Genomic DNA, 60,948 nt, shown 5'->3' with positions numbered 1-60,948 from the left:
GCATGGTGGCGCATGCCTGTAATCCCAGCTACTTGGGAGGCTGAGGCATGAGAATCGCTTGAACCCAGGAGGTGGAGGATGGAGTGAGCCAAGATTGTGCCATTGCACTCCAGCCTGGGTGACACAGTGAGACTGTCTCAAACAAACAAAAAAAAGAGAATATCGCAGGTATTTAATCAATTTTGCATCTTCTCCCCCATCCTCTCTGGGTCTCAGTTAACCACATTTGGAAACAGGAGTCATTCATTCGTACCTCATAGGGCTGCAGTGAAGGGAAGAGGTGACAAGGTCTGTGCACATGCTTTATACACTTGGGGGAGTTCTCCTCCCCCAAGGCTTAAAGGAGGGTAATTCCCTAAGCATATCACTCTGTGAATCCAAGGGTTTCCCTCCTGCCAGCTGTGACTCAGAGGGACATTAGCCCAACTGCCACTGAAAGAGGCAGCAAGGATAGACTCTATGGAAGCTGGACCTCCTGGTGTACAGGGGGTTTTGGAACTGGTGAGGCCAGGGTTTGAATCATGGCTCTAACACCGACCAGCTGGGTAAGCAGAAAATTCAATTTCTGGGCCTACCAAATTGAAGACCAGATCCCAGACCTTGGGACCCATCTCCATCCCCCTCCAGGGTGCAGGTGTGTGGGCCCTGCCCCTGTCATCACAACGATGACAATGCCGTGTACCAGGCACTGATAAGCTCTTTGCATGAATGAATGCAATCACTCTTCACCATGATCCTAGGACCTAAGTGCTAGTGTGAACCCATTCTTCAGAAGAAACTGATGGGTACGGTGGCTCATGCCTGTAATCCCAGCACCTGGGGAGGCCGAGGCCGGCAGATTACTTGAGCCCAAGTGTTGAAGACCAGCCTGGGCAACATGGCAAAACCCCATCTCTACAAAAAATACAAAAATTAGCTGGGTGTGGTGGTGTGGCTGTGGTCCCAGATATTTGGGAGGCTGAGGTGGGAGGATTGCTTGAGCCGGGGAGGCAGAGGTTGCAGTGAGCCATGATTGTGCCACTGTACTTGGGAGACAGAGTGAGACGCTGTCTCAAAAAAAAAAAAAAAAAAAGCAGAAACTAAGGCTTAGACAGGTGAAGCAATCCCCATCCTGAGTCCACACACCGAAAAGGAGAGGTGGGGCTGAAACTCAGGTCTCTGTCCTCCCAGTAGGAATGTGGCAGGCAGAACAATCATGTCCCCAAAGATGTTCCTGCCCCAATCCTTGGAACTTGTGAATATGTGATTACATAACAAAAGAGACGTTGCAGGTGTGATTAAGGTTACTGGCTTTAAAATAGAGAGCTTATGCCAAGTGCAGTGGTGCATGCCTGTAGTCCCAGCTACTCTGGAGGCTGAGGCAGGAGGATCACTTAAGCCCAGGAGTTTGAGACCAGCCTGGGCAACACAGTGAGACCCCTGTTTCTGAAAAAAAAAAAAAAAAAAAGAAAAAAAAAAAAAATGGGAGCTTATGCTGGATTATCTGACTGGGCCCAGTGTAATCACATAGCCCTTAACTTTCTTCAGCTAGAGGCAGAAGAGATGTGGCTGAAGGTCAGGTCGGAGAGCTGGAGTTATGAGGACTCCACAAGCAATTGCTGGTCTGAAGATGGCGGGAGGGCAACAGGACGAGGAATGCAGTGGCCTTGAGGAGCTGAGAGGTTCTCCACCGTCAGCCCCACAACTACAAAGAATGAAATCTGGCCAACAACCTGGATGAGCTTGGGAGTGGATTAATCCATGGAGCCTCTGGAAAGAAATGCAGCCCTGCCCTCCTGATTGTGGCCTTGGGAGATCCTAACTGGGGACCCCGTGAGCCACTCCGCGCCAGGACTTCTGACCTACAGAACCGCGAGAGAATAAATTGCTGTCGTTTTAAGCTTCTAAATTGTGGTGATTTATTATGGCAGCAATCAAAAATGGATACAAGGGATCACAGCTGTGTGAAGGTTTCTGTTTACTAAAAACTGGCCCAGCATGAATTTGCATGTAAATTTTCAAATACAATGAAGGGAGATGCTCTTTGAGTTATTTTGACCATCCAAATATTACAAATTCATTCCATTTACTGAGCACCTGCTGTGAGCTAGGGTACAGATGAGGCTACTTGGGGATAAGAGGTGACTATGAGAGCGCTGGGTGCAGTGGCTCACGCGTGTAGTCCCAGCACTTTGGGAGGCAGAGGTGGGCGGATCACTTGAGGTTAGGAGTTCAAGACCAGCCTGACCAACATGATGAAACTCTGTCTCTACTAAAAAATACAAAATTAGCCGGGCATGGTAGTGCACATCTGTAATCCTGGCTACTTGGGAGGCTGAGGTGGAAGAATCGCTTGAACATGGGAGGCAGAGGTTGCAGTGAGCTGAGATTGTGCGATTGCACTCCAGCCTGGGCAACAAGAGCGAAACTTTGTCTCAAAAAAAAAAAAAAAAAAAAAAAAGAAGTGACTATGACAGGACAGACCCTTTCATTGCTTTGATGGAGTTTAGATTCTAGGGGCATAAAAGAGTAACTGACGGCCAGGCATGGTGGCTCACGCCTGTAATCCTAGCACTTTGGGAGGCCGAGGTGGGCAGATTGCCTGAGCTCAGGAGTTCGAGACCAGCCTGTCTGGTGAAACCTGTCTCTACTAAAATACAAAAAAAAAAAAAAAAAAAAAGCCAGGCGTGGCGGTGTGTACCTGTAGTCCCAGCTACTTGGGAGGCTGAGGCAGGAGAATTGCTTGCAGTGTGGGTCATGCCTGAATCTCCACTGCACTCACCTGGAACAGAGTGAGATTCGCTCATTAAAAAATAACAGAATAACAAGGGTCCTCTGTGGAGGAGACTATTCCCTGAGGAGGGAGAGGCTTTTCAGTGGACCCAGGCACACTCCTGCCTGCCAGGGCTGGCTTTGGGAAACAGATCACTATTGATGAGCTGCAAACCGCTGTCAGGGAGGCAGTGCCTTGGCTTCCTAATTGGTTATTGATGGCAGGAAAGGAAGAGCTTGATGACGACTCCATCATTCTGGCCCAGGCAACCAGGGCTTTGGAGGATGTGATGGTTCTGGGGACAAACAGTGACACCTGGAAGGTGTTTGCGTCAATGAGGGCATCCATGGTCCCCCCTGGGGTAGGGGGCTAGGTAGGGGGAGGTGGGTTCTTGGGTTCTGGCCTCAGCTGCTGTCTGAGAGTGGTGACATGGCAGGGTCAAGAGGGCAGCCTGCAAGCTGCTCGCAGACTGGGCCGGAGAGGCTGCCCACCACCCCTGGGCCCAGGCTGGGCTGTCAAGGACAGAGAGTAAGGGACAGCTCCCCTTACTCTGGCTTCTGCTTCTCTCCTGAGCCTCCTCTCCCTTTTCTCCTCTGATGCCCACCTGTGCCTTCGAAGCAGTGGTTCTCAGCCCAGGCTTTGTATTTGGATCACCTGGTCTCAAGTGATCCTCCCTCCTGGCCTCCCAAAGTGCTGGGATTATAGGCATGGGCCACCATGCCTGGCCTAACAGAGCTGTGACCTCCGTCTCCTCCACTGTCTGGCTCCTCCCAGCCCGCCTACCCCTCCCAGGTTTGTCATCTCAGTTCTGTGTGATGCACATAGATCGCTGCCCCTGTCCTGCTTCTGAACCTTCCAGGCTGGTCCCAGGTCCCTGCCAGGCCACCCCCACCCCTTCCTCAGCTCCTGTCTCCCACTCCCTGCAAAAACCGACAGGAAGGTTCCGAAAGTGACCAGTTGATTCAATTGCAAATTAATATTCTGCAGCTTGGTTGTTGCTGGCAACTGTGGTGAATCATTTCTCTTTCATTCCCAAGGTCATTTGACATCAGCCCCCTTTTCCCCACGGTGAACACAGCTGCCTAAGTCCCTCTTCCGTCCTTTTCTCCTTTCCTCCATCACTGGAGGGTCTGTCACCCCATTCAGTGTCAGCCCCTCCACCAGGGCCCATCATCCCAGACCCTCCTGCCTGCCTAGAGACCGTGTGCTTTCACTCTTTCATTCATTCATTCATCCGTGCATCTGTTTACTCAACACAAATTTTCCAAGTGCCTGCTTTGTGTCAGGCACTGTGCTGACCCTGGGGACACAATGGTGATCGAGAGGGTCTTTGTTCTTTCTCTTCCCTTTTCTTTGTTGTCTATTGAGCCTAGGAGTGAGGTGGGTTGGAGTGACACACGGTGGGCTCAAGGGCCATGGGGGAGGTTTGGATAGCTGGTTATGCCTATGACCTTGCTATAGAGAACGCTATTTCAGAGAAGGTAGAAGGATCAGTGCATTTCTTCAAGCTTTACTGAAGTTTTGCTGTATATATAAATCCGCCTAATTCCAAACTATCCCTGGCAGAGGGCAGAGGTCATTTCTGTCCACGAGCCAGAGAGATGCTGCCATGTGGCAAGGGCAACACCTGTGCTCATAATGTGCCCACCCAGCTGGCTTTGGAAATGATGCAATTCTTTTTTTTTATTTTTAAATAAGCCATTTAGCCAGGCGCAGTGGCTCACGTCTGTAATCCCAGCACTTTGGGAGGCTGAGGCAGGCGGATCACTTGAGGTCAGGAGTTCGAGACCAGCATGGCCAACATGGTGAAACCCCCGTCTCTAATAGAAATACAAAAATTAGCCGGACATGGTAGCGCGTGCCTGTAATCCAGCTACTCAGGAGGATGAGGCAGGAGAATTGCCTGAATCCAGGGGGGTGGAGGTTGCGGTGAGCCGAGATCAGGCCACCGCACTCCAGCCTGGGCGACAGAGTGAGATTGTCTCCAAAAAAAAAAAAAAAAAAAAGCCGTTTATTTAGATATTGTTTATATACAATACCTTTTGCCCTTTGAAAGTATACACTTCAGTGGCTTCTATATTATTTACTTTCTTTTTGAGACAGGTTCTTTTTTTTTGTTTCTTTTTTTTTGAGACAGAGTCTTGTTCTGTCACCCAGGCTGGAGTGCAGTGGCATGATCTCGGCTCACTGCAGCCTCCGCTTCCTGAGTTCAAGTGATTCTCCTGCCTCAGCCTCCCGAGTAGCTGGGATTACAGGCGCCCGTCACCACACCTGGCTAATTTTTTGTATTTTTAGTAGAAACAGGGTTTTGCCATGTTGGTCAGGCTGGTCTCGAACTCCTGACCTCAAGTGATCTGCCCACCTCAGCCTCCCAAAATGCTGGGATTACTGGCGTGAGTCACTGCGCCTGGCTGGGGTCTTCTTATATTGCCTAGGCTGGTCTTGAATTCAGGTGATCCTCCTGCATAGGGCTCCAAAAGTGCTGGGATTACAGGCTTGAGCCACTGTGCCCAGCCAAAGACAGGTTTTTTGCTGTGTTGCACAGGCTATTCTCAAACTTCTGGGCTCAATGATCCTCCCATCTAAGCCTCCCAAGTAGCTAGGACTGGAGATGCAAGCCACCAAGCCCAGCTTCAGTGGCTTTTAGTTCACACATTTGTGCAACTATCACTATTATCTAATTCAGAACACTTTCATCGCCCCACACCCATTTGCAGTCATTCCTCATTCCCCCTTTTCCCTAGAAACCACAAATCTACTTTCTGTCTCCAAGAATTTGCCTATTCTGGACCTTTCATTTAACTGGAATCACACAATATATGGCCTTTTGTGTATGGGTTATTTTACTTAACGTGATGCTTTTGTGATTCATTCATGTTGTAGTATATATCAGAACTTCATTCATTTTTTTTGAGACAGAGTCTCGCTCTGTTGCCCAGGCTGGAGTGCAATGGCAGGATCTCAGCTTACTGCAACCTCTGCTTCCTGGGTTCAAGCGATTCTCCTGCCTCAGCCTCTCGAGTAGCTGGGATTACAGGCGCCTGCCACCACGCCCAGCTAATTTTTTGTATTTTTAGTAGAGACGGGGTTTCACTATGTTGGCCAGGCTGGTCTCGAACTCTTGACCTCAGGCGATCCACTCGCCTCGGCCTCCCAAAGTGCTGGGATTACAGGTGCGAGCCACCGTGCCCGGTCTTTTTTTGTTTGTTTTAGAGACAGAGTTTTGTTCTTGTTGCCCAGGCTGGAGTGCAATGGCGCGATCTCGGCTCACTGCAACCTCTGCCTCCAGGGTTCAAGCGATTCTCCTGCCTCAGCCTCTCGAGTAGCCAGGATTACAGGTGCTCACCACCACACCCGGCTAATTTTTGTATTTTTATTTATTTATTTATTTTTAATTTTTTTTTTGAGACAGTGTCTCACTCTGTTGCCCTGGCTAGAGTGCAGTGGCACAGCCTTGGCTCACTGCAACCTCCGCCTCCCGGGTTCAAGTGATTCTCCTGCCTCAGCCTGGCCAGCATGGTGAAACCCCGTCTCTACTAATAATACAAAAAATTAGCTGAATATGGTGTCGCGTGCCTGTGATCCCAGCTACTCGGGAGGCTGAGGCAGAAGAATTGCTTGAACCGGGGAGGTGGAAGTTGCAGTGAGTTGAGAGTGCGCCATTGCAGTCTGGCCTGGGTGACAAGAGTGAGACTGTCTCAAACAAAACAAAACAAAGAAATGGTGCCAAATCTTATTTATTTATTTATTTAGAGACAGGCTCTCTCTCACTCCCGTTGCCCAGGCTGGTGTTCAGTGGCGCAATCTCGGCTTCCTGGGCTCAAGTGATTCTCCCCTGTTAGTCTCCTGAGCAGCTGGGATTGCAGGCACACACCACCACACTGGCTAATTTTTTTTTTAGTAGAGACAGGATTTTGCCATGTTGCCTGGGCTGGCCTCGAACTCCTAGGCACAAGCAATCTGCCCGCCTTGGCCTCCCAAAGTGCTGGGATTACAGGCGTGAACCACCGCGCCTGGTCCAAATCTAATTTAGAGCATTAAAAAGTATTCATGGCCGGTCATGGTGGATCATGGCAATAATCCCAGCACTTTGGGAGGCTGAGGTAAGAGGATCACTTGAGCCCAGGAGTTTGAGACCAGCCTGGGCAACATAGTGAGACCCTGTCTCTACTTAAAAAAAAAAAAAAAAAAAAAAGCCAGGCGTGGCAATGTGAACCTGAAGTCCCAGCTACTTGGGAGGCTGAGGCGAGAGGATTGCTTGAGCCTGGGAGTTGGAGGCTGCAGTGGGCTATGATCAGATTGCACTAGTGCACTCCAGCCTGGGTGATAGGGTCTGGTGCACTCCAGACCCTATCTCAAACAAAATAAAACAAAACATTCATTATTAAACAAAGGAATTAAAATAAATGTGTGAATCTTTAAACTCAAGAAGTTAGAAAAGAGTCACAAAATCAAGGAAAATAAGGAAGAAAGAAAAATAACAAAATCAGAGATTAAAGATTGAGAAAAACAGAAAAAAATGATAGAGTTGGTAAGATTAAGAATGGATTTTTTGGTTGGGTGTGGTGGCTCATGCCTGTAATTCCAGCACTTTGGGAGGCCAAGGTGGGGGCATCCCTTGAGACCAGGAGTTGGAGGCTGCAGTGAGCCATGATCACTGTACTCAGCCTGAGCAACAGAGTGAGACAGTGTCTTAAAAAAATAAAAAATAAAAATTGGCCTGGCTCAGTGGCTCACACCTGTAATCGCAGCACTTTGGGATGCTAAGGCGGGCGGATCACCTGAGGTCGGGAGTTCAAGACCAGCCTGACCAACATGGAGAAACCCCGTCTCTACTAAAAATACAAAATTAGCCGGGCATGGTGGCACATGCCTGTAATCCCAGCTACTCGGGAGGCTGAGGCAGGAGAATCGCTTGAATCTGGGAGGCAGAGGTTGCAGTGAGCTGAGATCGTGCCATTGCACTCCAGCCTGGGCAACAAGAGCAAAACTCTGTATCAAGAAAAAACAAATTGAAGACTGGAGTTTTGGGGAGGGAAAAACCGATAAAGCAGAGAAGAATCTGGCAAGGGCAATCATTCAAACAAGAGAAGCCATGTGGGGTTAGACATGAAAAAGAGGATTTAGTATAAAAAATTGAGATAAAAATGTGTTAGCCGGGTGTGGTGCCTCACGCCTATAATCCCAGCACTTTGGGAGGCCAAGGCAGGCAGATCACTTGAGGTCAGGGGTTTGAGACCAGCTTGGCCAACGTGGTGAAACCCGTCTCTATTAAAAATACAAAAATTAGCCGGGTGTGGTGGTGGGTGCCAGTAGTCCCAGCTACTCAGGAGGCTGAGGCAGGAAAATGGCTTGAACCCAGGAGGAGGAGGTTGCAGTGAGCTAAGATGGTGACACTGCACCCTAGCCTAGGTGACAGAGCGAGACTCCAACTCAAAAAAAAAGTAAAATTAAAAAATCTCCTTTAAAACAGAGTGTTTGTTGGACAGGAGGTGCACACGCAGCAGCCGTGACCCCGCGGCACCCAGGTGTCCAAATGGGCTCCCTCAATCCACAGTCACTCTTGCCAGCTGTTACCCAGCCACAGCAGCCCGGGTCACTGCACAGTTTAAATTGTCTTTAATCATAGTCCTTTATGGTTAGTTTATACCCATAATGGACAATTGGTTAAAAACAGGAAGCAGAGGGAGCACAGAGGTTGAAAAATAAGTGAACATTGAACATAAACATGACGCCCTTTGTGTGTCTAGTTATTAATTCTCACTCCATTTCTGTGACATAGGAGGAAACAAGCACAAGGGGAATATAAGGTTCAGAGAGATTATGACTCGCCCACCTTGGAGAGAGAACTAAAGATTTTTTCTGCTCAGCATCACCTGGGAGCTTGATAGATGTGCAGAATTTCAGGCCCTGCCCCAGATCTACTGAATCAATCTCCATTTTAACAATCTTCATTTTAAACAGTTTGAAGGCCAGATGCAGTGGCTCACGCCTATAATCCTAGCACTTTGGGAGGGCAAAGTGGGAGGATCACTTAAGCTCAGGAGTTCAAGACCAGCCTGGGCAACATAGTGAGATCCCACCTCTACAAAAAATACAAAAATTATCCAGGCATGGTGGGGCATGCCTGTAGTCCCAGTTACTCAGGAGGCTGAGGCAGGAGGATCACTTGAGCCTGGGAGATGGAAGTTGTAATGAGCCATGATCACACCACTGCACTCCATCTTGGGTAACAGAGCCAGACCCTATCTTGAAAAAAAGTTTGATATAGCCTGATGCAGTGTCTCATGCCTGTAATCCCAGCACTTTGGGAGGCTGAGGCAGGTGGATCATTTGAGGTCAGGTGTTCGAGACCAGCCTGGCCAACATGATGAAACTCCAACTACTGGGCCTGTAACCACTACTTGGAGGCTGAGACACAAAACACTTGAACAGGAAGCTAGAGACTGATTGTCCAAACCTGGGACAAAAGAAAAGGCCAGGCACGGTGGCTCATGCCTGTAATCCCAGAGCTTTGGGAGACTGAGGCAGGTGGATCACGAGATCAGGAGATCGAGACCATCCTGGCTAACACAGGTGAAACCCCATCTCTACTAAAATTACAAAAAAAAAAAAAAAAATTAGCCAAGCATGGTGGCAGGCACCTGTAGTCCCAGCTACTTCGGAGGCCGAGGCAGGAGAATGGTGTGAACTTGGGAGGTGGAGCTTGCAGTGAGCCAAGATTGCACCACTGCAAAAAAAAAAAAAAAAAAAAAAAAAGAAAAGAAAAAAGTTTGAGATGCAGCACTGTAGACCATAAAATTAGCAGACTTTTAAAAAAAATTTTGTTTATTTATTTTTTTGAGACGGAGTCTCACTGTGTCGCCCAGGCTGGAGTGTAGTGGCGTGATCTCGGCTCACTGCAACCTCTGCCTTCTGGGTTCAAGCGATTCTCCTGCCTCAGCCTCCCAATTAGCTGGGATTACAGGCGCCTGCCACCACGCCCAGGTAATTTTTGTATTTTTAGTAGAGACGGGTTTTTACCATGTTGGTTAGGCTGGTCTTGAACTCCTGACCTTAGGTGATCCGCCCACCTCAGCCTCCCAAAGTGCTGAGATTACAGGCATGAGTCACTGCGCCCAGCTTTAGCAGACTTTATATTGTGATCTGTGCACTGGTTAAAAAGAGACAGTGGCATTGTTTAGTTTTTATAAGTGCACATTCCATCGCAGTTTTAGATCTGCATTGGAGCACACAAAAATGGACAGTAGAAACATAGAAAGCAACAGTTATGAATTGAGTATGGATTGAGCATCATTGCATTGAGAGGTGTGGGTATCTGACTGGCAGGGGAATCAACCAGGGAGCCCTTCAGTGAAACCAAGCCTGGGATCAGGCCTCAGAGTCTCAGGCCAGAACTGCTGCAGGTGGCGAAGTGATGGTGATCTACCCAGCCACTCCCACTGAGCCTCACCAGACTCACAGGTCGACCGATTAAGAGGGCTTCAGGATGTCACAAACAACGCTGACAGAGAAAATTCAGTGACGGTTATATCTGATTTGGCTTTTCTTTTTTTTCTTTCTGATACAGTCTTGCTCTGTCGCCCAGGCTGGAGTGCAATGACACCATCTCAGCTCACTGAAACTTTAGCTTCCCAGGGTCAAGCAATTCTTCTGCCTTAGCCTCCTGAGTAGCTGGAATTACAGGCGTGCACCACCACACCCGGCTAATTTTTGTATTTTTAGTAGAGATGGGGTTTCACCATGCTGGCCAGGCTGATCTTGAACTTCTGACCTCGTGATCCGCCCACCTTGGCCTCCCAAAGTGATGGGATTACAGGCGTGAGCCACTGCACCCGGCCTTGGCTTTTCATCTATGGGGACCAAGGACAGCCTACATCTCTCACATACTATTTGCAAACTTCTTGGATATGAGTATCCTGAAACTGTCTTATATCATGCCCTAGGAAAAAAATACATGAGTTATAAATTCAAATTTTAATGTAGTGAGTGTAAGCAGGGGACCCTAATGAGCTTAGTGTTAATAAAACACTCATAATGAAATCTAAATCTGCATTTTATTTTATTTTACTTAGATGGAGTCTTGCTCTGCCGCTCAGGCTGGAGTGCAGTGACGCCATCTTGGCTCACTGTAATCTCTGCCTCCCGGGTTCAAGCGATTCTAGTGCTTCAGCTTCCTGAGTAACCGGGATTACAGGCGCACACCACCACACCTGGCTAAGTTTTGTATTTTTAGTAGAGTTGGGGTTTCACCATGTTGGCCAGGCTGGTTTCAAGCTCCTGACCTCAGGTGATCTGTCCGCCTCAGCCTCCTAAAGTGTCAGGATTACAGATGTGAGTCACCATAACTGGCCTAAATCTGCATTTTAATATATATGTGTTCTCATAACCAAACATAATGTAATATCACTTTTCAATTTGTTTGGCACTTTTCTTTTTCTTTTCTTTTTTTTGAGACAGGATCTCACTCTGTCATCCAGGCTGGAGTGCCGTGGCGTGATCATAACTCACTGCAGCCTCAAACTCCTAGGCTCAAGTGATCCTCCCATCTCAGTCTCCTGAGTAGCTGGGACTACAGGCACATACCACCACAATAGGCTTGCTTTCTTTCCCAATTATATATACAATATTTGTTAGTGAGTCCCTGGGAGATCTAAAATAAATAAATAAATAAATAAATAAATAAATAAATATAAATAAACACTGTTTTGTCACTTTTTTAACGGAGAAAGTCAAAATAGTCTTTGGTATAATTACCACAGATTATACTTTAAATGCACTTTAGAGAAGGAAGAAACTATCATATAATTTACCAACCAATTATCTTTTACTTAAAATTCCTAGCATAGTCTGGGCGTGGTGGCTCAAGCCTGTAATCCCCAGCACTTTGGGAGGCAGAGGCAGGAGGGTCACTTGAGTCCAAGAGTTTGAGACGAGCCTGGGCAACAGTGAGATCCTGTCTTTATCTGTTTCAAATAAACAAATAAATAAATAAATAAGTAAAATAAAATTCCTAGCATATACCAGGCATATGATGAAAAAGATCTAAAATTCTCAAGTTGGTCCTCTAGATTGCTGATATAACAGGGGAAAGGATTATTGGGTTCAAAAAATGTTGAGACTCACTGAGAGAGACAGCAGCTTCTCAGCTCAGGGACACAGGATAGAAGACAGTCACGTGGGTGACTCTGAAAAGCTTGCCCGGGTTTATGACATGTGACCCAGGGTTTCCCAACCTCAGCACTGTTGATATTCTGGGCCAGATAATTATTTATGTGGGCCTAACAGGCTGTTCCGTGGGTCACAGGATGTTTAGCAGCATCTCTGACCACTTCTTACTGGATACCAGTAGTATACATCTCTTCTCTCCCACCCCCACCCCAGGCAACTAACATAGTCTCCAGACTCTGAGAACTACTGATGTAATTCCAGCCTTTCCCTCCGGCTCTAGCAAGCAGGGACGCAAAGGAGAGGGAGTAAGTCACATAACTTTTTTTTTTTTTTTTTTTTTTTAGGAGAGACGGGGTTTTGCCATGTTGCCTAGGCTGGTCTCGAACCTCTGACCTCAAGTGATCCGCCTGCCTCGGCCTCTCAAAGTGCTGGGATTACAGGTGTGAGCCACCGTGCCTGGCCCTAGCAAGTCACATAATTTATAGAGGGTAACTCTGTCGATTTTAAACTTCTCATAGTCTGACCCATTCGTTCATCCAATAAACACCTAGTATGTGCCAGACACCCTTGGAGGCACTGGGGATACAGCCCTGGACAAAGGTTTTTGCCCACAAGGAACTTATGCTCTAGTGGGGGAAGATGGCCAAAATCAAACAAACAAATAAATTATATTGTTGCCCTATAAATAAGTCATATAGTTGTGCTATGGAGAAAAAAAAGCAAGAAGAGGGCCGGGCGCGGTGGCTCACGCTTGTAATCCCAGCACTTTGGGAGGCCGAGGCGGGCGGATCACGAGGTCAGGAGATCGAGACCACGGTGAAACCCCGTCTCTACTAAAAATACAAAAAATTAGCCGGGCGTGGTGGCGGGCGCCTGTAGTCCCAGCTACTCAGAGAGGCTGAGGCAGGAGAATGGCGTGAACCCGGGAGGCGGAGCTTGCAGTGAGCCGAGATCGCGCCACTGCACTCCAGCCTGGGCGACAGAGCGAGACTCCGTCTCAAAAAAAAAAAAAAAAAAAAAAAGAAATTCTTCAGTATTTATACGATAATTGGTTTAGCATCTGACTCTCCGACTGCAGTACTGCAAACCCCATGAGGAGTGTGGTTTCTCTTGTTCATCACTGGGCCCCCACACCTGGCACAGCACCTGCACCGAGCTGGACACAGATCCTTAGGATTGGGAACACTGAAGACAAACAAAGCCATGACAGGGTGAGACCACCAAGGGAGAGTGAAGGACGGTCAGGACAATCCCTTGGGAACGCTTGCATTTAGAGTGGAAGAAATGAGAGGCTTGAGTGGGAGGGGGCAACAAGGGTGCATGGTGCCTAGCAGGAGACCTCACTGCACTCCAGCCTGGGCAACAGAGTGAGACTCTGTCTCAAAAAAAAAAAAAAAAAAGTTAAAAATTGGTCAAGGAGCTCTTAATTGAAAAATCGGAAAGCCTTGTGCACGGTAAACTGTGTTTTTACACTACTGCCACAAGGGGGCACCATCGAGGCTGACAAACCAGGAAGGGGGTCATGTTCAGTTCTCCAAATATGCTACGTGTTTTTCTGGCTTATTCATAGAGTTGACAGCAATTGGAATAGGTTCTAAAGTTGTTTTGTAGCTTCCTGTGCAGTTTTAGCTGACCAGTTTTCTTTTTTTTTTTTTTTTTTTGACGAGGCCTCGCTCTGTCGCCCAGGCTGGAGTGCAGTGGCGCGATCTCGGCTCACTGCAAGCTCCGCCTCCCGGTTTCACGCCATTCTCCTGCCTCAGCCTCTCCGAGTAGCTGGGACTACAGGCGCCCGCCACCACGCCCGGCTAATTTTTTGTATTTTTAGTAGAGACGGGGTTTCACCGTGGTCTCGATCTCCTGACCTCGTGATCCGCCCGCCTCGGCCTCCCAAAGTGCTGGGATTACAAGCGTGAGCCACCGCGCCCGGCCGACCAGTTTTCATTTTGTCTTCATAACACCATTTTAAGAAACACTCAGTTTGTCCTTGCGTGTAGCTGTTGCAGCGGGTGGGGATGGGGGCAGGCGGGCTGGGGGTTTGGGGTGGGAGAGGGGGACTAAGGAGCAGAGAGCTTAGGGACCTTTCCAGCATAATCGATCCTTCTTTTTTTGTTTTTGTTTTTGAGACGCAGTCTCGCTCTGTTGCCCACGCTGGAGTGCAGTGGCACGATCTCGCCCGCCTACCACGCCCAGCTAATTTTTGTATTTTTAGTAGAGATGGGGTTTCGCCATGTTGGCCAGGCTGGCCTTGAACTCCTGATCTCAAGTGATCTGCTGGCCTTGGCCTCCCAAAGTGCTGGGATTACAGGCGTGAGCCACTGCGCCGGCTTCCAGGTGCCTTTTCACCTCTGGGTGTGACTCTTTTTCTCTGCTCTAAATGCTTGGCTTCAGACTGCACCTCCTTCACGAAGCCTTCCTGGCCCCCTTGGCTGAGGATGGGAGTGGGGAAGATTTCGCAGTCCTCAGAGATCCTGTGGCTCTTTGGGTCCCTTTCTGTCCTGTGTCAAGGCTGTGTGCTGGTCTTACATCCACCTATCAGGCAGTCAGCTCCCTGACTGCCTGATACCAAGCAGATACCAAGCACTCAACAATCTCTGTAAGATGAGCACTTATTTATTTCTGCTCCCACTCCACCGGGAAAATGAGTTACATAAATTGTGAATGTACAGGTCCAGCTGGTGGGAGGAGGGGTACACAGGGAGTCCTGGGTTCTAGACGAGGCTCCACAACTTACCTTGGGAATGTCCACATCACATTGTTTTCTTTTTTTGAGACAGTGTCTGTCTCTGTCCCCCAGGTTGGAGTGCAGTGGTGCGATCTTGGCTCACTGCAACCTCTGCCTCCTGGGCTCAGGCCATTTTCCCACCTTGGCCTCCCCAGTAGCTGGGACCATAGGCATGCAACACCACGCCTAGCTAATTTTTGTATTTTTTGTAGAGACAGGGTTTAGTCATGTTGCCCAGGCTGGTCTCAAACTCCTGGACTCAAGCAATCTGCCCGCCTTGGCCTCTCAAAGTGCTGGGATTACAGGCCTGAGCCACCATATCCAGCCATCATGCCTTCTTTTTTTTTTTCTGGAGACGGAGTCTCGCTCTGTTGCCCAGGCTGGAGTGCAGTGGTGCGATCTCGGCTCACTGCAACCTCTGACTCCTGGGTTCAAGCGATTCTCCTGCCTCAGCGTCCCACCTGGGACTACAGGTGCATGCCGCCATGCCCGGCTAATTTTTTGTATTTTAGTAGAGACAGGGTTTCACCGTTGTTGCCCAGGCTGGTCTTGAACTCCTGAGCTCAGCCTATCCGCCTGCCTCGGCCTCCCAAAGTGCTAGGATTACAGATGTGAGCCACCGCGCCCGGCCCATCATGACTTTTTAATCATACTTTTCTTCATTCAGCCTGAGATAGGTTACATCAGGTGGATAAGGGTGTTCACCAACTTCCTCAGTTCTATGTTCACAGATACTTGTTTCGCTTGGCTCCACAGAGCTGATTTAATAGATGTTGATGGTTTAACTTGGAATAATCCCATCCTGGAGAACTGGAGGTCTTTAAAAAGCATGAGATGGAACAGCCTAGCACAGAACCTGGCCGTGTTCACAACCTACAGCATATAAGGAATTCTCTTCTCTTGCTGTTTCATCCTGATTGTAGTATTTTGTGTGTTTGGCCTCGAGCCTTGCTGTAGAACTTCCTCCAAGAAAAAACCTTCTACATTACAGTCAAATCTTACTGATTTAAAAGTATCACCTAGCCAGGCATGGTGCTCATGCCTGTAATGCCAGCACTCTGGGAAGCTGAGGCAGGTGGATCACAAGGTCAGAAGATCGGGACCATCCTGGCCAACATGGTGAAACCCTGTCTCTACTAAAAATACAAAAATTAGCCGGGTGTGGTAGCACGTGCCTGTAGTCCCAGCTACTTGGGAGGCTGAGGCAGGAGAATCGCTTGAACCTGGGAGGCAGAAATTGCAGTGAGCCGAGACCGTGCCATTGCACTCGTCTGGGCAACGGAGCAAGACTCCATCTCAAAAAAAAAAAAAAAAAGTCACTCAAATATTTTGAACAATGCCACTGTATTTGGAGCCTTGGGGCCAAGTGCTAAATTATTTCATGTTCATGAAACAGTTCGGTTTTGTAGGACCTTTAACACGACAAGCTCCTGATGCTGGGGTTAGAATCATTGCTATGGTTTGAATGTTCCCACCCAAACCAAAACCCATGTTGAAATTTAATTGCCAATTGAACAGTTATTGGGAGGTGGGGCGCATTTTTTTTTTCCTGGAGACCGTCACCCAGGCTGGAGTGCAGTGGCAGTGGCACGATCACAGCTCACTACAGCCTTGGCTTCCTGGGCACCAGTGATCGTCCTTCCTCCTGCCTCAGGCTCCTAAGTAGCTGGGACTACAGGTGTGTGCCATCATGCCTGGCTAATTTTTATATCGTTTGTAGAGATAGGGTTGTGCCATGTTGCCCAGGTTGGTCTCAAGGATTCACCCGCCTAAGTGCTGAGATTACAGGCGAGCCACTGCGGCTGGCCGAGGTGGGGTTTTTAAAGGTGTTACGTCCTGAGCCTCTGCCCTCATGAATGAAGCGGGCTCACAGCAGGAGTATAGGTTTGGCCCCCATTTGCTGTCCAACCCTTCCACCATGTTGTGATGCAGCAAGAAGGCCCTCACCAGATGCCAGTGCCATGCCTTTTGACTTCTGTGAGCCAAATAAATCTCTATCAATTATTCAGTCTGCAGTATTCTGTAACAATCACCTCCTAGTTTTAGGGCAGTTGCCACTGGCTCAACCTCTCACCAGCCCTCCTCCACAACTCACCTGGTTCTATGCTCTTTCCCAACCTGGGCCCTAACCTAACTCACCGCTTGTACCTTTATCTACAAAATGGGCTGGTAGTAAACTTTGCGTTACTCAATGACAGGGACATGTTTTGAGAAATGCATTGTTAGGCGATTTTGTGTTTTCTACAAACATCATCGTGTACTTACGCACACCTGGATGGCACAGTCTACTACATGCCTAGGTTATATGACACAGCCTGTTGCTCCTAGGCTACAAATCTGTACAGCATGTTACTGTGCTGAAATTGTAGGCCAGGGTGTCTTATCTTTTCACTTCCCTGGGCCACACTGGAAGAATTGTCTTGGGCCACACATAAAATACAGCAACAATAGCTGATGAGCTTAAAAAAAAAAAAAGTCACCAAACAAAACTCATGTTTTAGCAAAATATGTTAGTTTGTGTTGGGCCACATTCAAAGCCATCCACACAAGCTTCCTGTAGGCCATTGTAACACAATGTTAAAAGGTACAGTAAAAATACAGTATTATAATCTTACTGTGTAGCACAGCTGTGAGGCTCATTGTTGAATGAAGCATCCTTAGGCGGCACGTGACTGCATCCAGATATGTGTGCTGGAAGAACTTTGCCTTTTTAACTAAATTAACGGGCCCAGGGACAGAACCTGGTCTTTTACTTGCCATTCATTGTCCCTGATGAGGGATGCCTCCCAACACTTAACTTCAGCTCTTCAAATACTTTAGTCATTAAACCTTCTAGTACTACAAACTTACTACCCAGAGTATACACATTCCTAGCGATTTGTGGATCTTAACCCACAGCGTGACTGTCCTTGTTATAGCCCTTGCATTTACTCTCCACTCTGCACCCTTAAACCAAGGCTGTTACTGAGGGGGCTCCAAGATTTCCAAGCAACCCATTCTCCAGAACACTGATTAACAGGACAGCACGACTCTGGCTAAATGCTTGCAAAAACAGTTGACCTGCTGGGCATGGTGGCTCATGCCTGTAATCCCAGCACTTTGGGAGGTTGAGACAGGCAGATCACTTGAGGCCAGGTGTTCGAGACCAGCCCGGCCAACATGGTGAAACCCTGTCTCCACTAAAAATACAAAAATTAGCTGGGCATGGTGCCTGTAATCCCAGCTACGAGGGAGGCTGAGGCACGACAATTGCTTGAACCTGAGGTGGAGGTTGCAGTGAGCCGAGACTGTGCCACTGCACTCCAGCCTGGGCAACAAGGGCAAACCTCAAAAAACAAACGAACAAAAAACCAGCTGACCAGGGAGGGACAAGCTCATAAAGGTTTTTCTTGGCAAGTTCAGGCCCGTTGAGAAGCTGTGGGTGTGGACGAATCCTCCACTGCCCATTTCTATGGTTCCTTTATATGCACGAGATCGACTATATATAAATAATCTGCAAGTCAGATATTTCTGAAAACAAGTTTTATTTAAATAAGGGTTTAAATACATTACACATAACATTAAAACTGAAGGGGGAAAAAAACCAAAAACCAGTTTGTTACTTCACATGGCATTGGGCAGCTGCTGCTATTAAGTTGCAAGCTCTACAGCTAGCTATATGACTGATGGATCAGTTTGAGATTTGTTCCCTTGTCAAAAGTTTAACTCTGATAGAAGGTTGGCCTCACATTCTGATGTCCGGATATCCCTTAGCTAGGATATGTCTGGTCAAACAGATCTTTGTGGCAAGCCAGATGTCCTATCACCTCGCTAGCAGGAAGAGGGCCTCTCTGAGCTCTGTCCACCTGGTCAGGTTGGAGACACCAGGGGATCTACCACCAAAAACTCCCTTCTAGTAGTATAGCTGGTGCTTCTGCCTTACCCCATCCTCTCCTCTCAGGCTCACCGAGGACTGTTCAGGTGGTAACATTCTCTTAGGGTAGGGAACTCTGCAGAGGGAGAGCTGAGGAGGTTCCGGCCATAGTTGTTTGTGATCTTAGGGCTCTGGGCTTGGCTGAAACATGACGGTATTGCTTGGTTTCAGGCTTGACACTGCCAGGCGCCTATTGCTTGACCTCTGTTTAAATGAGGGACTTCAAGACTAGACAGCATGGCTCTTTTCAGTTTATTGCATGAAGGAGTTACACTAGTCCAAGTTAAAAGCGGACCCCAAATGGTTACATTATACAAGCTGTGAGGTTTTTAAACTTGTGACAAGGGACAGAAGGGAAATTCTACTCATTGCAAGGAAATCCTCACTTAAGCTTCAGTGAGCCACAAGCACTTAAAACCCATGAACCTTCAGCTGATCGTCCTTAGCCAGTCCAATCTGAAAAGACAAAAGGGCAAAGTTTTAAATGGGGGACAGGGAGAGTTAAAGCCTCCATTTCTAATGGCAACAACTCTGTCTTCCTGCTACTACACTGCCCAAGAGCCAGGGGTGCACACAATGGTTCAACAGAGGGTCCTCAGTTAAGAGCTACCTTTTTTGAACACTCAGTGCCTTCCAAGATTCTGAATTAGTGTGAGAATGAGACTCATCAGGTATCTGAACTCAATTATATCAAGAGCTGATAATGTAACGGTATTTTAGTATCAATATTCAGGAAATTCATTTTTAAAAACTCATGTCCTTACAAATACAGGAACAACCCAGCATTTGGCTGATTTTACAATGCATCTATGTGCTATTCAAATTTGCATCTGTAAAGTAGATCCACAGAAACAGTAAACCGAAGGTAGACAAGTCCCTTCTGCTTTTTCCTATAAAACAGAAATAAGCCTATGTACTTTAAAACCCAACTGAGGTTTTGCTCAGCCTTACAAAGCCAACTTTTATGTCTCCAGCAGAAGTTAATAGACAGGATCCGAGATTTGCCAGCAGAAAGGCACAAATCAAGAAGTGACTGAACTCACCTCTACGAGGAACTGGCATATGTTCTTGCGTTGGTCACCCTGTAGCTGAATTACTTCTCCATATTCCGGATGCTCAATTACAGTACCATTGCAGGCAAACTTCTGCAAGCGCAAAGGAAACAAAACAAATCAGGCCTAGCAAGGGCATGAATGCATTTATCATCCCTTCTGCTAACAATACATACAACACAGATAGCACCCCCTTGTGGGCAAATCCATTATGATTTTCCCGCAATCTCACTGAAGACCTACTTTCTTAAACGCCTTCACTAGTTTCTTTTTATCGTAATCATCAGCGATCCCTTGGACAGTAGTAAGGGTCTTCCTGCCGTTTCTCTGTTGAATTCTTATATGGATATAATCCTCAGTGCCAGCAGGAAGCAGGTCATCACCCTTACTTGCATCAGCAAAGGGGTCTGAAAAGAAAGGTTAAGCTAGTTCAAAGCTGTCAAAAGATCGGATGCCACTGCCATTCCCTCGGTCCCCAGGTGTTTCGCGCGTGCAGAAAACAACACTGAAATCGTCAGGGCTTGGGCCAGGCCGAATGTGTCCTTTGCTGGCTCTCCCCGAGCAGGTCAGTCCGGGACGGCCAGCTTCCCCAGGCTCGGGGAACGCCCGGGCCTCCCGCCCTCCCTGGGAAGCCGATCACATGTCGGGGGAGTCCGGGCTGGCAGGCAGTGCTCCACCCGGCTGATGCAACCCGCCGGAACCCGAGCTCCCGAGGCGGGGCTAAGCCTCCCACCCGCATTGGTGCACACGCTTGCCACTTAGAGCTGGCACCGCCTTTCCCTCCGGATCCGTGACAACGGGTGGTGACGTGACGGACGTGACGCAATGGTGACGGGAGGGACGGGTGTGGCCCGAGGAGGCCCAGGAGCCATTAGTAAATGCGCCACCGAGACGCCGGGCCCGCCCAAGGGCTGACCTCCCGCCTGCTTCTTCCGGTCGCGCTCAGGGTCCAACCCTGGGGCCCAGGCCTTGATCCCGCTGCCCTGCGACCCTGGACAAGTTTCCCCTGCCCGAGCTTACGAAGGCCCGGAGCGCTTGGCAGCTTCCCGGAACACGTCTCCGGGCCCTCGACCTTTCCCATAGCTTACCGAAAGAGTGGAGGTTCTGGATAGCGGACATACGATACGATTCCTTTTCCTCGGTGGAAACGGCCTGCGGAAGGCGGCGGCGGCGGCGGCGGGAGAAGGCGGGCAGGGGGGAACGGAACGTCGGGAAGCGAGGGGGCTCAAGGGGGAAGGTTGTTGAGTCCTCGGCGGCGGCTCAGTGACTGGGGCAGATGGGCGGTGCCTGTGTTCACTTATATAGCCGCGCCTCTGACGCCAGCGCGCTGCCCTCACGTACCGGCCGCACCCACAGCGTCGTGCGCCGCTTCCAATTGGTTTGGGGGCGGGGACATGGGATGGCGCTTGCGCAGGAAGTCTGCGGCAGGAGGGCGTCCTCTTGACTCTAGGAGAGCTGGGAGGGGGAGGGAAAGCTTGATCTGTCTCGGCGCCTGCGCAGTGCGAGTGGACGGTGTCTGGGCGCCGAGAATACTGGCCGAAGTTTCAAGCGCGCCTACGCACTGTGTCCTTTGGTACGTTCCACCTTCTTGACCCTGTTGCATCCCTGTCTTCTCGAAAAGGGATGTTTCATAGGGTAGATGAACACTCCGTAGAGAGGGTTTAGATGCTGAGCCTCCCAAACACGATAAATCCCCGTTGTGTCAAACCCACCTACCTACCTACCCTATTACCCACTGAGTCACAGCGGGATTTAGGGCGGCACTTTGGTTAATCAACATACAATAATATAATCAAAACGGTAACCGCATAATTTAGATTGCCATTTAGATTTATTCTAAAGTGGGTTAATCTGATCTAAGATTTTCATTTAGATTGGATTAATCCATCTAAGGAAAAAGTGTGCCCAGCTCATTGGCACGAGTTCAAGGGATAGTAACTGGTTCTGGGCCCCCCCCCCCCGAGAATAATTCTGGCACCAGAGGGCGTCCTTCATGTGGCACAGCTTGTATGGAGTAGAGCCTTCCTAGAGTTTAGATGAAATATTTCCTTCAAAACAGTCAACCTTTCTTGCTTTCAGTTTATTTATTTCAGCACTCAGTGGCAGGGGTAAGTAGAGTGGTGAAAAGAGACCAGGAATTTTAGACTCAAAGGCCTCCAGGGATAGGCAGGTAAGTAGGATCAAGGAGTGCAAACAGCCAAGTGTGATGTAATGGGGGGACTGGGGGCTGGAGTAAGAACTACAGGCTGCAGTGGCCGGTCGCCTCCAGCCCATTGTGCTAGATCTTTTTCAAGAGTGCCAGGAAATCCAGGTGTTTACATAAAATCTCTTGATTTTTGAATATTGCCAATAAATTGATTTTTTTTTTTTTGAGACAGAATCTCACTTTGTCGCCGAGGCTGGAGTGCAGTGGCACTGTGTTGGTTTACTGCAACCTCCGTCTCCTGGGTTCAAGCAATTCTCCTGCCTCAGCCTCCCGAGTAGCTGGGGTTACAGGCGTCCACCACCACACCTGGCTAGTTTTTTAAAAATATTTTTAGTAGAGACAGGTTTTCACCATGTTGGCCGGGCTGGTCTTGAACTCGTGACCTCAGGTGATCTGCCTGCTCGGCCTCCCAAAGTGCTGGGATTACAGGAATAAATTGAATTTTTGATAAAACACTGCAAGCCAAACAAAAATATGCATGCCCATGGACTGCTGATTTATGTCCCTGACAGTCAGGGTCACTGCCCTTGTGGAGTTGAAGGCCAGTGGGAGAGAGAGCCACTAAACAAATAATAAGATAATGAGGCTGGGCGCTGTGGCTTATGCCTGTAATCCCAGCACTTTGGGAGGCCGAGGTGGGCAGATCACCTGAGGTCAGGAGTTCGACACCAGCCTGGCCAATATTGTGAAACCCTGTCTCTACTAAAAATACAAAAGTTAGCTGGGCATGGTGGTGTGTGCCTGTAGTCCCAGCTACTCGGGAGGCTGAGGCACGATAATTGTTTGAACCCGGGAAGAGGAGACTGCAGTGAGCCGAGATGGCGCCATTGCACTCCAGCCTGGGCGACAGAGCAAGACTATATCTCAAAAAAACAAAAAGGATAATGACAGATTGTGAGAGGTGCCAAAAAGGAGATAAACAGGGTGATGTGACGGGGCCAGGCTCCTTCAGATGGGGTGGTCAGAGAAGGCCTCTGGGGAGGCAACATTCCGGCTGACAGGGTAGGAAGGAGTCCACTGTGGGGCAGGGCATGTGCCCGCCAGAGGAAAAACTCTGGGGGAGGAAATGCTAGGTGTACCTGATATATATATGTGTATGTGTGTGTATATATATATGTATGTATATGTGTGTATGTGTGTGTGTGTATATGTGTATATATGTATATATATATGTATGTGTGTGTGTATGTGTGTGTGTGTGTATATATATATATATATATAGAGAGAGAGAGAGAGAGAGAGAGAGACAAGGTCTCACTCTCACCCAGACTGGCTGGAATGCAGTGGCATGATCATAGTTTACTGCAGCCTCAACTGCTTAAAGCGATCCCCCTGCCTTGGCCTCCCAAAGTGCTGGGATTACAGGCAGGAGCCAGTGTGCCTGGCCTGATACTTTGCTTTGATTCTATATTTACTAAATTAACTTGATTAATAGTTTGGTTTCCTTGACATCAGGAAGGAGGAACCATGGCTAGGTCATGGGCATCCCAGTCTCATGGTCATCCCTGTTTGAGAAGCTAAGGCCCCAGTCAGCCAACTTGGGGCGAAATTCACCCCCGATATTTCACATAGGTTCTTTTCTATTTTCCTTAAGTGTCAGCTGGTCTGAGAAATAAAGGGACAGAGTACAAAAGAGAGAAATTTTAAAGCTGGGTGTCCGGGGGAGACATCACATGTCGGCAGGTTCCATGATGTCCCCCAAGCCGCAAAACCAGCAAGTTTTTATTAGTGATTTTCAAAAGGGGAGGGAGCGTACGAATAGGATGTGGGTCACAGAGATCACATGCTTCACAAGGTAATAAGATATCACAAGGCAAATGGAGGCAGGGCGAGATCACAGGACCACAGGACCGGGGCAAAATTAAAGTTGCTAATGAAGTTTCAGGCACACATTGTCATTGATAACATCTTATCTGGAGACAGGGTTTGAGAGCAGACAATGGGTCTGACCAAAATTTATTAGGTAGGAATTTCCTCGTCCTAATAAGCCTGGGAGCGCTACGGGAGACGGGGGCTTGTTTCATCCCTCAGCGACGACTGTAAAAGACAGCCCTCCCCAAAGCAGCCATTTCAGAGGCCTCCCTTCAGGGATGCATTCTCTTTCTCAGGGATGTTCCTTGCTGAGAAAAAGAATTCAGTGATATTTCTCCCATTTGCTTTTGAAAGAAGAGAAATATGGCTCTGTTCTGCCGGGCTCACCAGAAGTCAGCTGTCGCCCAGGCTGGAGTGCAGTGGCGCGATCTCGGCTCACTGCAATCTCCGCCTCCCGGGCTCACGCCATTCTCCTGCCTCAGCCTCTCCGAGTAGCTGGGACTACAGGCGCCCGCCACCACGCCCGGCTAATTTTTTGTATTTTTGGTAGAGACGGGGTTTCACCGTGGTCTCGATCTCCTGACCTCGTGATCCGCCCGCCTCGGCCTCCCAAAGTGCTGGGATTACAAGCGTGAGCCACTGCGCCCGGCAGCAGTCAGAGTTTAAAGTTATCTGCCTTGGTCCCTGAACATTGCTGTTATCCTGTTCTTTTTTCAGGGTGCCCAGATTTCATATTGTTCAAACACACATGCTCTACAAACAATTTGTGCAGTTAATGCAATCATCACGGTCCTGAGGCGACATACATCCTCCTCAGCTTATGATGATGGGATTAAGAGATTAAAGTAAAGACAGGCATAGGAAATCACAAGGGTATTGACTGGGGAAGTGATAAGTGTCCATGAAATCTTCACAATTTATGTTCAGAGATTGCAGTAAAGACAGGCGTAAGAAATTATAAAAGTATTAATTTGGGGAACTAATAAACATCCATGAAATCTTCACAATTTATGTTCTTCTGCCATGGCTTCAGCCGGTCCCTCCGTTCGGGGTCCCTGACTTCCCACAACACTTTGCACTGACAGACATGGTTCTGCTGGAAAGGGTTTGGGGAGAGAGTTTGAATGAATGAATTGGAGCTGCCCTTCCCAGTGTGCATGGAATATTTTGTCACACTAAAATATTTTTCGAGACAGAATCTTGCTTTGTCGTCCAGGCTGTAGTGAAGTGGTGCGATCTCGGCTCACCACAACTTTTGCCTCCTGAGTTCAAGCTATGCTTCTGCCTCAGCCTCCCGAGTAACTGAGATTACAGGCAGGTGCCACCATGCCCAGCTAATTTTTATATTTTGGGTAGAGAAGGGGTTTTACCACATTGCCCAGGCTGGTCTTGAACTCCTGACCTCAAGTGATCTGCCCGCCTCGGCCTCCCAAAGTGCTGGGATTACAGGCATGAGCCACCACACCCGGCCAAGACTCAATTTTTTTTTTTTTTTTTTGAGACAGGGTCTGGCTTTGTCACTTAGGCTGGAGTGCAATGGTGCCATTATAGCTTACTGCAGACTTGAACTCCTAGGCTCAAGTGATCTGCCTCAGCCTCCTGAGTAGCTGGGACTACAGGCATGTGCTACCATAGCCAGCTAATTTTTAAAATTTTTGGTAGAGATGAGGTCTCACTATGTTGTCCAGGCTGGTCTTGAACTCCTAGGATGAAGTAATCCTTTACCTCGGCCTCCCAAAGTGCTGGGATTACAGGCATGAGCCACCGCACCAGGCCTGAGACTCAGTTCTTGACTTGCCACCAGCTTTGTGGGTGACCTGGTTTACCTCTTGGCTTCAGTTGTATGCCCCATAAAAGGAGCACTGGGTGATCTCTTCCTGGGTCTAAAGTCTGAAGCGCTGTTTTCCCAAGTTGGGAGCATTTCCAGAAGGGTCTTCCGAAGTCCACCTTCCAGTGTGGGAAGTTACCCCAGCCCCAGAAGCCTGAGGAGTAATCGTGGAGGCAGGAGTAATTAGTTTGAAAGTGACATGCATGCCTGCTGTTAATGCTGGCTTCTTTATTACTGTGCTCCTGGCTCTGAGGTGCTGTCACCTGGGCAGCCAAGGGCAGGGTACAAAGCACAGGCTCTGGAGTGTCTGTATCTGAATATCATCTCCATCTTGTTGCCTGGGCAACTTAGCCCCTCCCAGCCTGCATTTTCTCCTCTGTACGACAGAGACAATAATGCCCTTCTCATAGGCTGTTGAGGGGATTTAAAGAGGAGACTATGTACAGCCGGATAAAAATGTAAAGTTAGGAAACCACTATATAGATTATACCAGTTTCCCAGAGGGGAAGGGAGAGAGAGAGCCTCCAAGAGCAGCAGGGGACAGGAGTGAGCCCCTCCGAATGAGGATGGGACAGAGGTGGGCACCTCTCCATGGTGATCTCCTTGGGATGTGACAAGGGCATGGCTGTGTGGGACACCTTGGGACCCTCGACCTCAATAAGATTCTCCAAGGCCACCAACTTGGTATGGAAGCAACAGAATCTCCCTCCAGGAAGGGATTGCACCCTCTGGGAAAATAGACATCTCCATGGTAACCAAGGCAGATAGATGATCTGGTCCAGGGGCTCCTTGTAGCTCTGGTGCTCTAGGAAACCCTGTGAGTGAGAGAGAATCCTGGGGAGGGCTGGAGCCCCCTGTCATTTCCAAGGCTGGATTTCTGAGCAGCCCAGTGGGATGTTAATTGGCAAGGATCTCACTTGATTTAAAGAAAGTCCAATTAATGCCATATTTCTTGCATTCCTTATTTGGGACTTACCACCCACGTATGTAAGTGATTAGAATAGTTCCCCCTCCCCCGCTCCCATGCACATAGAAGGTCCCAGTGAATGAAGGCTGCTGTTCTTACCACTTGGAGAAGGAGGGAGACCCGGGCCTGCTGCAGCTTGATCTGTAGCCTGCACAGGGTCATGATGAGATGTGCAGGTCAGGCATCAGCTGGGGTTCTGCTGGCAATACATCAATTCTTCAAACCTGCCTAGGGTAGATGCTGGGAAGGGACATGGGGGAACCTTTTTTTTTTGTTTTTGAGATGATGTCTTGCTCTGTCTCCCAGGCTGGAGTGTAGTGGTGTGATCTTGGCTCACTGCAACCTCCGCCTCCTGGGTTCAAGTGATTCTCCTGCTTCAGTCCCCCGAGTAGCTGGCATTACAGGCACCCACCACCACGCCTGGCAAATTTTTGTGTTTTTAGTAGAGATGGGGTTTCACCATGTTGGTCAGGCTGGTCTCGAACTGCTGACCTCAAGTGATCCGCCTGCCTCGGCCTCCCAAAGTGTTGGGATTACAGGTGTGAGCCACCACGCCACGCCGGGCCTGACATGGGGGAACCTTATGGGGTGCTGGAAATGACCTTCCACTTGATCCAGGTGGCAAAAATCTATTGAGCTGTACCCTTATGGCTCGTGTGTTTTGTGTGTGTGGCGGTTATATTTTATCCCCATCTCCCAACCCGGCCAGCCTTTATTCTTCTTCTTACTTTCCCTCCTTGCCAGGGACCCACTTATGCCAGCCCACGGCAGGGACTTGGCTCAGTTCCTCTTTGCCTCTTTGCTGGCAGAGCATCTGTCTTCCCCATCCTACTTCCCACTCCTCTCTTTGCTCCTCTTTCAGGGAGCCCTGCAGGAGCTCCTATAGATGGGGGGAAACTTCATTTAGGAAGGGAGATAAAGACCAGAGCCCTTGGTTCCTCTCTCCCGGGCAGGGCCATCCAGGTGGCCCAACTGCGGACTCAACTGCCGAGGTGGGTGGGAGAGGATACAAAGTGCAGCCTGGGGAGGTGGAGAAGGCCAGACCTGGCATCGGGCCTCAAGGAGATCACAGCCTAGCGAGGGTTCAGACAGCGCTGCAAGGAACCAGGGGCCCAGGAAGCGTGGAGGAGGTGCCAGGCACGGGTGCACAGAGGGGTCCTGTATTCTGACCGGGCACTGAAGGAGGTGTTCTCTAGCTGAGGGCAGGTGGACGTTCCAGATGGAGGGAAGAGTATTAGACATGTTTGAGGGCAATCAGTTCAGATCTGGCCACTTTCTTGGGACAAGCTCACAGGTGTGTTTGGGTGGAGCCATCTGCCTTGGACCTAGGCATAGGTCCTCTAGCCCTCCTTTTATTTCATTTCATTTTTTAAACTAGTGTAACTCATATAAGGGCTGTCTCCCAAGAGTTCATCCAGCGGTAATTGAGCAGCAAGACTCATCAAGTCCTTCACTTTCACTGTGAGAGGACAGGAGGAAACACAGAGAGGGCTGGTGCCGTGTGGTGACAACCCTCACCAGTTGGGACACCCTGCTCATCCCCTTTCAGCCACACCTCTGCACACCCCCCAACACTCAGCTGTCCCCAGTGTGCAGCTCTGGCCCCAAGCACATGTCACCTGGAGGTGCCTTTCTGGGCAGCCTCCCCTCTCTTCTGCACCCACCCATCTTCCCTAAATTAATTCTAACTCTGAAAGGGCCACAGCAGCCACAAGCCACCTGTGACCTCTGAACCCTGGAAATGGGGCCAGTCTGAATGAGGATGCACTGTAAGTGTAAACACACACAGGGCTCTGAAGAATGAGCATGAAAAAAAACTGTAAAGTCTCACAATGCTTTATATTAATTAATTAATTAATTTATTTTGAGTCAGAGTTTTGCTCTTGTTGCCCAGGCTGGAGTGCAATGGCCCGATCTCGGCTTACCGTGGCCTCCACCTCCCGGGTTCAAGCGATTCTCCTGCCTCAGCCTCCCGAGTAGCTAGGATTACAGGTGTACCCCACCACGCCCGCCTAATTTGTATTTTTAGTAGAGACGGCATTTCACCACGTTGGCCTGGCTGGTCTCAAACTTCTGACCTCGTGATCCTCCCGCCTTGGCCTCCCAAAGTGCTGGGATTACAGGCGTGAGCCACCGCACCCGGGCTGTTGTTTGTTTTTGAGACGGAGTCTTGCTCTGTCGCCCAGGCTGGAGTGCAATGGCGCAATCTCAGCTCACTGCAACCCTGCCTCCTGGGTTCAAGTGATTCTGCTGCCTCAGCCTCCTGAGTAGCTGAGATCACAGGCACACATTACCTAATTAGCCCGGCTAATTTTTGTATGTTTTTGTAGAAACGGGGTTTCAGCATGTTGGCCAGGCTGGTCTCAAACTCCTCTGCTCAAGCCATTCGCGTGCCTCAGCCTCCCAAATTGTTGGGATTACAGGTGTGAGTCACTGTGCCCAGCCTTCACAATACTTTTTATATGAATTACTTATTAAAAGAAGAATATTTTGGATCTATTATGTTAAATAAAATATTAAGTTAATTTCACTGTTTCTTTTTACTTTAAAGAAACGTGGCTCCTGGGAGATTTTATTTAGTTGCATGTGTGGTGTGCGTTCTATTCCTACTCGACAGTGCTGCTCAGCAGGACGCTAGGCTGAAGCGAGCCTGCTGGCACACACATGGCAGGCCCTAGTCACAGGAACGGCTGTTCTTTCCGGCCTTCTCTGCCACCACCTGCCTCATTTCCTTGTCTCCTGCCCCCGCCTCCAGCATCTCTAGTTCCCAGTGATTTAGCTCTGCTGTGAGCTTGCATATTTCTCTCCCTGCTCCCAGTTTAGAAGACAACTTGGTGATGGTCATACGTACCAATGTCGGGCCAAGGATGTGGAGGGAACTTTTTCCTGCTCAAGTGGCTTATTGAGTATTCACGCACCCAAACTGGGTCCCTTCCTGGGCCAACAAGGTGAAATTCTCTCCTCTTTTCACTCGCCTAGCCCAAGCTGACCCTCTGTCAGCCAGTGGACAGATACTGCCACCTGAGCATGCACTGGGGCAGTGGGGGGCATTGATTTCATCCTTTGCGCCAAACAGCTTAGCAGCTGTCCCTCTCCCGTAGATAAGACTCTTCCTGAGAGGAGTTTTGTACGGTACATTTTTTTTCCTTTTGTGAAATTTACAACGGTTGAGCTCTTGCTACGAGCTTAGCTGAGTGTTTCACACCCTGTCCCACGGAATCCTGACAAAGCTCATTAGTCCTTCTGCAGACAGAGACCTGGCAGGGTAGCCGTGGTGGCCCTCTCCTTGCTGGGCTGCCTGGTCACCCAAGAGGGACCAGGTTTCCTGAGCGAGGAACCTCTGGGATGATTCTGCTCTCATAAAGGGTTATCTGTTTTCTTGATGGAGGCCAGCATTTGGGGCATGCACCCCAATTCTCTCTGGAGCTTGGATGTGCCGTGCATATTTGGAGAGAGTCTGGGAGGCCAGTGGTACTGTGGACAATCTCATTGCAGCACACAACATAAGATTCAAACAAATTCCCTTCCTTCCTCCCTCCCTCCCTCCCTCCCTCCCTTCCTTCCTTCCTTCCTCCCTCTTTTCTCTCCCTCTCTTTTCTTTTCTCTTTTCTCCTTTTCTTCTTTCTTTCTTTTATTTCTTTTCTTTCTTTCTTTCCTCTCTCTTTCTGTCTCTCCTTTTTTTCCTTTTTTTTTTTTTTTTTTTTTTTTTTTTTTTTTTTTTTTTTTTTTTTTTTTTTTTTTTTTTTTTTTTTGAAATCTTGGCTCACTGCAACCTCTGCCTCCTGAGTTCAAGCAATTCTCTCACCTCAGCCTCTTGAGTAGCTGGGATTACAGGCACCCACGCTGATGCCCGGCTAAGTTTTGTATTTTTAGTAGAGACGGGGTTTTGCTATGTTGCCCAAGCTGGTCTTGAACTCCTGACCTCAGGTGATCTGCCCCTCTTGCCCTCTTAAAGTGCTGGGATTACAGGTGTGAGCCACTGTGCCTGGCGAGAATTGTTATTTTCTTTTACAGATGAGGATGTTACCCAGTGTAATGCCTGCGTGACATAGGTGAATTTCTACCCTGCCTTAATTCTGCTTTAGGAAACAGGATGCTTGAGGTCAAAAGCTCCCCCTCCTGACCAAACTGGCTAAGATTTGTGGGATCCAAGGCAGCTCACTTGACCTCTGAAGAACCTCTAACTTCATTATAACTAATTTCTGTGCTAAATGACACTCCCACCAGCACCATGACAGTTAACAATCACTATGACAAGGACCGGAAGAAACCACAAAAGCACAAAAAGGAAGACGGTACTCCAGTTTCAAGGAGTTCTCCACCTATTCCCAGAAAAGAAATGAATATTCCTCCCCTTGCTTTTAATATCCAACCCTTTCATTAAAGATGCCCTATATCTGTGACTTCCTGGCTCTCAGGAGCTGAGCCGAAGCTCCCACTTCTCAATTCCTTGACCATCTAATAAAGCCTGCACTGCTTGACATTCACTTTCAGTCTTGCATATTGGTTTTGTAACACCAAATGGGGAAAGGCTTCATTTTTTGGGGACCAGCTTTGTTGGTAACAAAGAGACTGAATCAGAGAGAGGAATCATTTTTGCAAGATCACAGCCGGTAAGTTGCATGGCTGGAATTCAGATCCAGAGCCTGTGCCCCTGACCTGGAAGGGGTGCCTGCCCTGGAAGATTGTCTGGGTCTGCTCCAGGGCCCCATACAGGCATCCTTGTTGTCACTGTTAGTTTTCCTTCCCAGAGCTTGGGGGAGGTGCTGAATGCCCTGCCCAGGTCAGTGTGGCATTAAAGAAAAAAATTACTCATGACACTTGTTAAAGATGAAGGAAGACTTTATTCAAGGGGGAGCAATTACATTGGGGTTTTGTAGTAGAGGAGAGAGATTGGGTTTCACTTTTTCTACAATAGGGAAAATTGGGGATTTATAGCCAAGGAACAGGGTAGGGAGATTGGTGGAAAATTACTAAGAAGTGCTGCAGCTCTTTTACCCCCGTAGTTCAATGAGTTCCGAGTTCTTGTCCCACGACTGAGAAAAATGTACATGGACAGCAGAGAGTGAGTAAGGCAGAATAGAATTTATTGAGGGACAGAAAAGCTCTCGACAGTGAGAGGGGACCCAAAAATGGGTTGCCGACCACGAGGCTGATACATTATAATTAGCATATAATAAGCAGTAAGGACACCAGAGGTTGGGTTGCTTTCTTTTTGTTTTTTTTTTTTTTTGAGACAAAGTCTCGCTCTGTTGCCCAGGCTGGAGTGCAGTGGCACGATCTCAGCTCACTGCAACCTCTGCCTCCCAGGTTCAAGCGATTCTCCTGCCTCAGCCTCCTGAGTAGCTGGGACTATAGGCGCAAGCCACCAGGCCCAGCTAATTTTTTGTATTTTTAGTAGAGACAGGGTTTCACTATGTTAGTGAGGATGATCTCCTGACCTCGTGATATGCCCGCCTCAGCCTCCTGAAGTATTGGGATTACAGGTGTGAGCCACTGCGCCCGGTCCAGAGGTCGCTTTCATTACCGTCTTGGTTTTGGCTGGCTTCTTTACCACATCTCGTTTTATCAGAGGGGTCTTCGTGACCTGTACCTTGCAAAACCAGTCCTGCGGAACTCCTATTGCAAGACTACACAGGTTAATGGCTTAGCTCTACAATACTACCCCACTTCATTTTTAAATTTTATCTGTCTGTCTGTCTATCTATCTATCTATCTATCTATCTATCTATCTATCTATCTATCATCTATCTACTTTTAGAGACAGGGTCTTGCTCTGTTGCCCAGGCTGGAGTGCAGTGGTGTGATCATAGCTCACTGCAGCCTCCAATTCCTTAAGACTGTCCCACTGCAATGCCAGCCACAAGTTGCGCTTCACATGCTTCTGGCCAATGGTTACAAATCAGGAGTTCCCACAACCCCTCCTTGGATTTGATACTTTGCTAGAATGGCTCACAGAACTCAGGAAAATAGTTGAGTTACTAGCCCGACAGCTTGTTATAAAAGAATACAACTAAAAAACAGCAGATGGCTGGGAGCAGTGGCTCACTGCTGTAACAACAGCACTTTGAGAGGCCGAGGTGGGCAGACCACTTGAGGTCAGGAGTTCAAGACCAACCTGGTCAAAACGGTGAAACCCTGTTTCTACTAAAACTACAACAATGAGCCAGGTGTGGTGGCGGGCACCTGAAATCCCAGCAACTCAGGAGGCTGAGGCAGGAGAACTGCTTGAACCTGGGAGGCAGAGGTTGCACTGAGCTGAGATTGCACCACTGCACTCCAGCCTGGGAGACAGAGTGAGACGCTGTCTCAAAAAACAAAACAAAACCCAAAACAGGCAGGGCGCGGTGGCTCACGCCTGTAATCCCAGCACTTTGGGAGCTCAGGCTGGTGGATCACAAGGTCAGGAGATCAAGGCCATCCTGGCCAACATGATGAAACCCTGTCTCTACTAAAAATACAAAAATTAGCTGGGTGTGGTGGCGGGTGCCTGTACGTAGTCCCAGCTAGTTGGGAGGCTGAGGCAGGAGAATCGCTTGAACCCGGGAGGCGGAGGTTGCAGTGAGCCGAGATTGCGCCACTGCATTCCAGCCTGGCGACAGAACCAGACTCCTTCTCAACAACAACAACAACAACAACAACAACAACAACAACAACAACAAAAAACAAACCTAGCAGGATGGAGAAGACGCACAGGGTGAGGTGTGGAGAAGTGTGGGGAGCTTCGACATGCTTTCGGGTGCACCATCCTCTCAACACCTGATGGGTCCTTTGGGTTTTTTTTTTTTTGAGATGGAGTCTTGCTCTGTCACCCAGGCTGGAGTGCAGTGACCCGATCTCGGCTCACTGCAAGCTCCGCTTCCCAGGTTCACGCCATTCTCCCACCTCAGCCTCCTGAATAGCTGGGACTACAGGGGCCCGCCACCACGCCCAGCTAATTTTTTGTATTTTTAGTAGAGACGGGGTTTCACCATGTTAGCCAGGATGGTTTCGATCTCCTGACCTTGTGATCCGCCTGCCTCTGCCTCCCAAAGTGCTGGGATTACAGGTGTGAGCCACCGCGCCCGGCCACCTTTGGGTTTTTATGGTGGTTCCATTATGTAGGCATGGTTGATTACATCATTGGCCCTTGGTGATTAAACTCAATCTCAAGCCTCTCTTCCCTCCCCAGAGGCCAGGAGGTGGGGCTGAAAGTTCCACTTCTCTAATCGCATGCGTGGTTCCCCTGGCATCCAGCCCCCCTCCTTAGGGGGTTTCCAAAAGTCACTCATTAACTTAAACTCCTGTGTGGTTGAAACGGGCTTGTTTTGATAACGAAAGATGTTCCTTTAACTTTTGTTGCTCCAGGGATATTTCAGGAGCTGGGGACAAAAGACAAATATTAATTTATTATATTACATTAGGGCTCTGTGCCAGGAACGGGGGGCCAATATCAAACTTACTTTTCATATCATGTCTCAATATTGCAATGCCTATTGCATAAAAATTAAAAAAAGTAAAAAAGCAACCAAAAAATCACCTGTTACATCAGTCACCACCCAGAGATGACCAGGACCCATTTTGGCCTCTTTCCATCTGGTTATGTGTAGATTTATGAAGATGCCAAATTCTTTGAGGCTCCCTTTGCTCTGTGCTGTGTCAATCTGTATGCGGTCCTTGGCAGCTCTTCACAGTCTCCCCAGAGAATTCATTTTCACTTAAAACACAACTTATAACTGTAATAGGGTTATTGCTTGATGTGCACATGGGAAGTCAGTAACTGAGACACTGGGTTGTAGCAGAGAAAGAGGCTTAATTGTAGGGCTGCTGAATGAGGACACCAGAGGAAACCTCAAATCCATCTCCCTGAGGAGTCTGGGGCTAGGAATTTTAAGGGGTTTTGGAGGGAACTGATCATTGATTGGTGCAAGGTGAATTCACAGACAGGGAAATGAAGAAACTGCATTCTTATGCTAATTTGATTCCTCCGTGGGAGCCTTCAAACTGGTTGGCATCAGCTGTTCTGTTGGAATTCAGGATTGGAGAAACATCTTCAGCAATTCTTTTTTTTTTGAGACAGATTCTTGCCCTGTCACTCAGGCTGGAGTGCAATGGTGCGATCTGGGCTCACTGCAACCTCCACCTCCTGGGTTCCAGCGATTCTCCTGCCTCAGCCTCTTGAGTAGCTGGGATTACAGGCATGCACCACCATGCCCCACTAATTTTTGTATTTTTGTAGAGATGGGGTTTCTCCATGTTGGCTAGGCTGGTCTCGAACTCCTGATCTCAGGTGATCCGCCCGCCTCGGCCTCCCAGAGTGCTGGGATTACAGACGTGATCCCAACACACCCGGCCATCTTGAGCAATTCTTAAACAGAAGTCTCATGATTCTAATGTCGGAGATCCTATCTATAGGAACATGGAGATGCAGATGTTTGGTACTGAGTGTTAAGTGATTTTAGGTTACAAGGAACTGGGCCAAAGAGCAGCCCGATTAATGCTTAATTATACCTGTATTCCTATCCAGAGTTCTTGTCAACCTTATGAGGACGGCTTCAGTGTGAGTGAGGTAAACTTTACTCAGTGACCCCTGAAAGAGGTGGGGGAGGGCATTTACACCCCGCCCCCACACACCCACCCCATATCTCAAAAGTCTTAACTTGCTTAGCTCCCTCTTGACCTCTCTATGGGGGTTGCTTTCTCCATCTAGAACCTGTTTTGTTGGCTCCTTGATCTCCTCCTTTGATCTCCTCCCAGTTGCAGACCTTCAACTTTTCTGTCTCTGGTTTTGCAGGTCAGTTTATCCCTACTCCCTGCTTGCCCCCACATGTGTACAGCCAAGACCTATTTCAGTACTGGGGAGAAAGAAAAAAAAAAAAGAGGGTTGCAGGTTTATAGAACCTCTAGAGAGCAGGAGGGGTTAGAAACATCCAAAATTTTCTTTCTCTCTTTTTTTTCTGAGGTGGAGTCTTGGTCTGTAACCCAGGCTGGAGTGCAGTGGTGTGATCTTGGTTTACTGCAACCTCTGCCTCCTGGGTTCAAGCGATTCTCCTGCCTCAGCCTCATGAGTAGCTAGGTTTACAGGCGTGCACCACCACACTTGGCTAAATTTTGTTATTTTTTGTAAAGACAGGGTTTTGCCATGTTGGCCAGGCTGGTCTTGAACTCCTGGCCTCAAGTGATCCTCCCACCTTGGCCTCCCAAAGTGCAGGGATTACAGGTGTTAGTCACTGCGCCCGGCCGAAATTTTTATTTTAATTTTTAAATTATACATTTAAACTGTAGGAGATCAGAATATGCCACCCCAAAATATGACTATAGACCAGAATATGCTGCCCCAAATATACTTCTTCGGCATAAGGATTATTTTGAACTGATTTTTTTTTAACAAAAAAACTTACAGTTAAGAGAACAAACAAGTTAATCGTGTTTAATGAACAGACCCAGGAAATGTCCTAATGTACCAATACCTTAAGAAACAAGGCCACGCGCGGTGGCTCACACCTGTAATCCCAGCACTTTGGGAGGCTGAGGCTGGCAGATCACCTGAGGTCAGGAGTTTGAGACCAGCCTGGCCAACATGGTGAAACCCTGTCTCTACTAAAAATACAAAAAATTAGCCGGGCGTGATGGCACACACCTGTAATCTCAGCTACTCAGGAGACTGAGGCAGGAGAATTGCTTGAACTTGGGAGGTGGAGGTTGCAGTGAGCTGAGATCATACCACTGTACTCCAGCCTGAGTGACAGAGCCAGACTCGGTCTCAAAAACAAAAAAAACCAAAAGCATTCTTAGAGCATTCTTAGTGTGAGTTTTGCTTTAAAGATAAAGATAATATATTAGAGGCCGGGCGTGGTGGCTCACGCCTGTAATCCCAGCACTTTGGGATGCCGAGGTGGGTGGATCACGAGGTCAGGAGATTGAGACCATCCTGGCTAACACGATGAAACCCCGTCTCTACTAAAAATACAAAAAAATTAGCCGGATGTGGCGGCGGGCGCCTGTAGTCCCAGCTACTCGGGAGGCCGAGGCAGGAGAATCGCTTGAACCCGGGAGGTGGAGATTTCAGTGAGATGAGATCGAGCAATTACACTCCAGCCTGTGCGACAGAGTGAGACTCCGTCTCAAAAAAAAAAAAAAAAAGATAATATATCAGATAATAATAGATTCTTGCAGAAGACAGTAGTTACACAAGGACCCAGCTGATAAAACAGGATGCACTAAAGAAGCCAGACAAAACCCACCCAAACTAAGATGGCAATGAATGTGACCCCTGGTCATCCTCACTGCTCATTATATGCTAATTGTAGTACATTAGCATGTGCTAAAAGACACTCCCACCAGCACTGTGGCAGTTTACAAATGCCATGGCAATGCCCGGAGGTTGCCCAATATGGTATAAAAGGAAGAAGAACCTTCAGTTCCAAGAAATCCCTGCCCCTTTCCCAGAAAACTGATAAATATTCTACTCTATATTTATCATGAGATCAACAAATATCCATAAAAATAACCAACCAGCAGACCTTGGGGCTGCTCTGCCTATGGAATAGCCATTTTTAAATTTCTTTGCTTTCTTAATAAACTTGCTTTCACTTTACTCTGTGGACTTGCCCTGAATTCCTTGCTGCAGCAGCTCCAAGAACCCTCTCTTGGGGTCTGGATCAGGACTCAGGACCCCTTTCTGATAAACTGGCGCTGGGTGTGGTGGCTCACGCCTGTAATCCCAGTGCTTTGGGAGGCCGAGATGGGTGGATCACGAGGTCAGGAGATAGAGACCATCCTGGCTAACATGGTCTCCACTAAAAATACAAAAAATTAGCTGGGCGTGGTGGCGGGCGCCTGTAGTCCCAGCTACTTGGGAGGCTGAGGCAGGAGAATGGCGTGAACCCAGGAGGCGGAGCTTGCAGTGAGCTGAGATCACACCACTGCACTCCAGCCTGAGCGACAGAGCAAGACTCCGTCTCAAAAAAAAAAAAGATAAACTGGCATATTAGAATTTTAAAGAGCTGGCCAGGTGAGGTGGCTCATGCCTGCAATCCCAGCAGTTTTGGAGGCTGAGGTGGAAGGATTACTTGAACCCAGCAGTTCAAGACCAGCCTGGACAACATAGTGAGACCTCGTCTCTTCAAAAACAAAACAAAACAAAACAAAACAAAAAAAGTGCTAATTTGAGCAGACGGCAATTCATGAATCAGGTAGACTGGGGGATGAATCCCAGACTGGGGGATTCTGGTGTTTCAGAGCATAAAGGAAAAATTGTATAGGGCAAAGAAACTATTTGATTGGTTCAAATGCAGATTATTCCCATGGAAAGTCCCTTGCTAGTAGTAACTTGTGGTGGTTTCTGATTAGTTAAACCCATCTATACTGAGATGGGTTTTGACTTACATAGAAACCCAGGGCACAAGGCCGGGCACGGTGGCTCATGCCTGTAATCCCAGCACTCTGGGAGGCCGAGGTGGGTGGATCACCTGAGGTCAGGAGTTTGAGACCAGCCTGGCGAACATGGAAAAACTCCACCTCTACTAAAAACACAAAAAATTAGCCAGGCGTGGTGGCAGGCGCCTGTAATCCCAGCTACTCGGGAGGCTGAGGCAAGAGAATCGCTTGAACCTGGGAGGTGGAGGTTGCAGTGAGCTGAGATTGCATCACTGCACTCCAGGCTGGGCGACAAGAGTGAAACTCTGTCTCAAAAAAAAAAAAAAGAAAGAAACCCAGGGCACTAGAGTGGCCTCAGTCTAATGGCCTCCCAATTATTTTAACACACGTAATAAATGAAGAAGATGAGCCACCGTGCCGGCCCTAAATCTCATCTTGAATTCCCACATGTTATGGTGGGGACCCAGTGGGAGGTAACTGAATGATGGGGGCGAATCTTTCCCATGCTGTTCTCTTGATAGTGAATAAGTCTCACAAGATCTGATGTTTTTAAAATTATTATTATTATTATTATTATACTTTAAGTTCTAGGGTACATGTGCACAACATGAAGGTTTGTTACATATGTATCCATGTGCCATGTTGGTGTGCTGCACCCATTAACTTGTCATTTAGCATTAGGTATATCTCCTAATGCTATCCCTCCCCCATCCCCCCAACCCACAACAGTCCCCGGTGTGTGATGTTCCCCTTCCTGTGCCCATGTGTTCTCTTTGATCAATTCCCACCTGTGAGTGAGAACATGCTGTGTTTGGTTTTTTGTCCTTGCGATAGTTTGCTGAGAATGATGGTTTCCAGCTTCATCCATGTCCCTACAAAGGACATGAACTCATCATTTTTTATGGCTGCCTGATGTTTTTTTAAAGAGGAGTTTCCCTGGACAAGTTCTCTCTCTTTACCTGCCACCATCCATGTAAGACATGACTTGCTTCTCATTCTGCCATGATTGTGAGGCCTCCCCAGCCATGTGGAACTGTAAGTTCATTAAACCTCTTTCTTGGCCGGACGCCAAGTGTAATCCCCACACTTTGGGAGGTCGAGGCAGGTGGATCACGAGGTCAAGAGATCGAGACCATCCTGGCCAACATGGTGAAACCCTGTCTCTACTAAAAATACAAAAATTAGCTGGGCATGGTGGCGGGCACCTGTAGTCCCAGCTACTCGGGAGGCTGAGGCAGGAGAATTGCTTGAACCCGGGAGGCAGAGGTTGCAGTGAGATGAGATCGCGCCACTGCACTCCAGCCTGGTGACAGAGCAAGACTCTGTCTCCAAAAAAAAAAAAAAAAAAAAAAGGCATAAAAACAAAAACAAAAAAAACCCTTTTTCTTTTGTAAATTGCTCAGTCTAGGGTATGTCCTTATCAGCAGCATGAGAATGAACTAATACACCGGGCATGGTGGCACATGCCTGTGGTCCCAGATACTTGGGAGGCTGAGGTGGGAGGATCCCCTGAGCCTGGGAGGTCGAGGCTGCAGTGAGCTGTGATTGTGCTCTCTCACTGCACTCCAGCTTGGGTGAGAGTGAGACCCTGTCTCCAAAAATTAAATAAAATAAAATAAGAAATTATGTCATTTGATTGTCAGTCTTTTCCCAACCCCTAATGAATGAATGAAAGGATCCAGGCATCTATCATCAAAGGCTGCTAAAGTCACAAAAAGAGAACTCTATACTTCCTGCACCACCTAGGAATTGTCCCTGTGGAGAAGGGGAGCAGGAAATCCTGAATCTGATCAAGGCTTCAGGTCTAACAATCAATTTACAGGCAATACAAAGGACAGAGGAACAGGTGAAACCACACCAGGGGAATGCAATCAGCAAACTCGACACTGTGGAAACTACAGGACAAATGATCTGTTTCTTCAACAAATAAATTGCAAGGGGGAAGGAAACAGATGGAGGAGGTACGTATAGTAAAGATGGGGTTTCTACATGTTGGTTGGGTTGATCTCGAACTCCTGACCTCAGGTGATCCATCCACCTTGGCCTCCCAAAGTGCTGGGATTACAGGCGTGAGCCACTGTGCCCAGCCACTAGTCCCCTTTTGTTAGGCATCTAAATTGTTTCCAATCCCGTGTTCTCTCAACAGCCCTGGGATGAACATCGTTGTGGATCATTCAACATGAAAATCTTTCTGTGTTTCTTAGGACAAAGTCTTTGAAGTGGGGTTTCCAGGTGAATAGATAAGCATATCTTTTTTTTTTTTTTTTTTTTTTTTGAGATGGAGTTTTGCTTTTGTTGCCCAGGCTGGAGTGCAACGGCGTGATCTCGTAACCTTCGCCTCCCCGGTTCAAACGATTCTCCTGCCTCAGCCTCCCAAGTAGCTGGGATTACAGGCATGCACCACCACGCTCGGCTAATTTTTTTTTTTTTTTGAGACAGGGTCTTGCTCTGTCACCCAGGCTGGAGTGTAGTGGCGTGATCCTGGATCACTGCAACCTCCGCTTCCCGGGTTCAAGCGATTCTCCTGCTTCAGCATCCCAAGTAGCTTGGATTACAGATGCCTGCCATCATGCTGGCTAATTTTTGTATTGTTAGTAGAGACAGGGTCTCACCATGTTGGTCAGGCTGGTCTTGAACTCCTGACCTCAAATAATCCACCCACCTCGGCCTCCCAAAGTGCTGGGATTACAGGCGTGAGGCACCGTGCCTGGAAATTTTGTATTTTTAGTAGAGACGGATTTCTCCATGTTGGTCAGGCTGGTCTCGAACTCCTGACCTCAGGTAATCCACCTGCCTCTGCCTCCCAAAGTGCTAGGATTACAGGCATGAGCCACAGAGCCCGGTGATAAGCATATCTTTAAGGTATGTACCTCACTGACCTGCAGAGGGAAATTGGTTCACCTTCCCTCCAGCAGCCCATGAAAAATCCTTGCCTCTGTCACCTGGTCGCTTCTGAAACTCTTGTCTTCCTTGCCTTCTATGATCCTCTCTCAGATCTCTGCAAAATGCTTCATGAATCTTAGTTCATCACATCACTCAATGAGGCAGGTACTTTTATTATCACCATTTGGAGATAGAGAAATGGCTAAGAAAGTGTAAGTAACCAGCCCAAGGACACACAGCTCCTAATAAGCTGTGATTGGCATAGAGAGCTGCCTGGTGCCAGGGCCTGGCCTCCTACCCTCTGGCTGTGTCAATGGGCAGCTCTTTCTCTGCCTTCTCTGCTGCTCCTCTTCTCTCTCTACATTGTCCCCAACTTCTGTTTCCTGCTCCCTTGGGTCTCTCATTCCTTTCTTCTGCAGCAAACTTGTTTCCCACTAGCTCTATAAAGATTCCTGCTGGGCATGGTGGCTCACACCTGTAATCCCAGCACTTTGGGTGGCTAAGGCGGGCGGATCATGAGGTCAGGAGATTGAGACCATCCTGGCCAACATGGTGAAACCTCGTCTCTACTGAAAATACAAAACAATTAGCTGGGCCCGGTGGCACGCTCCTGTAATCCCAGCTACCCAGCAGACTGAGGCAGGAGAATCACTTGAAACTGGGAGGCGGAGATTGCAGTGAGCCAAGATCGCGCCACTGCACTCCAGTCTAGCGACACAGTGAGACTCTGTCTCAAAAAAAAAAAAAAAAAAGATTCCTAAAGTTGCACGTTAGTTCAATTCAGCTCTCATGGGTTTATATTTCCAGATGTCTCTCCAGAGAGGGTGTTAGAATCACAGCAGCTCAGTGAACCAGAAACATCTCTGGTTCAGCTACTCGGGAGGCTGAGGCATGAGAATTGCTTGAACCCAGGAGGCAGAGGTTGCAGTGAGCCGAGATCATGCCACTGCACTCTAGCCTGGGTGACAGAATGAGACTGTCTCAAAAAAACACACAGAAACATCTCCGGGGCAAGGGTCCTTGGGCCAGGGCTTTGCTCTCGGGAGCTTCCCGCCTGGCTAAGTCCCTTCACCCATCTGATTCTCAGTTCCTTCCTGTGTAAAAGTGGGCATGAAAACACACAGGATTGAAAAATAGTATTTATTTATTTCTTTTTTGAGACAGGGTCTCACTCTGTTGCCTAGGCTGGAGTGCAGTGGCACCATCTTGGCTCACTGCAACCTCCACCTCCTGGGTTCAAGTGTTTCTCTTGCCTCAGCCTCCCAAGTAGCTGGGACTACAGGTGCATGCCACCATGCCTGGCTAATTTATGTATTTTTAGTAGAGATGAGGTTTTGCCATGTTGGCCAGGCTGGACTTGAACTCCTGACCTCAGGTGATCCGCTCACCTTGGCCTCCTAAAATTCTGGAATTACATGCATAAGCCACCGTGCCTGGCCCCCACCGATGTTTAATAAACATCTCAAACTCCATATGGCTCAGACTGAGCCCCTAATCTCCCGGCACTGAACAGCTCCTGCCCACAACCTTCCCATTGTTCATGGCAGCTCTGTCCTCTCAGTAATAGCATTCTTGACTCCTCCACCCACTACAGTTTGTTGGGACGTCTGGGGGCTTTCCCTGCATGTTAGCTCCAGTGTCTGGTTGCTTCTTGCCACCTGTACATCATTTTCAAGCCTGCAGTTCAGTGTAGGGTTCCTTTGCTCCACTCTGATCTGAGCCACCATCCTCTCTCGCCTGGACTATTGCAGTAGTTTCCTCATCTCCCAGTGGGTCTCACTCCTGTGCCTGCTCGCTGGCACCTTCATTCCACACAGCAGCCACAGTCTCCACCACGTTCTAGGAGGCCCCCTGTGATCCAGTGCCTGTGACTCCGCTCAGCTCATTTCAACTACTTGGCCTTCCGTCCCCACTCCAGCCACACCAGCCCCCTAGCTGGGCCTAGAGCATGTCAGAAATGCTCCCACCTTGGGGTCTGGAAGCTTCCCTCCAGATATCTCCGTGACTTTCTTTCTCAAAGTCTAAGGTTTTGCTAACATAGCACTTTTGTATGAGGCCTTTCCTGACCTCTCTTATTTATTTATTTTTTTTGAGATGGAATTTCCCTCTTGTTGCCCAGGCTGGAGTGCAGTGGCGCGATCTCGGCTCACCACAACCTCCGCCTCCTGAGTTCAAGTGGTTCTCCTGCCTCAGCCTCCCTAGTAGCTGGGACTACAGGTGCGTGCCACCACCCCCGGCTAATTTTTTGTATTTTTGGTAGAGATGGGGTTTCACCATGTTGGCCAGTCTGGTCTCAAACTCCTGACCTGAGGTGATCCACTTGCCTCGGCCTCCCAAAGTGCTGGGATTACAGGTGTGAGTCCCCGTGCCCAGCCTTGACCTCCCTATTTTGAATTGTACCCCTCCCCACAGTCTTCCTCCACTCCCTTTTTCTGCATTACTGCTCATTTCCCTCCAGGACATCATCTCCTACACCCTGTAATTTACTTATTTATTTTGGCTGTTAGTTACTATCTGTCTCCCTCACTGCAATCTAACACCGTATTCACTGAAGTACCCCAATGGAGTGAAGGACGTGCCATCCCCAAATATGCCAAATTGGCATAGTGATTATTTTGAGCTGAAAGTATTGGAGAAATTGTAGTTTCAGAAAGGGCGAGCTGACCTGTCTTTTCCTGTATGCAGTAAGCCATAAAGATTTCTCTGGGAGGTCCCTTCCCCGGATGAGAAATTAGCTCTTATTCTCACAGACTGGGAAGTGAGGCTGCAACAGACCTGAATAAATAAACTTTCCAGGCTGGGTGCGGTGGCTCACACCTGTAATCCCAGCACTTTCGGAGGCTGAGGTGTGTGGATCATCTGAGGTCAGGAGTTCGAGACCAGCCTTCAGAGACCAGCTCTGGCCCTCCCAGATGCCTCCGTCTGCCCCACCCTCGGCTGCTGCGCTGTGCCAGCAGGTCCCGCAGGGTTTTGCAGTCCTCACTCAGGTCTTCCATTCAAGAAATGTTCATTGACTGATACTGAGCAGGCCACTGGGGTGAGTGGTCAATAAGACCCAGCCGCCACACTGAGATAAAGTTGGTGGGGAGACAGACCACAATCACGCACCATACAGGCCATGATGGGCAAATGTCAAGGGTGTACGGGGCAGGAGCATCACAGCTACGGCACCCAACCCGACCTACAAGGTATAGGAAGGATTCCTGGAAAAAGGAACCACTAGCTAAGACCAAAGGGCAAGTGAAGCTCAGCCAGGCAAAGGGAAGACGTGGGCCCAAGCTGACTAGAAAGGCCCAGAGGCCATCATAAGACACTGGGAAGGGGAGGGGCCGGAGCAGTGCACAGGGGCCAGACCACAACGGTGGGCAAGGAGGTGGGGTTTATCCGTCTCAAAAAAAAAAAAAGATAAATAAAATATGAGTCAAATGTGTGTATGGATTAAACTGCTTTATTTACTATAAAGTCTGTACATATATGAGCAATAACTATTACTTCCTCTTCTATTAATGTATTCTTTCTGGCTTCCTGAAGGACATCTTCACTGGGATGTTCTGCCTGGAACTTAAACCCCAGCCCTGGTCTCCCCTGCGTGGCCCCTGACTTCCCAGCTTTGCCAGTGGCACCACCATCCGCGTCGCTCATGTCTCCTCCTGTTCTCCTTCCTTCCTAATTGCTCTGAAACCTCACCCGTTTGCCCTATCCACTCCCCCGTTCCCCAGCTATCATACTCTTTTCCTGGACAGACTTCCGGTCAAGCTGCTGGCTTGGTCAAAGACCTTTGTTGGCCGCGTGGCCTAAAGCGTTAAGTGAAACCTCCTACCTGGGCACTGGAGGACCTGGCCATGCTGCTCTCCCCTTCACAGTTGACCTAGACTTGGGACAAGCTGGATTCCTGAGAATCCGTGTTTCCTGCTCCTGTGCCTTTGCTCAGGCTGGTCCCTCCGCCTGGAGCGCCTTCCTTCATCTCTGTTTGCCCCAGTCCCGCCTGCCCTGTAAGGCCCAGTCTCGACATGGCTTTGCTGCAGGAGGGCTTTCCCGATGTGCTTCGGGGCAGGCTGTCTCCACCTTTTGGAACCTTTTGCACTATCTTCTATTTTGGGCGGTATCTGTCGCCGAGTTGAGTGTTGGGTCATGTCATTTGAAGGCCATCCTACCGAACTGTAATCTCTTTCAGGGCACGGGCTGCGTCTTGTCCCTTTCTATGTCCCTTGTAGCCTCAGCACGGGGCCGGGTTTCACTCAACCCAAGGGTGACCTGGCATTTCAGGTTCAATGCAGAGCGGCCTGACAGGCACACTTCCTGCAATGGCCACATGATGGCAGCACAGACCGGGTTTCGACACCCAGGCGCGCCTCCCGCACCCACAGCACTTTCTCGGCCCTAATGGAGTACCCGGTGCCCTGGAGATGTTGTGCAGGAGGGTCCCCTCTCTAGGGCTGGGGGCTTTAGGGCTGGGGAAGAGGCACCAGGGGCAGAGCCTCTGGACCCCACCTGGAGTCCTGTAGTGAGTGCGTTTCCTCCCCTTCCCGGTGGCCCCTTTTCCAAGGGAGAACTTGCGGAGGGGGGGGGGGGGGGGGGGGGGGGGGGGGAGGGAATCGGGGAGGAAGGTGCACTAGGGAGGGAGTCGGCGGGTTTGGGTCCTGGTTCTGTGCTGCGGTCCTGGGCAGGTGTGGTGTGTAACGGGAAAGGGCCTGTCACAAAGCGTGGCAAATGTGCTCGTGGCAGATGCCCACGAACGTTTGTCTCCCTGTCCTCTGGCCTCCGCCTCCCCTGCAATTTTCCCAAAGGCAAAATGATGGGTTGGACAAACGATCCGAAGTGTAGCCACGTTCGCTGCGCATGGGGCAAGGTGGGGGGGTGGGGGTTGGGGCCCCAGATCGCTCTGCTCCCATCTCAAGGCCCCCGCTTCTGGAGGCAGGGTTAGCTCCATGTAGGCAGAGGAAACACTCCGGGTTTCTTAGGATTCTTGCTGCGTGACCTTGGGAAGTCCCCGCACGCTTCTGGCTGCAGCTGCCGCCTGTGAAAGAAGGGGCTACACTTCCTGGATGGTGGAAGGTTGCTAAGGTAACCACAAAGTGCCCGGTCAGCAGCAGCTGCCGTCATCATCATAGTTATTATTATTAGGGTTTCGTCCTGTGCCAGCATTTGACAATTCTAACCCCACCTAGAGGCCTGCTAAGAAGAGCAGGCGAGGGCTGGTGCTGGTTTAGGGATGCCTAAAATGTTTGCAGGGGGAGCAGGAGAGAGGAAGGACAAAGGATGTTCATGAAGGTCAAAGACCTGGGTTTGGGGCTTCCCGGGGCTAGGGGGTGCGGAGGGAGGGCCCCAGATCGCGCCTTCCCCCTGTAGGTGTCGCGGCGCACGTGCGCAGGAGGAAGCCGTGGGCCCGGCCAGCAGAGGGCGCCGCGAGCACCACGCCCGGGCTTAGCTGTGCGGGGCTCCGCCTTGCTGCGCAGTGGGCAAGCTGGCCTGGCTGCGATGGGGGAGGGCTACGCTGGGGAGCTGCGGGTAGGGGGAGCTGTCACCGTTTTCAGTTGTTGATCGGTGTCCTGTGTGGCATTGTGGGTTTGCCTGTAACCACCACATGTTCGTTCGTTCATTCATTCATTCATTCATTCAACTAGCAGGATCAAGCACCCACAAGTTTCAGCCACTGCTGGGAGTAAAGAGGGGAACGAGGTGCATGCTGGAGAACCCGCACCCATCACCCAGGTGACAGAGGTCAGCCCAGGGCTGGGGGAGCTTGGAGGAGGGGCCGCCTACCTGGAGAGAACAGGCGAGCCAGACAGAAGGCAGGAAGCACAGAGAGCCGGCCCGCAGCTTGGCAATGTGGGGAGCTGAACAGAGCAAGAGCTGTTTGGGGCCATGCTCTCGAACACTGGCCCAGGGCCGGCAATGTCGAAGCCATGATGAATCCCAGGCTAAACTACAGCAGACACAACGGCTGTCCCTAAGGGGGTTATAATTGCGTGAGTGTGTGTGTGTGTGTGTGTGTGTGTGTGTGTGTTTGGGGTGGGGGGCACTGGGGGTGGGAGGCTGGGGCGTGTAGGCAAATACCAGGACTGGAAAAAGTAGAGTCCTAGGATCTCGACCCTCCTAGGCCGGCAGGGGTGTCTTGCTGCCTCCCTGTGAAGGTAGGTGGGCTGCATGGGGAAGGAGGGCCAGGTATGTGAGTGGGGGAGTGGACAGAAGGGTGGGGTAGGAACCAAGGGCAGCAGGGAGTCCAGGTGGGAGCAGTGGGGATGGGGATAGAGCAGACAGTCTGGTGGGAGAGTGAGGGGTGGCAGGGGGACAGTGGGGAGAGGGTGGCAAAGACTGCTTGAGCCTCTGAGCCTCAGTTAACTCAGAGGGCAGTGAGGACAGAGACAATGGGAAAAAAGAATAAAGTGAAGACCATCTTGGTTCCATTATGAGGAGTAGAGTGCCTTGATCAAGGAGGTGATGATGGTTCCATGTGTCCTGGGTAGGTCAGAGAGCAGGACCTGAGAGAATTAGAACTGGTGGCAGCCTTTCAGGCCATCTTATCTGATTCCTTTCTCTTATATATGGGGAAACTGAGGCTCAGAGAAGGGAAGGAAAGGCTACTCCCCCCAGAACAGAGTTCAGCTCTTAGTGGCACATTTTTTTTTTTTTTTTGAGATAGCATCTTGCTCTGTTGCCCTGGCTGGATTGCAGTGGCTCAGTCATGGTTCACTGCAGCCTTGACCTCCTGGGCTCAAGTGATCCTCCATCAGGCTCCTGAGTAAGCTGAGACTACAGATGCATGCCACCATGCCCGGCTAATTTTTTTTTTTTTTTTGAGACGGAGTCTCGCTCTGTCGCCCAGGCTGGAGTGCAGTGGCGCAATCTCGGCTCACTGCAAGCTCCCGGGTTCACGCCATTCTCCTGCCTCAGCCTCTCTGAGTAGCTGGGACTACAGGCGCCCGCCACCACGCCCGGCTAATTTTTTTTGTATTTTTAGTAGAGACGGGGTTTCACCGTGTTAGCCAGGATGGTCTCGATCTCCTGACCTCGTGATCCGCCCGCCTCAGCCTCCCAAAGTGCTGGGATTACAAGCATGAGCCACCGTGCCCGGCCATCCGGCTAATTTTTAATTGTTTTGTAAAGGTGTGGGGGAGTCTCCCTATGTTGCCCAGGCTGGTCTCAAACTCTTAGGCTCTAGCGATCCTACAGCCTCAGTCTCCCAAAGTGCCAGGATTACAGGCTCAAGCTGCCATGCCCCACCCTGGTGGCACATTTTAAAATGCAGAACACCGACTGATAGGAGCTTTTCTGGAAAAGCTCAGCTGGGGATAAACCATGTCATTATCACCACCGAGTACCTAATGGGTGCTAAGCACTTCCCAACACTATCCCTCTTACATGTGCAGCCCTGAACTCAGTGATCCATCTTTTACAGAGGAGAAAATGGAGGTTAAGTAAGAGACAGACAACACAGCTGGTAAGGGCTTGAGCTGGGATTCACATCCAGGGTGCCCTCCCGCCTACCCTGTATGAGGGCCTCTGCCAGGGAACCGCCAGTGAGGCCGTTACAGGGTGAGGGGCTGTGCTGGGGGCAGGGAAGCACCTCCATCTGTGTGTATGCCTCAGGATCCTGTGGGCAGGGAGGCATCAATTTCATCTCAGAATGAACTTTCCAGCCAGCAGAGCCACCCAGTCACAGAGTGGGCTCCACTAAGGAGCAGAATGTGCTGTCTCCTCCCAGGACAGGCAGTGGCCCCCTGTTGCCCCAGAGCAAGAGCAGATACCTTAACTTTGCAGATGCACCCAGCATTGGAGGATCTGCCTGGCTCAGCCCCCTTCTCTCTCCAGCTCTGCCTCACCTCCTCTCCCCATCACCCTCTGCATTCCTGCCGGTCAGTCCTTCTTTCAGCCACTTTCTGGGTACACTCCTCAGCTCTGGAACTTTGCACATGTAGTTCTTCCACCCTGGCAGCTAGACGACCCATTCTCAGGCCACTGGAAGCCTTCCATGACATCCAACAAGGTCAGGTCGCTGCCCATATGTGCTGCTCAAGTGGCTTCTCTGCCTCTCCAAATATGCCTCATCACACCTTGTGAATGATTGGTTAGTCACTTCCACGAGGGCAGGACTGCTTTGCCTGTTTTCAGGTGTTTCTCCGGCACCTGGCACCGCACATTGTGTAGTGCTCAAGAAGAGTTTGCTGAAAGAATGAATAACGGATGAAGAAAGAATGATGAAGTACTCAAGGCCAAATGCACGGGGGAAGGGACTTAAGTCAGCTGACCTTCACATCCCCTCCATCATCGTTTGGCCATAGTTCATGGTCTTTGATCAATTCCCCAGGGGTTAGAGATTCACAGCCACAGTTAGTAAACATTTAAGATCTGTCAGGTGTTTTCTCACCGATCGAATAATAAGCAGGGGCTGGGCGTGGTGGCTCACGCCTGTAATCCCACCACTTTGGGAGGCCTAGGCGGGTGGATCATCTGAGGTCAGGAGTTCGAGACCAGCCTGGTCAACATGGCAAACCCTGTCTCTACTAAAAACACAAAAATTAGCCGGCGTCGTGGGTACCTGTAATCCCGGCTACTCTGGAGGCTGAGACAGGAGAATAGCTTGAACCCGGGAAGCGGAGGTTGCAGTGAGCCGAGATTGTGCCACTGCACTCCAGTCTGCTGGGCAACAGAGAAAGACTGTCTCAAAAAAAAAAAAAAAAGGGGACGAAGTGAAACTTTTTCAGTGGATACTAGCTTGGAGGCTTCAAGCCCTGCCTGGAATACTTTGCGCGCTGGTCATTGCCACACCTGGCTGGACCAGCAGTGCCTCTCTTGGAACCCACGTGAGCTTTTGCTCACAGGATCTGGGCTCCCAGCTGCGCTTCTAGAAATGGCCACCAGGTGGTGGCAGAAGCTAAGAGTCCGGGCTTAGGGAGCGCCGGCCAGCCCCGGACCACCGGCAGGGGGCGCGACTGCTCTGCCAGGTGAGCGGGCGCAGCAGAGGTGGGCCAGGTGTACCTGCTGGGCTAAGGGGCGCTGGGTGTGTCCCACCAGGAGTGGGTGGAGGAGGAGGTCCTAACAGCAGCAGGGAAGGAAGGCTGGGTGGCCCCTTTACTCTTCTTTGTACAGTGGGGACTTGACCCCTACTTCATGGGATTTATAGAAAAACTGTGAAGGTCTGTAAGGTCTCTATCGCAGCCACTCAACGCTGCCCTTGTGGTGTGGGACAACCCGTGGGTGCGTGGGGGTGGCTGTTCAGATGTCACAAAACGCAGCTGTCCCTCGGGTTCCATGGGGCTTTGGTTCCAGGACCTTCTACTTAATACTAAAATTTGCAGGTGCTCAAGTCACTGCTATAAAATGGAGTAGTAGTTGCATATAACCTACGCACACCCTCTGTATACTTTAAATGATCCCCGGATTACTCAGAAGACCTAATACGATGTAAATGCTGTATAGATAATTTTTTTTTTTTTTTTGAGACGGAGTCTCGCTCTGTCGCCCTGGCTGGACTGCAGTGATGCGATCTCGGCTCACTGCAACCTCTGCCTCCCAGGTTCAAGTGATTCTCCTGCCTCAGCCTCTGGAGTAGCTAGGACTACAGGCGCATACCACCATGCCCAGCTAATTTTTGTATTTTTAGTAGAGACGATGTTTCACTATGTTAGACAGGATGGTCTTGATCTCTTGACCTAGTGATCCGCCTGCCTTGGCCTCCCAAAGTGCTGGGATTACAGGTGTGAGCCACATGCCCAGCCGCCATAGTTGTTATACTATATTGTTTAGGGAATAACCACAAGAAAAATGTCTGAACATGTTTAGTACAGAAATAATTTTGATTTTTGGAATATTGTCCATCTGTGGTTGGTTGAATCCATGGATACAGAGGATCAACTGTATTGTTCTTTTTCCTTTCTTTATTTTATTTACTTATTTTTTTTAAGACGGAATTTCGCTCTTGTTGCCCAGGCTGGAGTGCAATGGTGCAATCTCGGTTCACTGCAAACTTCACCTCCTGGGTTCAAGCGATTCTCCTGCCTCAGCCTCCCGAGTAGCTGGGATTACAGACATGCGCCACCACACCCGGCTAATTTTGTATTTTTAGTAGAGATGAGGTTTCACCATTTTGGTCAGGCTGGTCTTGAATTCCTGACCTCAAGTGATCCACCCACCTCGGCCTCCCAAAGTGCTGGGATTACAGGCATGAGCCACCATGCCTGGCTGTCTTCTTCCTTTCTTTATTTCATTTATTTTAGAGACAAGATCCTATTCTATTACCCAGGCTGGAGTGCGGGGGCACGATCATAGCTCACTGCACCTTCAAATTCCAGGGGCTCAAATGATCCTCCCACTTCAGTCTCCACAGTAGGTGGGACTACAGGCACACACCACCATGCCTGGCTGATTAAACATTTTCTTATTGTTGTTGTTCAGATGGGGTCTTGCTTTCTTGCCCAGGCTGGTCTCAAACTCCTGGCTTCAAGTGATCCTCCCGCCTTGGCCTCTCAAGGTGTTGAGATTACAGGCACGAGCCACTGCACCCAGCCTGTTCTTTTGATTTTTAAAAGAACTACCTAAAAATGTGAAAATCATTCTTAGCTCTTGGGGCTACACAAGACAGACAGGGGGGCTCTGACTAGGTAAAGTCTCACACCAGTGCCTGACCCATAATAGGTGCCCAATTCATGGCAGGTATTGCCAGCCCACCCAGGAGCTCACAGCCAGGCTCCATGGCTCCACTCTCCTGCCACCCCTGGAGTGGGGGTGGGGGGTGGGGGGGTGGGACTCTGTCCTTCCGACTGTGGCCCCTGGCTCTCTTCCACTTTGTAGAAAGCCCTCAGTGAAGGTTAGCTGTCATCTGTCCTCCCTGGCTGCATGTCCACACTTGCAGGCCTCTGCTCTTGCAGTCCCTCCTCCTGGTGAATCCCCCGTCCTTGACATCTTTCAAGAAACCACCGCCATAATCAAGACAGAGAACATTCCCTTCCCCCAGACACGTCCCTTGTGCCCCTTCCCAGTCGACCCTGACTTAAAAAAAATCTCCCAATTACCAAGTGCTTGCAGGGTGTCAGGTGCCACAGGGGCCCTAGGCCAGTTGGTCTCACTGAAGCCTCTGGGACCTGGTGACGTGGGGGCAGTTGTTACAGGTGGTACCTTAGGGCTGAGGGCTCTGAGGCTGGGGGATGGGAAGCAACACGGCCGCGATGGGCAGGAGGCAGAGCTGGGACCGGAATCCAGGTGCATCTCTTAGCCACTCTCCTGCCCTGCCTGTCCCCCAGCCCTTCGTGTTTCTAGGGCCACGTTGCTCACACCTCCTTTACTCCTGGCTAATCTGGGTGTGGTCTGGGACCCGCAGCCTTGGTGTCCGCTGGGAGCTGGTGGGAAATGCAGAGTGTTGGGCCAGATCCCACACTACTGAGTCAGCACCTGCTGTTCTGAGGCTGGGAGGCTCTGTCCTGAGGCAGGCTCTTCCTGGGAAGTGGTGGCCATGTCTGCATCCCCTTCCCTGCTCACTGTGAGCTCATGGTGGGCAGATGCTCAGCTCTCCGGTGCTCACTTTGGGGCCTGGCCCTCGGCCCCCTGAGAATCAAATGAATAGATGAAGGGAAGGGCAGGTGGTCAGAGCTTTGGGGTGAGGGTGTGGGGGTGCGGGGCTGTGGTGCTCAGGAGCTGGTGGGAGGAATGGGGCCAGGGGCAGGGGCCGGTCTAGTCACCTGTTTGGAGGTCTGGTTCTTCACTCACTCTGTCTGCTGCCCAAGTTGACTCAGGGAGTCTGTGTTCATTTGCACACCTTTGCATGTGCTTAGCTTATCTCTCTGGTGCACTAGGAGGCGCAGGCAGTATTGTGGAGCGGAAAGGGTGGACAGGACAGCGGGCTGGGGGTGTTGGGGGCTTTAGGGCTGCAGATATCTTTCTTGGAGCAGGTCTGGAGTTTGAGCACCCATCCTCTTTGGGTGAGGAGAGAAGCCTGCTGGATCCTCCTGGCTCTGGGTACCTGCTGGGGCTGGGCAGTTCCCACCTCCCTGCCTTCGCTCCTCCAGTGGCCCTTTCCTGGAACGCCCTTTCCCCTGTGTCCCTGTGACAACCTTGTGATCTGGGTGCTGGTTACACAGGTGGGTTCAGTCTGTGAAAATTCACTGAGTTGTACAGCAATTATATGTGCATTTTTCTGCATAAGAAATGGAAAAAGACCAGGACTAACTTCCAGGAAGAGTCCCATGCCTATTCTACAGCTGGGAGCCCGCCCCGGGGTGCCTCTGTTCCCCCTGCCCACCTTCTGCGGTGAAGGCCCTGGTCAATTTCAACTCAACTGAGTTTTATTTATTCACTCTCCTCTGCCCCTGGACTGTGAGCCACCCGGGGCAGAACCAGGTCCTGTTCATTCTTGTGTCACGTCCTGTTAATTCTTGTGTCCCCTGACATGGGACCTGGCACAGGGCAGGTGCTGAACACATGGGTTCAACCTCACCATCTCTGGGGTGCTCCAGGAGGCCTGGGGCACTGACCACCTGGAGGGGGCATTTCTCCTTACTACCGCCACCCCCAAGCACGCAAAAGGCCAGCATTACAATGCCCCTGCTGTGGCCCAGGGCTAGAAATGGGACTCAAGGGTCCCTGGGTGGGAGTGGGTGTGGGGCACGGCCACCCTGTGGTCCTCAGCGCCCTGCCCTCCCCTGGTTCTCTCTAGCCTGGGTGGCACCTCCTCTTGTCTGTGGTTCATCCCCAGCCTTGAGGCCATCTGGGTCCCTGCTGAGTTCCTCTTCAGGCTTGGGGACGGGGAGGCAGAGGTCTGGCTTCTGTAGACTGGGCCTGCATGCTGAGCGGCTCTGGGCCTGCCCAGCCTGGCTCTGCCTCATCCCTGCTAGCCCCTCCCTGCCCTGCAAGTTGGGGCCTCCCTGCTGCCTGAGTTACAGAGACCTGTAAGCGGGCACACAGCCCCCTCCCCACCATCTGGAACTTGGCAGAGGAGGACTCTGGGCAATGGCCTGCCTCTCTGGCCTCAATTTCCCTTTTCTGTAAAGTGGGGAAAACAATTCAGGCAGCTGCCAGGTCAGATCAGTCAGAGGGTGTGGGAGACCTTGGCACCCAGGCGTGTGCAGAGCAAAGGCCTGCTGGGTGTGTGTGAGGTTCGTGAGGGCGCCCTTCAGCTGGGCTGGGGTCTGCACGGTGGAGCAGGTGAGGGGGTAGGAACCTTGTTGGGGAGAGCACAGGAAAGTTAGGGCCTGAGTTTCGGCCCAACTTGATCCTAACTGGCTGCAAGCCCATCCCTCCTGGGCCTCACTTTACTTTTTTGTAAAGGGCGTCCTGGGTGACATTGTCCCTCAGCCCACACGAGCTCCAAGGCTGGCTGAATGCCTTGCTTTGTTTGACCCGCACAAGGTGTTATTATTTTGGAATTAGTTTCCAAATTTGAAGCATCAGGAGGCTTCCCATACAAATCCAGAGTTTTAGCTTCCTGGGTGCAAAGAGAGAAGATCTGGCCTCCTGGGATTCCCTGTTTGCAGGCGGCAAGTGGCACAGTGGCTGGGGAAGGGGCCTCGGTTCTCCCTGCCCCAGGGCCGACCCTCCTGCTGCCCTGCCTAGGACCCTCAGCTGCTGGCCACCCAGCCCCAGGCCCAGTCCTCTGGTGGCTGGTGCACCTGTGTGGGCAGGCCTCTTCTGTTTTGCCACCTTGCAGCTTCGGAGGGCAGGTCTGGATTGGACTGGCATTAGCTCATGCGCTTATCCGAAGCACACAAAGCAGAGATCTAGGTCTCGGCATTTCCTGGGGGTGTCTGGAGCCGTGGTCAGGGCCCAGAGACCGTGTCTGTGTGTGGGGTGTTGAGTCGCTCCTGCTGGGTTTCAGTCCTTTCCTTCGCCCTTCACTGGCCCCCATTCCATGTCTCAGCCTGGTCACAAGGCCCTTGGAGGCTGGACCCTGCTGTCTCTCTCTCTCTCCGTCTTTTTTTGAGGGAGAAGAGGGGTGTTTATTGACCTTGAGACAGGGGAGCTCTCGCCCTGTGTGGGAGGCCTGCGGGGCTCCAGAGCCCCGGGTTTCTTCCTTGCTTGAACAGAGGTGGTCTGGAATGGTGAGTGGTGTGGCCCTGGCTCCGTGTTGAGTTAATGGCTGGGTAGGATGGAACCCTGGACTCCTGCCCCTGGCCTGTGTTCTTCCTGTGGTTCCAGGTTCAGAACAGCAAATGGCAAGGCCCCTGGCTCCGAGGCCGGGCGGTTTAAGGAGGTGGCGATGTAGGGAATGTGGGTTTGAAAGCCCTGGGCCCAGGTAACAGGATGAGTCCAAGCAGGGATTCCAAGTCTGCCGCAGGGACCCGCCAGGTGCCAGAGGCCCCTGACAGGGAAGCCCCTGCCTCTGCCCCACCACATCCTTCCCCTCAACCTGCAGCTGCAAAACCACACTGGAATTCCCGAGGGTCAGTGCCGAAGTGGTCCCAAACTGAGGAGACCACTATGCATGGGGACAGAGGAGGGAGCCATGGGGTAAGGGAAAGGCCATCACAGCAGGGCCCAGAGGGGGACTGACCCAGGCTGAGCAGGAGTCCCAAGGAAGGGCCCAGGTGCTGCCTGCCACCAGGACCCCCGCATGACAGAGGCCTCTCTTGCAACAAGAAAGCTTGGAACTCATAGAGGTGTCCAGAACTTGCACATTCCAAATGATGGTATCATTCTTGGGGCAGGAGGGAAGGGAGGCAGAGCCTGTTCCCAACTCTCACTTTCCCAGACACCACAGGGACCCAGACTCCCTGTGTCTCTCATATCCCCAGAGATGCAGACCCTGTCAGGGAAGGGGCATGTGGCCGTGGGGCAGGCGTGCCTGTGCGAGGCTGGGGCCACCAAGCACTGGTGGCAGCATAGACCCTGGGGCCTCTCTGTGCACAGCAGGGCCACCAGCAGGGCCAGGGCAAAGGTCTTCATGGTGTGGGAACTGCTCATTCTCGCTGTCTCTGGCCGGGCTGCAAGGCAAGTGGTCCCTTCCCCTGTCCCGCCATCTCTTGGCCTCACCTTCCTGCCTCCCCATGGAAGGCCCACACTCCTGTGTTCCTTGTGGCACTGCCTGGCCACAATCTCCAGTCCCCTTCCTTTCTTCCCTACCTGCGCCCCCCACCCCCCAATTCAAGCCTCAGTGTCTCCACCCACCCCAAGCCATCCCTGCCCCATCAACGAGGGCCAGCTCTGTGCCCCGATGACCTGCCAGCCTCCTGAGCCAGGCTGTGCACTCTCTGACTGCCAGGCCAGCCTCTGTCCTGCTTCCCCCCCTTCCAGCTCAGAGCCCGTCATGCTGAAGCTGTGATGGAGACCTGGGAGCAGGAGACAGCAGGGGATTCCTTGGGCTGTGGCTCTCATCATTGCTGAGAGAGGGAGAAAGGGCCCGGCCATTCCTGACCACAGCCCTGGGCTCCTGCACTCAGCCGAGCACTCACTGCATGCCAGCCCCAGGCAGGGCAGTAGGGCCGCCTGGATGTGTACCGAGCCCTTCCAGCGAGGGCTCCAAGGCCGGGTCACGACTCCCGGCTCAGTGCCCAACTCCTCCACCGCTCAGCATCCACTGCCCAGCTCATGACAGGGAGGACGAAACGAAGGAGGCCCTTGTGGGACTACACAGGCCAGCTCCTGACACTATACAGGTGGGGAAACTGGGGCCCAGAGAGGGGCAGTGACTTGTCCAAATTCATGGGCCCAGAGCTGGGGTCCTAGGCCTCTCTCCTGGGTGGCCTGAGTTAGGCCGTGGTGCCCTCAGTCCCGAAGGTTGGGACACCCACGGCAGTACCTGGCTTGTTGGGGCCCAGCCCCCAGCCCCGCTTTGAGCAGCAAGGGAGCCTGCCCTGCCCCCAGCGTCTCCTCCTGCCTGACTGAGTTTCCCAGCGCCAGCAGAAAGGCAGGGCCGGGGCAGGTCTGAATCCGCCCAGGGATCTGGGAGTCCCAGCTGGCTCGCCCTGCCCTCGGGCCCTGGGAGCGGGAAGTGAGCCTCCCCACCCCAAATCCTCCACCTTCCCTGCCACCCACGCCTTCAGCCCGGGGCCCAAACATGGCAGGGAGCCAGGTCCCTCACCTCCCTCCTTGGTAACCGAGGCAAACACCCAACACTGGAGACTGTTTGTCCTGCCAACGCTGCACCCCAACCTGAGCCCACACACCCTGCTGCAGTTGGGAGAAGCCTGGCTAGGGGAGGGGACGTGGCAGGGGCAGCCAGAACCTGTGGGCCTGGGGACCCTTTCCCTCCACTCCAGTTCCCCCGGAGCTTCTGAGTGAGCACAGGGCAGCCAGGGCTGTTGTCTCAGCACCTTTGACTGTGAGGCCCCCAACCTCAGCCTCTGCTCCACCCCTAAGACTGGGCGCCTGGAAGGTGGAGAAGGGCTGGGTGGGGTGAGAGGGTCTGTGCTTGAACTACAGCAGAGAAACAGAGAGCAGAGGGAGAAAGTTCTCTCTGGCCAGCCCAGCTGTGGGAGGGCTCAGGGAGGGAGGCTTGTGGGCCCTTTCTTTACAAGCAGGGAGGGATGGGAGATTCTACCAGCGCCAGACCCAGGGGGCTCTGCCTCCTGATTCCCAGGGTCTGAGTGGGTACCGTGAGGCACTCCAGCGTCGTGTTTGGGGGCTGGCTGGGTGGGCAGGGAGGTGGATGTCAGGGCCTAGGGAGGCTGGGGTAAGGTGGTGCCGGGAGGGGACGGGCAGTTTTTCTGGCCTTCACTGGCCTGTGGTTTCCGCGGTGCAGGGCATGGGACTGTGGGGCGATGGAGCAAGGAGGATGGAGTTTCTGTCCCTGGGAAGCCTCTTGTCTGAGGGGAGACATGCCCCGAGCCTTCAGGGACCGCCTAGTCGGAGGGGGAGACACAGCCCTTGTCCTGGGGAGTTTGGAATAGCCGTATTGGGGCCAGGGACAGAGGATGATGGAGTCACCCTGCTCTGCATGGAGCATGGGACCACCCGGCCTCATGGGGCTGGGCAGACGCTTCTGTTTCTTCTGCATGGAGCACGGGACCACCCGGCCTCATGGGGCTGGGCAGACGCTTCTGTTTCTTCTGCATGGAGCACGGGATTACCTGGCCTCACGGGGCTAGGCAGACGCTTCTGTTTCTTAGGAAGAGGTGGGATTGGAGGGTCTGTTTGCTTCTCAAATGCTTCCCGGGAACCTCCTCCACCACTGCAGCCCTGCACTGTGGGCAGGAATGTCACTAGCCCCCTTTTACGGATGAGGAAACTGAGGCTCAGGCATCTGGGCAAATGTGCTGTGGGCAGCCCCCCCAGGCAGAGCTGTGCTGGCACCCTCCAGATAGTGCAGGAGAAGGGCAGGCCCCACAGAGTCCCTGCTGTTCCCCCAAGTCCTGAGGCCAGGGAGTGCTGTCTGTACTCTCGGTCCCCCCAAGGACCTGTCCCCTGGTTCAATCCCAGGCAGGCCAGCGGGGAGGGTGGGGTGGGAGACTGGGTTCTGCTGAGGCTGCAGCTTCCCCGGCCCACCTGGGCTGAGTCAGGGCCGGGCAGGAGCCAAGGGCGGCAGCTTTCCCAGGGCCAGACCGGGCGGCGTCCGCATTCCTCACTTGCGGGGTGCGTCTGGGCTTGGCTGAGCCAGGTGTGCTGTGCCCCACCCAGGCCCCCGCCTGCAGCTGAGCCAGCTTAGCGCTGGGGCCTTGTAAGGAAGCTTCTGGCAGCCACCAGGAACGGGGTGTGGGAACTGCTTGGCTTGCATGTCCTTGCTGGGTGGGGTGCAGGCTGGAGGGGGGGCGGTCAGCCTGCTAGAGCCCAAGCTCCCACAGTGGCCAGGGCAATTGGGGTGCCCACTCCTCACCGCCTCCTCACACTCTGCTCTTGCCTCTGCAGTTGGAGAGCTGGAGGCCGAGGCCCCAGACAGTCTGTGGTTTGGAGCTTTGGTCTTGGTCATTGCTCGGTAGATGCTGGGGGCAGAATGAAGGATGTTCTGAGAGCTGAGGTGGTGGTGAGGGCCCCGCAGTGGCCAGGAAGCAGCAGAGGGACACGTTCTGTTTGCTGCCTCCAGCCTCTAAGGGAGGCCTTTGTCCTTAGCAGCTTGGAGCTTGGTGCCAGATGGGGCCCTGGGGCAGAGGCCGTGAGTGTGGCCTTGTGCCCATGGGGTGACCATCTCTGGGGGCTGCTGCTGACACCTTGCCACTTGGCCCTGTGTCCCCCACGCCCCAGCTGGGCTGTCTGCACTGACACCTGGGTCTGGAAGGGGTCTATGTGGGGTTGGCCAAGGTCAGTCCTCGTCACTTCCTGCAGTGAAATTCTTCCCACAACCCACTTCTTCTCTTTGGGCCTCTGTTTTCTTTCCTGGGAAGTGGGGGGTCGGAACTCCCTTTCCCAATGTCCCTGGGCTCTTTTTGTTTTTTACTTAATTAAATTTTTTTTTGTTATTTTTGAGATAGGGCCTCACTCTGTCACCCAGGCTGGAGTGCAGTGACGCCATCGCAGCTCATGCAGGCTTGACCTCCTGGGCTCAAGCGATTCTCCCACTCCAGCCTCCTGAGTAGCTGGGATCACAGGTGCGCACCACCGAGCCTAGCTGAATGTCCCTGGGTTCTTGGTGGATGGAATGTGACCATGAGACTGAGGATGTGTGTTGGGAGCTGAGATGAGCTGTGCTGGGACCTGCATCTTCTCCACCACGGGTCCCCCCAACTTAGTGCTGTAGCTTCTCCATCACTCTCTCTGAGTCTGGCAGGGCCCCTGGCTGGTGACTGGGGAAGGAAACTTCAAGTTTGGGATTTGGGGACCTTGCTCACGTTCAGCCTCTTCCTGGAGGGCTACTGGTAGAGCCAGCATTTCAGTCACACCAACAACCACCTATGGGGGACCTCCTTGCTTCCCTGTCGCCCAGTTCTGAGGCCTCAGCGTTTCTGAGCACAGCCCAGGGCTGGTCCCCTCTGTCATGCCTCGCAGCAGGCAGGGCCAAGCTGTTTCCTGGGAACCTGTGATGGGCCCAGGGCGGGCCCAGGGTGGCTTGGTCTGCACAAATCACTTCCCAAGCCTTGGTGGGAACCAGCAGTTCCTGGCCCTGGGCCCAGGGTGGGCGTGGGAATTCTGTTCTGCAGGGACGTCAGGAAGGGTGACAGTAGGGCTGTGGGAGCAGAGGCTGAGGGATGAGATGGGACACTGGTCCTGGGCGTCTAGCGTAGCCTCCACGGTGAGGGCTGCAGGCTGAGCTCCAGCCAGCTGTGTTGGGGGGCAGGGACCAGAGCAGGTGCAGCCCCCTGGCCCCACTTAGCCCCTAGCAGAGCAGTGGTGGGCAAGTCTGGCCGAGGTGTCCCAGGCTGGGGCAGAGACCCCTTGGCTCCTCTTTCTGGGGGCAGCTCCTCACTTCCCCAGCTTTCTTTGGCTGAGCCCTGGGGCTGGCTCTGGGGTGCCCCATTCCAGGGACTCTCTGGGGACCCTGGCTGCTTTCCTTGCTTCTCTGTCTAGGGCCTTATGGCAAGAGGGTAGAACTTTGTCCTGGCTGTTGGTGCTGCCTGCAGTGGAAGGAAGTGCCTCAGCTCCTGAAAACCCTGCTCTGTGTCTGTGTCCTGTGGTTGAGGATGGCTCCGTGTGTGTGTATGTGCATGTGGGTTGATGGTGTGTGTGTGTGTGTGCATGTGTGCATGTGTGCAGGCATGTGTTGGTGGGATGTGTGTGTGCGTTCATGTGTGTTGGTGGGGTTTGTGTGTGCGTGGTGCATGTGTGTTGTGTGTGTGCAGTGTGTGTATGTGTGTGTGCATGCATGTGTGTGTGTTGGGGTGTGTGTGTTGGTGGGGTGTGTGTGTGCATGTGTGTTAGTTGGTGGTAGTGTGTGTGTGTGTGCATGTGTGTGTGTTGGTGGGGTGTGTGTGTTGGTAGGGTGTGTGTTTGTGTGTGTGTGCATGTGTGTTGGTTGGTGGTAGTGTGTGTGTGTGTGTGCATGTGTGTGTGTGTGTTGGTGGGGTGTGTGCGTGCATGTGTGTTGGTGGGGGAGGCACTTGTTTCTGTGGGGTGGTCTTCTGAACATTCACACTGGGGTCCCTGTAGTTAGAGTCTGAACTCTGAAGGATTCTGGGAGCTGGCACTGGGAGCTGGGCCCAGGGCAGCCTGGGACCTCATGGGAACAGGTGAGAACAGGCTGGTACTGGCTGGCGGGAGTGGCAGCAGCTGGAATGTGTGGGCTGCAGTAGCCCCACCCTCCCTCACCCAGGAATGGGCCCTCGTCGCGGAGCAAGGACCCAGCCCCTTTGCCCAGCTGTCCCATCTGTGCCCCACCAGGCCTCCTGAGCCCCTGCTCCCTCCTGTGGGGCTCCCCCACTGCCCTCACTCCTGGCTGGGCTGGAGCCAGAGGGCCAGCTGGGGCGCGCTGTCTGGGAGGAGCTGGCAT

The 60,948-nt window shown here is 51.1% G+C and overlaps 1 protein-coding gene and 1 long non-coding RNA gene across 2 annotated transcripts; one reads left to right on the top strand and one right to left on the bottom strand.

Moving 5' to 3' along the window:
- Nucleotides 1-18,150: 18,150 nt before the first annotated feature.
- Nucleotides 18,151-20,908, bottom strand: EIF1 (eukaryotic translation initiation factor 1). The gene is made up of 4 exons (XM_032163611.2): nt 20,699-20,908; nt 19,854-20,017; nt 19,602-19,703; nt 18,151-19,014 (listed from the first exon to the last, which is right to left on the bottom strand). Exons 1-4 carry the CDS (start codon nt 20,727-20,729, stop codon nt 18,970-18,972), a joined length of 342 nt encoding a protein of 113 aa, XP_032019502.1. The 5' UTR covers nt 20,730-20,908; the 3' UTR covers nt 18,151-18,969.
- A 93-nt stretch (nt 20,909-21,001) lies between these two features.
- LOC131384350 (uncharacterized) lies at nt 21,002-30,910 on the top strand. Its single transcript, XR_009215105.1, has 2 exons — nt 21,002-21,183; nt 30,509-30,910. It is a non-coding gene; the product is annotated as an uncharacterized LOC131384350 (long non-coding RNA).
- The last annotated feature ends 30,038 nt before the right edge of the window (nt 30,911-60,948 follow it).

Source organism: Hylobates moloch, unplaced genomic scaffold (genome assembly GCF_009828535.3).
Source record: "Hylobates moloch isolate HMO894 unplaced genomic scaffold, HMol_V3 SCAFFOLD_10, whole genome shotgun sequence".
NCBI lineage: Eukaryota > Metazoa > Chordata > Mammalia > Primates > Hylobatidae > Hylobates > Hylobates moloch.
This window is presented reverse-complemented; position numbering and strand designations above follow the sequence as displayed.

Bases quoted from the DNA above. Each gene is read 5' to 3' on its own strand.
- EIF1 (XM_032163611.2), bottom strand. From the start codon at position 20,729: ATGTCCGCTATCCAGAACCTCCACTCTTTCG. The intron at 20,018-20,698 runs GTAAGCTATGGG...CTTTCTTTTCAG, and splicing joins CCAGAACCTCCACTCTTTCG to ACCCCTTTGCTGATGCAAGT. The intron at 19,704-19,853 runs GTAGGTCTTCAG...TTGCGCTTGCAG, and splicing joins TAGTGAAGGCGTTTAAGAAA to AAGTTTGCCTGCAATGGTAC.